Raw genomic sequence first — 52868 nt, 5'->3', positions numbered from 1 at the left:
ATCCCTTACACAGAAAGACAAAATCCATTCTCCTTACCCCTCTTTTCATTTCTCTCTCTCTCTCATCTGACCTTTATGACTCTGCATTTAATAGAACATGTATGAGGCTTGCCATGATTTAAATGGCAACTCACCCTGACTGATTCATATTGAAATATTCAGTAACAATCTGAATAGTCAGATGTAATTAGGAAGATCAAGAGTACCAATAATCCTGAACATATTGATAAGGCGCACACACTGACCCGAAGCATCCTCAGAGGAGTCTGAACACACGCAAATGTTTCATGTCTCTTGGCTCTTAATGAGAGTTTCTATGGCAACAGGTTCCAAAGGGAGAGCTTAATTTACATGTGGCAGTCAGATATCCGGATGGCGTAAAGACATCCATGTGAGGGCCGTGTTGACGCGTGAGTGGGCGAATGGGTGCTCTTGAAAAAGCAGTAGTGTATGCAAGCACATAAAGTTAAAAAACTGTGTATTAAAGAAGCATTGCATTAAATGCTACAATGACGAAGATCAAACTCGCACAGAATACTGAAAGAATTTCCTTCTGGTGTTAAAGACTAAAGCTCACAGTTCCAATTAAAAATACAAAGGGATGTATGCCATTGAAGTTCCATAAAGTACTTTTCATTTTAGTTCTTCAGAAAAAACATTTGTGCCCTGTTACATAAAAACCCCAAAACCGATATGAAGAAGTATTTTTCTTATATTTAAGATGAAAAGAGCAATTCAAGAAACCTAAAAAGCCAAAAACAGTTGTTGATAACAAGTAGTTTCTTTGAACCTACCCAGAGGCTTGTGGATGTTTCATAATTGCAACTGTGCGATATAAATCCACAATTGGGAGTTATAAAGTCAGAATAGCTAAATATAAAGTCAGAATTGCTGGATATAAACTCACAATTCCAAGAAATAAAGTCTGAATTGCAAGATATTAACTTGCAATTCTGACTTACTTTCTCACAATTGTAAGTTTGTATCTCACAATACTGACTTTTCTCAGATTTGTGGGATATTACCTCATAATTACGAGTTATAAAGTCCAGTTCTGAGGGAAAAAAAGACTGATATGTTCACAGAATTGTGAGTTGACTTAACTTGCAATTGTGAGTTGATATCACACAATTCTGACTTCATTTCTCAGAATTCTGACTTTATAACTCGCAATTGTGAGTTTGTATCTCACAATTCTGAGAAAAAAGTCAGAATTGTGAGTTTGTATTATGCAATTCTGAGAAAAAAAGTCAGAACTGTGAGATAAGTTGCAACAGTCGCTTTTTGAAAAAAAAAAAAAATCTGTGGTGGAAATGTACTTCCATGGTTTTGACATTAACTGAAATAAGCAAAAAAGGTATGACTTTTTTTTTTAATTGCGTGAATTTTCTGTGAAAATATAATGTGCTTATCGATGAAATTAAACGCTTATTTCATAGAGACATTCTTTCAATAATTCAAGCACTTTTCAAGTACCTCTTCAGGAATATTACAATTTTCAAGGGTTTTCCAAGCCTTACATTTCAAATTTAAGCCAAATTCACATTTAAGCACCTTGTATGAACCCTGTGTCAAAAAGTTATCCTATGAAAGGCTACTTTCATCTCAAACAGTATCTAACAGCAAATGTCATTGGTTGACTCAGATTGGCTTGCTCAAATAAACAGACCAATGATTTAAATAGGTCAGAATTTTTCACTCTTCGGGACATCAAACTAACAATGACTGGCTTATAGTAAATTTGAACTTAAAAATTGAGATGTAAAGTATTTTAACTTACAAAATTACACATCTGTGGGCACAAAACCACAAAAAACCACTAAAGAACCTATATTTTGATGTTAATTTTGGTATCAGATGTCAGTTTTAGTGTCTGATTCTGGAGATCCATGGCGGACGCTGGTTTGAACTCACTGATTATCTGAACTTGACATAATAAAACAAAACAAGATAAGCTTCATGATATCGGGAGGCTAGTAAGAGACCCCCAGCTGATTTTCCCAAAGCTCTTCATTTCCTGGAGCACGAATACGTGCAGAAACACGATGCATGAGAGTAAACCAGCAAAACATAAAAGATGATGATATTATGTCAAAATAAATAAGTGGCTTTTTAAAAGTCTGAAATCTTGATTTTGTGTGTGCGTGTGTGAATTGTAAATCCTAATATAACAAGCAACACTTTCACTCTCCAACCAAACCTAATGAACCTAATAACAAGATGCTTGTTAGAGCTGCTGTCTCTGTGTACTTTGTGAGTTGTGAACGCGTGTGTGCTGGGGAATCTTTGATCCTGCTTTCAACTTTGCATTGACCTGGTGTCATAAAAAAAAAAAATAAAAAAAAAAAACAGAACTTGCAATAAAATCTTGCAGATGAATAGATCTGCTTTAATCCCAGCAGGGAATCACTGCTAACTACCACATTTTACTAGACATGAAAGAAAAAGAAATGTTCAAACAAATTTAAGGTTAATTGGTAGGCGCTTTCCTAGAAACATGTTTAAGTGCTTCAACATATTGAGTTTTTGATTTTCTACAAATAAATCCAAAGCACAAATGTTTTATGATTTCTTCATGTGTGCGCAAAACTTTGCACAAAGAGTTGGTAACACTTTTTGGTAACTGTTCTGTCGTTGGCTGCACAGAACATTATTCAGAGTCAGATTTACTGATTTATTTACTGTATATTTCACTGCTGCTGAAACGCAGATCTAATATAAACATGCGATTTCTTTCCCAGCTGTTTACCTTCACAGACATAGCGACGTTTTTGTAACTCGTGTGTTTTAACATAAACTTCTGTGTATTTGACCATTTAAGTGCAATAAGACATGAAAGAGAACATAGGCTGTGTTCACACTTGGCATCTCTTTTGACAAGAAAAAGTTGACAGGTGCGCTTTTTTAGTAACAAAAAAATCAGGACGCGTTGCAGCAGAGGGCATCTTTTTGTTGCTATAACAACGGCTGCAACAGTAGCGTATTATGTGTGGAGCAGAATTGTCGATAAAAGAGGAAGCTGGCTCTTTTCTTTTTTTGACATTTTTGCCTTTTATTTGATAGGACAGTATTTAGACAGGAAGCGAAGTGGGAGAGAGAGAAGGGAGATGGGATTAGGAAAGGTCTGCGAGCTGGGACTCGAAAAAGGGACACCCGAAGCGCAACGGCGCTATTGTAACGTTACATGTCGATGTGCGGCTCAAGAAGCTAGCAATGCTGCACGTCGGTTTTTGAAGTTAACGGGGAGGCGAATCCGGTTCACAACAATAAAATAAAAGTCTTATGGAAAGTGTTATGGAAATGACAGGTGTAATGTAGCTACTCACTAGTCATTGTTCAGCTGTCAAAAAAACGCTTGACGTCGGGCGTTTTCTTTAGAAAAGTTAAACTTCTTTCAACTTGAAAAGACGCTCTGAGCTGCAGAAAAAGACGCCGGCAGTGGCGTTTAAAAAAGTGCTCAGGACTTTTTTGAAAACACAGTTTACTCCATAGGATTATAAATGAAAACAGACGCTGGCAGTTTGAAAAAAGATGCTAATTGTGAACACGCCCTTAGTTCTCGTATGTCGTGTGATAGCGGCTTTCTGTGCCTGTGCTTCGGATGTGTGAGAAAAGCATATATCAGAAGATTAAACTAATACAGTTGATGTCAAAAGTTTACATGCCCCTTTCAGAATATACAAAATGTTAGTGGGATCATAAAAATGCATGTTGTTGTGTATTTAGTACTGACTTGAATAAGATGTTTGCATATAGTCCACAAGAGAAAATAATAGTTGAATTTATAAAAATGACCCTGTTTCAAAGTTTACACCCACTTGATTCTTAATACGGTGTTGTTACCTGAATGATCCACAGTTGTTTTTTGTTTAGTGATAGTTGTTCACAAAATTGTCAAAGCATGACAAGACAATTAACTTGTTGGACTAAAACAACACAAATACAAAGTAAACTTGAATGTTGCTTGGCCCTAAATGGAGATTATACAAGAGCTGAATAAGTGAGTACAGTGAAAGACTAAAACTAAGAAAAATAATGACAAGTTACAGACTCCGCAATTAGAATATCCACAGTTGTTTTTTGGTTTATTGATAGTTGTTCATGAGTTCCCTGTTTGTCCTGAACAGTTAAACTGCCTGCTGTTCTTCAGAAAAATCCTTCAGGTCCCACAAATTAGTGAACCCTTTTCAGTATTTGAACCCTTTCCAAAAATGACTGTATGATTTTTAGATCCATCTTTTCACACTGAGGACAACTGAGGGACTCATATGCAACTATTACAACTTTTTGAATTTGAAGATCAGGGTAAATTTTACTTATTTTTCTGGGAAACATGTAACTATCTTTTGTAGCTTCTGAAGGGCAGTACTAAATGAGAAAATATGATATTTAGGCAAAATAAAAATAAAAAATCGTTTTGTTTCAAAAGTGTTCACCCACGGCTCTTAATACAAAATTTTTCATAAGTAAGCGTTTGACCCTTCTATAATAGTTGCATATGAGTCCCATAAGTGTCCTCAGTGTGAAAAGATGGATCTCAAAATCATACAGTCATTTTTGGAAAGGGTTCAAATACACAAAAATGCTGAAAAACAAAAGAATTTGTGGGACCTGAGGGATTTTTCTGAAGAACAGTGAGCAGTTTAACTGTTTAGGACTCATGAACAACTATCACAAAACAAAAAAACACAGCTGTGGATCATTCAGGTAACAACACGGCATTAAGAATCAAGTGTGCTGTATGTAAACTTTTGAACAGGGTCATTTTTATAAATTCAACGATTATTTTCTCTTGTAGACTATATGTAAATGTCTTTTATGTGAAATATCTTATTCAAGTACTAAATAAAAAAACGTCATACATTTTATATGATCCCTCTTATTTTGGTAAAATAATTAACATTCTGCAGATTCTGCAAGGTGTATGTAAACTTTTGATTTCAACTGTATGTTCTTAGGATTTTCAATTTATGCATAGACTACGGTGGCCGAGAAAGGCCAACGCGCTGCAAACAAGAAAACACATGCAAACAGAAAAAAACGACAACAAATTAAGAAAACATCTTCATCAGTTTGACAACACAGGCGCTGCAAATCCTCCCAACGCAAACACAAATACGGAAACGCGCTGCAAATTCTCACAACACAACCAAACTCAGAAACGCGCTGCGAACACACGAGGGCGCTGCAAACTAACAAACGCGCTGCACATAGCACGGTCCACAACGGAAATGTTTCAGGGGGACCTCAAAAAGTGACGAATTCATCTGGGACCTGATTATTTATATCACTATATTACCTGATTATTTATATCACTATCACCTTTAAGTGATACTATACTATCACTAAAAGGTGATAGTTCACCGATAACACCTCTGCTCTGACCAACAGCCACTGAAAAAATAATCAGGTCCCATATGGGTTCGTCACTTTTTGAGGTCCCCCTGAAACATTTCCGTTGTGGACCGTGCTATATGCAGCGCCTTTGTGTGTTCGCAGCGCGTTTCTGAGTTTGGTTGTGTTGTGAGAATTTGCAGCACGTTTCCGTATTTGTGTTTGCGTTGCGAGGATTTGCAGCGCCTGTGTTGTCAAACTGATGAAGATGTTTTCTTAATTTGTTGTCGTTTTTTCTGTTTGCATGTGTTTTCTTGTTTGCAGCGCGTTGGCCTCTCTCGGCCACCGTAATAGACAGACAGAAGTTACCTCTCACTGGAAACTTCTGCGAATGTCACATCGCTGATGAGAACACAGGGTAAAGTGTGTCAAGTTCTGAACATGGGAGGCTGATTTTCAGCTGCACAGATTGTCTTGCAGTGACACACTGCTGTGCGGATCAGACGCTGTGCTGAAATCATCCTGATGGAGCTGGCAGAGAGATGAGAGACACAGTTTAGAGGTCAGAGGCTTGTAAACAACCCCAAACTTTATAGTGTCTACGGTGATTCACGTTAACATCTTCTCTAATTAATTCCATATTTACTTAGTGCCAAAAGCTTTCTAAATATACGAGCAGAATTCTGTTAAGCTGGATTTAAATGACAAAAAGCTTAATTTGTGTGAGTGTCTATGTGGGCATAGATAGTGCCAGAATGGACACGGTTGAAAAGACCGATTGGTGCAATGGTCGATGACTCACCGGTTGGGAGTATTTATAGCATCAACACACAAACACACACACACAAAGAAGAAGAAAGAGCTTTTAACCAGAAAAAAATCAAATCACTTGCTTTCTCTCTCAACATACATCAACAAATGCACTTACACAAAACAATAACAAACACAGATAGACAGACAGACAGACAGACAGACAGACAGACAGATAGATAGACAGATAGATAGACAGATAGATAGACAGATAGATAGATAGATAGATAGATAGATAGATAGATAGATAGATAGATAGATAGATAGATAGATAGATAGATAGATAGATAGATAGATAGATAGATAGATAGATAGATAGATAGATAGTTCTCAGATAACAAGTAATTAGTTGCTCTCATTGTCTGCAATGTGTTGCTGAAATGCTGTTGCTAGGTATAGAACAATCATAGTTGTTTTGGATACAGATGTTGACAGCTGGTGTTGCTAGGGGCTTTGGCTGACTGACACCTGTGACCCATCGCTGATGTTACCGCCCAGAGCCATAGAGAAAGAGAGTTGCGACACGCTTTGATCTCTTGATAATTTCTCTGAATACGCTTTACAATCGCATTTTATTCTGGGCAGTGATATAGAGACATAATTAATAAAATAATTGTAATATATAGTTCAGTTCTATTTAGTTAACATTTTGAGGAGTTTTTTTTTTTGTACTAAATAATATGTGCAATAATGATCCTGACGATTTAAAAGATAACATTTTCTGATATAGTATTTATATTACAGTTAGTGTGATATTTAAGGTAAAATACATTTGAATGTGTATTTGGACATGATCTAACACTCTCTTTTTTTATATGTTTTGATTTAACGATTTAATGTTAAATAAGAAAAAAAGTAATTTATTCATGTTATTTTATGATATTCAAATAAACAACATAACTGAATATTATAAAAGGCAAGCAAAAAAGGCATTTGACATAATAGAAAAGAAGAAAATAGTGTTTAAAAAACACAAGGCAACGAATTGCATTCAGCATACATTTTTTTTACGTATTTCTTGAATGCAGTCTTTACTGAAACTTATTCAATCTCCTACAGTGAGAGAAAGATTGCAGAAAGACTAAAAACGTAAAAATATGACAATTAGTATGTGGTTATGGTCACTATTATGGTGTTTCTCACGTTATGTAACTGCATTTACAGTATAACTGTTTATTTTTTAACGACAAACATTGACTACAACACGCTTTATAAAATACCACTACTGGCCAGTTTTCCGAGAGGTCAACTGATGCGTTAAAATGTAAAAAAAAATGCAGTAATTTCTTCGATTCACCGGCGACAGTGCTTGAGAAACGCTGAAATGAATGGGCTTTTATGGAGAAGCTATTGGTTGTTTGGAACTATTGACCGCTCCATGACACGCTTTACTTTCGCATTCCTCAGTTCCTATGGAAGCCTATGCGAGTGTCGTAACTCTGTTTCTCTATGGCTCTGTTACCGCCCAACTTCGTCACTATGACCACATAAACTCTGCAAACTGTGTTCTAATTGTGAGTTAGTTATTGATTTTGAATCAAAACAAGGAAGCTTCTCTATGATATGTGGTGCGTGTATAATCGATACACACCTACTGAGTTATTAAAGCGGTTTGTCTCTGTATGATAGAGCAGTGTTTCCCAAACTTTTTTTCTGGGGACCCACATTTTAAAGTCGCTAAATCCTTGTGACCCAATAAACATTAGGCCCATATAGTTCATATATCACGAAGAGAATTTATGCATTAACAAAAAATGTATGACCATTTTTAAGGTCATGCTTCCACTTAACTATTTAAAAGAGATACAGATATTTGACAAAGCACTTTTTTTTTTATTTAAGTAAAATGCAGATTTGCAGAAAATGCTGTTTAACACAAACACAATATTTATCCGTTATTTTGATTTCAAATCCAAAAGTGCTTTTTTAGCATTGTGATCCTCTTTTATCACAGTTCACTAATACAATAACAGACATACACGTTTAAACTCAATAAAAAACAACATATTATTCAATGCACTTGACTTCTAGATTTGTATATTAAGTTGCTCAAGCAAGTTGCAACACATTTTAACACAACATAGGGAGGCTATAGCTTCCTTTTCTAGTTGAAATTGGGCTATCAAAAAATATTTTAATTAAAACTTACCACAGACAGAAACAGTCGGCTCTCATGCTTTTCTTTCGCATTAAATCTTTATTAAAAACAATCCTTTAAAGAACTTTTCTACCTGGACAAGTGCACGTATTATGTTCCCTTTTTCTTTAAAACTGCACTTTTCCTTATTTTAAACCTAGCCAAAAAGCCACGTGTTGACTGTGAAACAGTGGACTTCATTTATATGCATTTATGGGACATTTTCGTGTCAATCCATGTTCATTTTTACAGCGAACAATGCGCTGTCACTTTAATTCAGCGCATGCAGCACAGCAAAAAATAGACTCTGCCGAAACGATCACTTCTCTGCTGCAAACGCACTGCTTCTGGGACGCACTGCCGGACAGCAACCGCGTGCAGTGTGAACGCTCCAATCCGTAACATGGGTGCGGAAAAAAATACGCAACGCATACGCACTGCAGACAGGTGATGCAGAGCGCAGCTAAAAAACAACAACAAAAAAGAAAGAAATTTTAATCAAGAGTATATAGCGCACTGAAAAATAGTGCTCGACTTGGCGACCCATACAAAATCTCCCGCGACCCACTTGTGGGTCGGGACCCCGCCTTTGGGAATGACTGTGATAGAGTGTGAGTGTGTGTGTGCTTCCTTAGCTCTTTGTTGTGAATAAAGCCCTTGGGGAAATTATCTCTTCAACACCAACCCATTTCAACCTCAAAGAGAGACAACAATGACAACAGTCAGAATTCGACCTAACAAAATTGTCAAAGCATGACAAGACAATTAACTTGTTGGACTAAAACAACACAAATACAAAGTAAACTTGAATGTTGCTTGGCCCTAAACGGAGATTATACAAGAGCTGAATAAGTGAGTACAGTGAAAGACTAAAACTAAGAATATATAATTAAGAAATAATGACAGACTCCGCTATTAGAATCTGGTTATGGAAACAAGCAGATATTGATCAAACTGGGAGACAGAGAGCAACTTTTCCTCACCATCCACCTAAGTATGAGGAAATTAGGAAAATCTTGGAGAATCGAAGAGAAAATGTCAAATTTGAAAAAATGTTTCCTGATTTTAGAATTTACACAACTGCTGCATCTAAAGACACGTTGTCGCTATGAAATGTGCAGTGCTCATATTTATTCAATGAAATCAGAGTCTTCTGAAGTTTAATCATCACATTCAATGGGGCTGGGAAAATAAAACAATGCATCACAAATTGATAAATGATTCTGCATCAATTCTGCAAGATTTTCTCATTGCATTGCAATTCTCTTTTGAATCGAATGGACTTTTTTACTCAGAATTGCGAGTTTATATTTTCTACCATGCAACTGTGAGTCAAAATTGTGAGATACAAACTCTGAAAAAAGTCGGAACTGCAAGTTTTTCCATCTAGCAATTCTGACTGTATAACTTGCAATTGCAAGTTTATATCACGCAAATCTAGCTTTATAAATCAATTGAGAGTATATCTTACAATTTTGAGAATAAAAAGTCAGAATTGTGGGATAAAGTCGCAATAACTTTTTTATTGTTTATTCATTGGCAGAAACGCGATTATAACACAATTGCGACTTCTATCTGTTAACCGAAATAAACTCACAATTCTGAAAAAATACAGTTAGAATTGTGAGTTTATACTTTATACTCACAATTCTAAGAACATATTAGAATTTTTTTCTCTCAAAATTGGAATATATAACTCACAATTCTGAGTTTATGTCTCACAATTTTGAGAAAAAAAAGAATTGTGAGATACCAACATGCAATTGCAAGAAAAAAAAAATCAGAATTGCAAGTTATTAATCTTTATTTCTAGTAATTGTGTTTATATTACGCAATTCTGTGAAAAAAAGGTACAACTGTGAGTTTATATCTCACAATTCTGACAATATAACTCACAACTGTCAGTATATCTTACAATTTTGAGAAAAAAGTCAGAATTGTTGGAAAAAAGTCGCAATAACTTTACTTTTTAATTCAGTGGCAGAAACCCGATTATAACACAATTTCGAGTTCTAACATCTGTTAATTGAAATAAACTCACAATTTAGAGAAATAAAGTCGCAATTCTGAAAAAATACAGTTAGAATTGCGGGATATAGACGTACAATCGTGACTTTTTTCCAGAATTGCAAGTTTCGTTTTCAAATTCTGACTTTAGAACACGCAATTGAGAGTTATTAAGTCAGAACTGTGAGATAAAAACTCTGATGAAAACACAATTCAGAGAACAGTCTTTTTTTCCCCTCAAAATTGAACTTTATAACTTGCAACTGTGAGTTTATATCATGCAATTCTGGCTTTATATTTCTCAATTGTGAGTTCATATCTCACAATTCTGAGGGGAAAAAAAATACAGAATTGTGACATAAAAAGTCACAATAACCTTTTTTTTGTCAGTGGTGAAAACAGGCTTCCATATCAAATAACTCATAAAGGTAGAAAAGGTTGAAGTGAATGACAAAAGTTTTTACAGTGGGCTGTGTTTACATTAATCTGGCGCCATAAAAGCATTCTGAGCCGACTCAGCCAAACTCACAAGCGTTCTTCTTCGTGAGCATTTGAGTGTACGATTAAAAACTAGATTTGAGTGCAATCTGTTGTTAAAAACTAAGCTCAGAATTGTTTCTAAAAAAAAGAATTGCGATGCATTCGGAAAATCTAAGTACAGATCCACAAATCGTGATGCATCGATTTACCATCTGAACTCTATACATTCAACCATATTGCAAATCTTTCCATCCTCAAATTTAATACCTCTTGAAATCAAAACTCAATCAAAGCTTTATTGTACCATTTAAGACTTTTTATGTACTTAAATTTGATAAAACTACCTAGCAATACTCTGAAAAAAACAAAACATCCTAGCAACAGCACAGCATCACCCTGGTAACAATCTACAACCCTCTAGCAACACCACAGAGAGTTTTGTTCGGTCAAACATAACTCAATAATCCAATTTGGTTCGTCACTGTCCCTTCACACTTGTGTTGCACTCTTCCTCTATTACCCTTTGTCTTTTCATTTTCTCTTTTTTCCTCATTAAAGCTCATTTAGATTCAGCCACACATACACACACACATCTGACCTATGAGTCATTGCTGGCAGCACTGCAAAACACTCTTCTATCCTTCATCCTCTCTTTCTCTCTCTGCCTCCGTCAGACTGACGTTCTCTCGTGTTTATGCTCTCTGTGGGCTCCTTCCAGCGTCCTGAGATTACCTGTCAATCACAGGGCCTTCAGAGGTCAGAAGTGCGTCACCAGTGACCAACATTAAACAGATATTTTAGTCGCAGCTCAGTTTTACGGCTCTTCTGCTCTTTTGCCTTTTGTTGAGTGGTTTCCTTTCCATTTCTGATCCCCAAAGGCTTCCCTGAAGCCACACATGGTCTTCTTACAACTGCTTATCTCTCTCAGAGCCTTGCGTCTTTTCTCTTTTCTTGTCTGCTCAGGTGCGATAAAGAAAAGTGACCTTGTTATGAGAGGCAACAAAGAGAACCTATCTGAAAGATCTCCAACGCATGGTGCCTTAATAATGTTTTCCTCCAGGTTGTACAGTTGATGCCATTAACTTGCAAGTGGCTCAAAGCAAATGTGACTTTCAATTCACCTTTTCCTTTAAATCAAATTGCATAAACAAATAATGGAATTGTTCAGCTACAAATAAAAACTCAAATACTTACTGACCATCATGTCTTTCCAAATTTGTATGAGTTTCTTTCTTCTCTGAAAACCAGAAACAGATATTTTCCAGAAGCGTCCTGGACGCTCTTTTCCATACAACAAAAGGGGACAAAAAAGGCAAGTGGTCTACACAGATATAATGTGCTACATCAAGTCTGCTTTGGTATCAAAACTTAAAATTAAAAAATAATAATTTATATCATTCTTTCATGCCAAAAATCATTAGGATATTAAGTAAAGATCATGTTCCATGAAGATATTTCGTAAATATCTTACCGTAAATATAAAAACTTCATTTTTGATTAATATGCATTGCTAAGAACTTCATTTGGATAACTTTATAGGCGATTTTCTCAGTATTTCGATTTTTTTCCACTCTAGGATTCCAGATTTTCAAATAGTTGTATCTTGGCCAAATATTGTCCTATCCTAACAAACCATACATCAATGGCTTATTTATTCAACAACTAAAATGCAGTAAATGTACCTTGTCTTTTCTGTCGCATTTGAACTGATTAAACCTCCATAATCTCAAACAGGAAACTCTTCTGCTTTTAATGACCGCGTAGGAGGCATCATGGGATATGGAGTCCATTTCAACAATAAAACTGATGGAAATGCTGATCAATAATTGAGAAGAAGAGGAAGGAGAGAGAAAGAGAGACACACAACAGACTCATTGGCTCAGATCAGAGCGATGATCTGCTGTTGTGTGTGCGTTGTGGAGGGGAAGTAATTAAATTGTAAAGCGTGTTGATCTGTTTAGAGTCCCTCTGCAAGCTGCTGGACTTTTCTCAAGATACTGGAACTAACAACCTTAACCCACACACATAGGCCTACTAAAACATAACACGAGACGGCAGAGGATGAGAGGTAGAGAGAAATAGGAAGAAGTAACAAAAACACACATCATTTTATCAGTTGACTGCTGACACACAATTACGTCTATTGACTTATACCTCTGTCTCATATGAACAAATATGTGACTACAAAATAATAAAGGCTGAATAAATCAGCTTTCCATTGATGTATGGTTTGTTAGGAAAGGACAACACTTGGCCGAGATACAACCATTTAAAAATCTGAAATCTGAGGGTGCAAAAAAAATCAATCAATCAAAATATCGAGAATATTGCCTTTAAAGTTGTCCAAATCAAGTTCTTAGCAATGCATATTACTAATCAAAAATTAAGTTTTGATATTTTGTGGTAAGAAATTTACAAAATATCTTTATTGAACATGATCTTTATTTAATATCCTAATGATTTTTGGCATAAAAGATAAAACTATCATTTTGACCCATACAATGTATTTTTGACTATTGCTACAAATATACTTATGCTACTTAAGGTTTTTAGCAGTCAAATAAATAAATAAGAGATACAATCTTATAAATAAACACTAGGCCTATAAATCCCCATAAAATTTCCAAAAGAAGCTGCATAATGCATACAACGACCTCAGCATTATCAGGTTTTTATTTTGCTATGATGGGAGTCTGAAACTATCCAGCTTATTAAATGTTTATTTACTGAATAACATGTGGGTGTAACATTTTGAGGCAAAATTGCTAAGAAAAGTCAATTTCATTGTATGAAATAATTGATGTAGCCCCAAGACAAATATTACAGCAAAATTACTGTAATATACTTACATTCTCTGAGGTAACTCGCTATCTGACAACACAAGATGGCGCCCGTTGCGTTTGTATGAAACGAGAGAGCGATTATGCGGTAAAATACGAGATAAAAATAGCGTCATTATTATTTCAGTACGATATTAAGCGGACTGATACTTGAAAGCTGCTTGAAGTCAAGCAGGGTTCGTAAAAACAGTGCAACAGTGCGTACGAGAAACCAGAGGCATTTTTAATGAAAGTCAATGGAGGAAAGGCGTCACTATGCTGAATCTACCGTATATCAGGTGATCTTCGACATGTGCCATTAAACATTTGTTTCGGATTTATCTATTTCAGAGTTTTCATCGGGGAAAAAAAACTATTATGAGAGAAATCACTGACAATTTTAAGACTTTAAGAGATTATTTTACGCTTCTCGTTCATATCCGTGACTGCGGTGGTATCCGCAAACAGTCAGCAACTCCGACAGAAATTCAAAGATGTCAAGGCTGTAATGTGATTGGTTATCAAGGCACACGTGATCCAATTTGACCGTTACGCTTTCTCCGCGGTTCATAGACATATTTGTGTTATGTTGCATAAGGTTATAAGGGTCAATATTTTGAAATTGAGATTTATATATAGCCTAAATTAATAATTAAGCTTTCCATTGATTTATGTTTGTTAGGACAATATTTGGTCGAGATACAACTATTTGAAAATCTGAGGGTTAAAAAAAATCTAAATATTGAGAAAATCACCTTTAAAGTTGTCCAAATGAAGTTCTAAGCAATTTTTAGGCTTATTAGTAATAAAAAGTTTTGATATATTTGCGGTAGGAAATTTACTAAATATCTTCATAGAACATGATCTTTATCTATTGATTTTTGGCATAAAAGAATAACAATAATTTTGACGATAATTAAGATGTATTTTTGGTTATTGCTACAAATATACCCATAGTAGTTCACTTTCAGAACAAAAATTTACAGATGATGTACTCACTCACCCCCTTGTCATTCAAGATGTTCATGTCTTTCTTTCTTCAGTCGTAAGGAAATTATGTTTTTTGAGTAAAACATTTCAGGATTTCTCTCCATATAATGAACTTCTATGGTGTCCCCGAGTTTGAACTTCCAAAATGCAGCTTCAAAAGGCTCTAAACGATCACAGCCAAAGAAAGAAGGGTCTTATCTAGCAAAACGATAAGTTATTTTCTAAAAAAATAAATAAAAATTATATACTTTTGAACCTCAAATGTCTTGTCTAGCTCGGTGAGGATGAGCGTTTGAGATTAAAAAGTATATACATGTAAGTTTGAATGTGTTTTTAGAAAATAACCGATTGTTTCACTAGATAAGACCCTTCTTCATCAGCTGGGATCATTTAGAGCCCTTTGAAGCTGCATTTAAACTGCATTTTGGAAGTTTAAACTTGGGGGCACCATAGTAGTCCTTTACATGGAGAGAAATCCTAAAATGTTTTTTTTAAAAACACCATTTCTTTATGACTGAAGAAAGAAAGACATGAACATCTTGGATGAAAAGGGGGTAAGTACATTATCTGTACATTTTTGTTCTAAAGTGAACTACTCCTTTAAGACTGGTTTTGTGGTCCAGGGTCACATTTATGACCAAACATAATTCATACAAGGTTAGCAAAAATATTTTTACAGACCTTACCTTAACACAGACTCTATCAAATCTAACACTTGCAGACATTTATTTCACAATCCATCTCCGCTCATAATGGCATATAAGCATGGATCATTATGTGAAAATAAATGATATAAGATGACCACAGGGTTCCCACAAATGACCAATTGGAATTGGGTATTAAATACATGCACAAACGTAATTTACATAAGTTATTTAGTCATTTAGAAATGATTACATATAGTTGGTTTTGAAACAAAAGGCCGCAAAAAGTCATATGTTTTAGGAGGTAAACCACAAAATTAAAAAGCAAGGGTGTGTAAACTTACAGTACAAACAGGATAACTTGTGAAAATGTATAGGTATATTTTGGTAAATGCATAATCAGGGTAATCAGGGCTTGGATAAATAAACTTATGAGCCCCAACTGTGAATACACACAATTTTTCCCAACTGTACTGCTTTGGCATCTCTACTTGCATTCAGAGGCACACAACACTGTTCGCTCTGACAGACCGGAAATGTTTTGCGTGTGTCTCAGTGTGGGAGGCACGGTTTGATGCCCAGATACAACTGAGGATTCAGTAAAAATGAGGAGAACATTGAGTGCTAGGGGCCATGGGAAAACAGACAGCAAGAAAGGAGTGAAGTTTGACAGATAAACAAACCTAATCTCTCTCAAATATACAGAAAAACAAAAAATCCTACCAGTGTATCATGTTCTCGATCTCTCAGTTTGACACTGTACAAACGATATGAATGATGCCTCGTATTCTTTCATGAGAACACAAACCTGACATTAATTGTGGGGTGATCTTTTGTGTTTTTTCTATTTAAATGTGTTTATTTTTTTACACCGCACAGGGAAATAAACACAACAAGACGTGTCACGCTGAGATGCGTCGATGCTGAAAGGTTGCACATGCACAAGAGTGTGATCTCCTGTGAAGAAGCATTCAGAGAAAACAAATGGCAGGATTAAACAACAACAGACAGTGAGTGTGAGCTTGGATCTGTGTGTAGGTGGCTGGGACATGAGGATAAAGCATAAACGTATGGAAACAATATTTGACCCTGGACCACAAAACCAGTCATAAGGGTCACTTTTTTGATGTGTGGTTTGTTGGGATAGGACAATATTTGGCAGAGAAACAACTATTTGAAAATCTGGAATCAAAAGGGTGCCAAAAAATCTAAATATTGAGAAAATGGCCTTTAAAGTTGTCCAAAGTAAGTTCTTAGCAATGCATATTACTAATCAAAAATTAGGTTTTGATATATTTACGGTAGTAAGTTTACAAAATATCTTCATGGAACATGATCTTTACTTAATATCCTAATGATTTTTGTCATAAAAGAAAAATCAATAATTTTGACCCATACTATGTAATGTTAGCTGTTGCTACAAATATACCCATGCTACTTACGACTGGTTTTGTGGTACAGGGTCACACATGGAACAATGCATTGCTTTGACAGTTCTCTTTAAAGAAAGTGAAACACAGATAATAATTTCAACTCATTGACAGTAATGCACTTACAATGACTTGTTATCACACTTATGGCTCTCAAACCAGCGTGTATTCATTTTAGAACGATGCTTTGCTCCATTCATATCCATTAAATGCAATTGTGTTTGTTTGAGTTGACATAGTTTTCTGTGGTAATCAACAGGATGCTTTAATCTTTTAATGTACTTTACGTCTCTGAAAACTAATTTTCATCTTTCTGTGCACCATCAGATTATCTCAGTGGGCAAGTTAACCTGCTTTGCACTTTTTTAATGAAAACATTATTTTAATGCATTATTGCATTATGTATGTTAGCATTTCATACAAACTGATGTAATGCATTCTTCAAACACTTGAAAACATCTTAAGAAAATTGAGGATTTATAAAATTAATCATTGGTCTTGCAAGACTGTAGTAATATGTACATGTACTTTAGCCACTGTGCTGTTCATGTCGTCTGAACTTTTAGCATCCAGGAAGCAGCTGAATATAAAGCAGCACTCCAGCTCGAGGCCGTCTTGTACTGCACGTATGCACGTCACACATGGCTCATCCCCTCTGATCAGTGTGCGTGTGTCTGTGTGTGTGTGTCTTCCATCCTCTGTCAATATGATTTATCCTCTGAAAAATTCAATGCATCCGTCATGCTGCACTCAGAATCAGCCGGAGAACAAGCTGTTTTTATCCCATAAACATACTTATATAACAAAAGAGGTAAATGGAGCACATTGACACACACATGCACACACACAGGATGTCTACATGAATTGTTTACTGAAGCTGTAATGTGCAGGACAGATGAAAATAAAGGTGGAGTAACAATGGTGCACCTGCTCGCACACATACACATGTATTTGAACAGGATAGACCTTTAGGCACGTAAGCTGATGTCAGAGCACTGACGTGAGATAAGAGATGAGAAGAGATTAGATGAGATGAGAAAATACAAAATGAAGGAGAAGAGATGAGGAGATAAGAAGACAGGAAGAGAACAGATGAGATGAGAAAAGAGAAATAAGAGATGAGAAAAAAGAGAAGCTATGAATTGAGATGAAAATGTAAATTCTAAATGATCCAGTTAAAGCTTCCCAAAGGGTAAATTTCAACATTTTTTATAATTATTGGCCTAAAGAGTGCATTACTGAGAGTTGTACTGCAGTGGGGTTTTTTCTAGATTCTATATCACACCTATGTGCGAAAAACCATGCAACAATCGTTTACACCCTTGAAAATGTGATATCACCCCACCAGTGGCCGATTTATTTCCAATTTCTCTCAGAGCTTTGGGGCCATGAGTCAAACAGGCCCACCGAGTTTCGTTTTGATTGGCTTCCGTTAATGTCTAACAGGTGCTCAAATTTCGTTGGTCAATGCTGGCCATGTTTTTTGAGATACGCAAATGTCCTTGTAGACACTTGTGGCACTTTGGACCAAGACCGAACACACCAATCTTCATGTTGTAAGGACAAATGTTTTGACAGTTATAGCCATTTTTATGTTTCTCCCTCTTATAGCACCACCAACTGGCCAAGCTCCAGGATTTTTTTTCCTGTGAGCTTAGATTGAGCTCTTACATAAGCATTTCAAGTTTGGTGGAGATATTTCGGTAACACTTTCTATGAAGCCTGTATTTATAATGCATTATAAGGACATTCTTAATGCATTATAATGCATGCATAATGCCTTATAAACATCATTATAATATGTTATATATTTTTTATAAATAATCATAACAACAGTTACAATGCACTATAATACTTACCTTTTTGTGCTTATAACTTTGATGAGTACAATGCATTATAACACCAGATAAAGTCTCCATTTATAATCCTTCATACGGGTATTATTAATGTACTATAGTGCACACGTAATGCCTTATAAACACAATTATGATTTGCTGTATCATCTAATTAATAATCATAAAAACAGTTACAACACATTATAATACTTACCATTATAACACCAGATGAAGCCTGCATTTACAATGCATTATAAGGGCATTCTTAATGTATTAAAATGCATAATAAGAACATACATATAAGAACGCCCTTATAATGCATTGTAAATGCATACTTCATCTGGTGATATAATGCATTGTACTCATCAAAGTTATAAGCACACAAGGTAAGTATTATAGTGCATCGTAACTGTTGCTATGATTGTTTATAAAATTATATAACATATTATAATGCTGTTTATAAGGCATTATGCATGCATTATAATGCATTAAGAATGTCCTCGTAATGCATTATAAATACAGGCTTCATAGAAAGTGTTACCGATATTTCATTGTGTTTAGGAGTTGTAGGCATTTTACTAAAAGTGGCCCTTCCCCTTTTGAACGTTTTAGTGTCTCTTTCAACTTTTTTTGTTAATTGTGATATTCACTCTCCAGAGAAACTTTCTGCACTGGTTTGGTTGTGATTGGGTGAAAAACCTAGGACTAGTTCACAAATGTAGTTTTTTTTTTTTTACATCTTCTCAATCATTTAACAAATGATTTGATTGACAGCAGTGGTTCTAGACTCAAAGTTGTCCAGAATGAGGAGTTCTATGATACGAATATCGTGCCTATGTGCGAAAAAATGCGCAAATCGTTTACACCCTTGAAAATGTGATATCACTCCCCAGTGGCCGATTTATTTCCAATTTCTCTCTGAGCTTTAGGGCCATGAGTCAAACAGGCCCACCGAGTTTCATTCTGATTGGCTTCCGTTAACCTTGTCTAACAGGTGCTCAAACTTCGTCGGCCAATCACGGCCATGTTTTTTGAGATACGCAAATGTTCTTGTAGACACTTGTGGCACTTTGGACCAAGACCATGCACACTTATTTTCATGTTGTTAGGACAAATGGTTGCACAGTTATAGCCATTTTTATGTTTTCCCCTCTTATAGCACCACTAAGTGGCCAAGCTCCAGGATTTTTTTCCTGTGACCTTAGATTGAGCTCTTACATAAGTGTTCCAAGTTTGGCGGAGATATTTCATTGTGTTTAGGAGTTGTAGGCATTTTACTAAAAGTGACCCTGCCCCTTTCAAACGTTTTAGTGTCTCTTTCAACTTTTTTTTTTTTTTTTTTTTTTTTGATAATTATTGATATTCACTCTCCAGAGAAACTTTCTGCACTGGTTTGGTTGTGATTGGGTGAAAAACCTAGGACTAGTTCGCAAAAGTAGTTTTTTTTACATCTTCTCAATCATTTAACAAATGACTTGATTGACAGCAGTGGTTCTAGATTTAAAGTTGTCCAGAATGAGGAGTTCTATAATACAAATATCACGCCTATGTGCGAAAAAACGCACAACATACAATCGTTTACGCCCTTGAAAATGTGATATGAACCCCCCAGTGGCCGATTTCTTTCAAATTTCACTCAGAGCTTTGGCGTCATGAGTCGAACAGGCTCACTGAGTTTCGTTCTGATTGGCTTCCGTTAACCTTGTCTACCTGTTAACCTAATATTTCTGCACTGGTTTGGTTTTGATCAGGCTAAAAACCTAGGTCTAGTTCGCAAAAGTTTCCAAGGACATAAGACACTTGAGCCTGTGACTGACGGTTTAGGAGTTATGAGCAATTTCGTACTTTTGATCACTGTAATGCCCTCGTCAGGCCGATTGGGGCGAGTCTTGGTCACGTTGTAGGCAGTGTGAGTACTACCATCCCTCCAAGTTTCAAGTCTCTGCGACTTATGGTTTGGTCTGCACGATCAGTTTTACTTGGAGATTGCTGATCTGTGACCATTCTAACAATTACAAGAAGAGAACAGAAGATAGGAGATGAGAAGATAAAAGAGGCAAGAAAAGATGAAATGGAAAAAGAGAACAGAAGAGATGAGAAGATAAAAGAGGCAAGAAGAGATGGGAAAAGAGAACAGAACAGAAAAGATGAGACGAGAAGAGGAGAGAAGACATAACGAAAAAAGAGATGAAATGAGAAGAGAGAAGCGATGAGATGAGAAGATAAACAGGCGATCTGGGATTAGAAATGAGAAAACAACAGGAAAGAGGAGAAGAGATGATAGAAAACAAACTAGGAGAAACGAAGAGAGGAAGTCAGGATAGGAAAGAATTGATGTGATGAAAAAGATGAGATGAGAAGAGAATAAATGCTTGGTTGTAGCTTTGATATAGTGAGCACCATCACGCTGAACTCTCTGTGTGTGTGTTTCGATACTCAGAGAGGTTTTGAATGAGGCTGTGAATGCTAGTCGGCCACCCACAGCAGCAGAGCGCATTTCTGAATGAACGGAGATCTCCCTCCTACTGGCTCCTGACACACTGCCAAACACACGCTCACTTCAGAAAACCAGCCGCCAGCCACCCAGAACCAGAGCCAACGGCGGCCAACCCCGTCCCAGACACACGCCATGTCACTTCCCATCAAAACACCAACTCCACTCCTGTCTCCCTCTCCGTCAGTCCCCGTCTCACACGTCTCTCCCCTCCTCTGCAGCTCTCCGCTGGTGACTCATCGCTCGCCAGACGCTTTACAGATGAAGTCAAATCAACAAGACCAGAAACTCACAGCCATAAGAGACGCATGTGTGCCCATGATGCTTTCAGCTTAGCCTACCTCATTTTCAATATGCTTAAAGGATTATATGATTATATGTTCTTTTGGCACAACGAGCTAACGAGAGCATTCTAGGCGATGTATCAGAACTCATTTTTTATCATAATATCACATTCAAACTCAAGAGCTTCTACTTCGTATGAAGAGAGAAGGTCATAATGAGTGGGTTTTGTCTTCACAAGGGGCCTTTTGGCACCGAAACCTCTAATCAGAGGCTCTCTTGTGCTTCCTTACAAAAAATTGCCATGGTTACCACTAAAAAATGCAAAATTGATGATTTTGAAATAAAATCAAACTTAAGCCATAGTGAAAGTTCATTGCACTTAGCTGCCATGTATAATAATAAGACGAATTCAAGGTTATGCATGCATGAAACCACTCATTTTAAGTTTGCATTCCAAATAAATAACCTTGAATTGTCTGGAGTGCATGTGTATGTGTGTGTGTGCATGTGTGGCCCCTTTTGCGTATGTTGTTTCAGTGACGCACGAATCAGGTGGCGTCTCTTATAACGGGAGGAGCTGTCCGCGGTGCTGACGAGAGAGAGACTCCGCGCTCGGTGCTGCTCAGCCATAAACACACCGAGAGCGATGCGCAACGCACTCACGACTCCCCGTTAAAACAGACCGAAAGCAAAGGTAAGAAGGTTTTTGCTTTGGAACACTCATTTAGAACGGAATACATCACTTACGACAGGTTTATCTCTTTAGAAACGCGTTTGGACTCTTTGTTTTATATATCAGCAACCTGCTGCGCGCAACCGTGAGTTGAAAATAAAAACGGGTTTAATTAGTTTGACCTTCTCTAATATGAAAAAAAAACATTCTCAATTTAAAAATTCTCGTTTAACTGTTATTTTAAAACTCATCTGTGTTAATTTTAAATTGTACAAAATGTAAATTAAAAGCAAACTTGGTAAAAACCTAACGGAAAATGTCCAAGTTGAAGTTCTGCCTACTATTTTCCTATTTAAAAATACGTATAAACATCTAACAGATTGAAGTAAGCAGGATGTCGTGCTCCGGGGCTTTCTCCTCCTCTCCGTTTGACGGCACTTTGCGGTTCGACAGCAGTGCGGATCCTCGCACGGTCTCCCGTAGCAACGGGGTATGACTCATTTAGTCGCGGCAGCAATTTAGAAACTAATGAGATTTTCAGCGCAGGCTCTCAGAGTGCTCCGCAAACACTCATCAACAGGCTTTCAACAGATGTCAGAAAGAGAGAGAGAGATACAAACAGAGCGAGACCTGCGGTGGTCAATTAAGCATTGTAAACAAGACAGCAATAAGTGATCAAGGGTAGGTCTTTGTAGGAAGATAAAGGAGTAGGTAATCTGGAAATAACTATTCTGTCATCATTTAATCATGCTCATGTAATTCCAAACCTGTATGGCTTCTGTGGAATACAGAAGAAGGGATTTTGAACAAAATTTTTGCCTATACATTGGAAGTCAATGGGGTCCAAAACAACACTTCCAGGTTGACTTGACTACAGGTTTGGAATGAGTAACTGATGACAGAACAATCAATATGCATGAAATTGTAAGCGCAAACATATCTATCTGTTGCAAAAAAAAGTACAAAAGCTATCATCTTTTTTTTTTATTATTATTAAAGGTACACCTTTGTACCTCAAAATGGTACCTAAATGTGACCCTGGACAACAAAACCAGTCCTAAGTTGCATCAGTATATTTGTAGCAATAGCCAACAATTCATTGTATGGGTTAAATTTATCAGTTAACAATTTTTATGAAAAAAATCATTAGGATATTAAGTTAAGATCATGTTCCTGTTAAGATATTTTGTAAATTATATATAAACTCAATATCTGATTAGTAATATGCATTGCTAAGAGCTTCATTTGGACAACTTTAAAGGTGATTTTCTCAATATTTAGATTTTTTTTTTTGCACCCTCTGATTGCAGATTTTCAAATAAGTGTATCTCAGCCAAATATTGCCCTATACTAACAAAACCATACACCAATGGAAAGCCTTAAGATGATGTATAAAATTTGTAAAAAAAAAAAACATTTTTTAATTAAAGCTGCAAGCAGCGTTGCACCCGGTGGCCTCAGGAAAACAGTGAACGGTGAACAATTTGCATTCAAAGTGGTAAATATAGGAGGAATATGTCAGTCATTTATATGTTCTTAACTTCCAGCCGGTGGCGCTATGACTATAACTGAATATTTACATGCAAATGTCTTCAATCCAGGACTTTGACCAAACATATGAAGTTTGGTGTAGATTAAACATGTTATGTTTGAATTAGTGTAAAACATGACCTGTTGCCAACATGGCGCTATGGTTATAACTGAATATTTGCCTTTAGATGTGTTCAGGCCAGGACTAACTTCCTATTTCATGGCGAAATTTCGAAGTTTGTCAGACTGCCATGAACACGCTCTTTAACGAAAACTCAAGATCTTCGCAATTTAACACCACAAAGGGCTTTAGATTACATTGACCAAATGTGGTATTGATCTGTTTATATCTCTAGGAGGAGTATGTTAAATACCACGTCAGGAAATGTCAGAAAATTTTAAATAACAGACTTTCTGTTGGGTTTCGGACTTCGTACCTGGTGACTTTTTTGTTGGTATTGATGTGTTACATGTGTCTTCTGAATTTCGTATTGTATGTGAAACATTAAGGGGCACGTCATTTAAATTTTTTTGGTTGCGCTATCAAGCCACTTTGCCACACTCATTTCTGAAACCCATATCAGATGTCAATTTTCTCCATTTCTGGCACGTGTGCAAAGTTTCATGAATTTTCAAGCATGTTTAGGCCCTCAAAGATTCATTTTGAAGAAGAAGAAACTGAGCAATTCCAATTATTGAACCTTATGACTGGTTTTGTAGTCCCAGGGTTACAAATGGTACATTCTGTGCCTGTTTTGAAAGGGTACCACTTCAGTGAAAGCTTTTGTACCTTTGTCATGAAAAACTATCTGACTCACCATCTCTCTTCTTTCCCTTCCTCCCTCTCTCAGGTAAAACATGTCGTCATCATCTCGATGCTACGCAACAGGGGTGTTCGTCCTCCCCTCAATCCTTCTTCTACCCCTATTCCTTTCCCTCATTTGTGGAATTCAAGCAGCCACGCTAAGAGAGCATCGTCTGAGCGGAAGTGAACCCGCCTCTTACGGACCTGCATCCCAGATGCGTCCTTCTCCAAGTGCCGAGATGCTCAGAGCCCTACGCTACATCCAAAGCCTCAGCCAGAGAACCCCACCTGAAGACGAGCGCCAGCAAGACACTTCAGATGATATGGAGAGCGTTCGCTCCATGCTACAACTGGCAGCTCCTGCCCGAATGGATAGAGGCATGGACGAAAGCGAGGAAGAGAAAGATAAAGCTCAAGAGTTGCTGCAAGCGGTGCTTACCACACTACAACAGACCGAGGAACACATGGTGCCTCAGAAAACCTCTCAGAAGGTCTTCACACCATCTCAACCTCGATATACTGTCCACCCCTTCCCAAGAGCAAAGGAACAACTAGAAGTGAAACCTTCGGTTGAGAATTACGGAAGGACCTCGTGGACCAATCCAGATAGCCGGAGGCAACAACGAAAGTTCCCACTTATCTTTGAGGATGAAGAAGATCAGGAGCAGCCTCTCAAACGTACCAACGAGAATGCAGAAGAACAGTACACACCTCAGAAGCTGGCAACGCTTCAGTCTGTGTTTGAGGAACTGAGTGGAATCTCAACAACTAAGGCCAACAGCAAACGTGAGGATGAAGATGATGATAATGACTTGTACAGGCAGAGGAAGATGGTCCTGGAGGACATTATGGGAACTGATGAATGGGCACCTCTGGAGGAACAAACAGAGACAGAAGAAGAAGAAAGAGAGAGGCATGGGTTTAATCGCAACCTTGAGGATGATGAGCAAGAGGAGGATGAGGAAGACGACGAGGTCAAAAGATCTAACCAACCTGATTGGTTCCAGAGAGGAAAAGAGGAAGAGCCTGAGGACATCGCAAAGCTCATGGACTACTATCTTCTGCAGATCCTAGAAAAGCAAGAGCAGGAGCAGCAGAAACGACAAGAGGCTAGTAAGAGCGAGCAAGAAAGTGACCGAGAGGTAGAAAAAAAAGATGTGGATGAAGACGTAGATGAAGATGAAGAAGAGGATGACAAGGAGGAGAGGGAAGTTAAGCCCATGCCCAGTGCATTGTCCAAGATAATCAAAATCTCACAGAAGCTAGGAATCCCACCGGAGGAAGTGCTTGAGCTTCTCCAAAATGAGAAGTCACGTACAAAGCCACGTACTTCGTATGTAAATGCACACAAGACCTTCGCCGCAGCACCTCACCGGCGGCCGCTTGAGACATCAGTCGCCCAGGACATAATGACCATCCTTGAGCTGATAAACGCAGTACAACAAAACCACAGACAAACGCAACCGAAAATGCCAAGATACTACGAGAGGGAAACCAGCAGGGATGATTATGACGACACTGCCGGCGAGGAAGACGAACTTGCTAATTACCTAGCGTCGGAAATGTTTGCACATGGACAGAGACGTGCACGTGAGGAGGATCAGCCCGAGTACTTCGAAAAAAGCGCGGGAGAAAAAAGACCCGCGAATCATGAGAATGTGTCGACAGGATTAGACAACAACACAATGCTGCAAATCCTTCGATATTTGGATCCGGAGAGCGACGACGTTGACGAAACAGACTCTGAGGCGAAAACAGTCCCTGAAATGTAGATGTGTAGATAACGATTATACTCATTGTTTGAAGTTTGTCATATAATAAAGTATTTTGAAACAAATATATCCCCCAATTGCCTTTAGTCAATGTAGTGCTCCGGCTTTTCTCATTTCTTGTTCTGTACAAAGAGTATTTTAGTAAACCGATGAATTTGTTTCTTAGTCAATAGAACAATGTAAATAAGCTAGTTACCTCTTCGACATATGAACACACCCAGGTTTTCTCCCTCTTATCGACGCCAGTAATGTTTTCAGTCAGTCAATAGCCTATCTTGTGCGTGTGATGAGGTCATGTGTGACATGGCAGAGGTAAATAAAGCATTTGTTCACAACATGGTCCTCTGTGTAGTGCTTCTCTCACTGCCGAGTAACCTCTGCAGCCTTTGCATGAGAAAAAAATCTTAATCGGTTTCTGTTTCATGTGCAAGCCAAAATGCATTTGCATTCACAAAAATTTGGTTATGTATTTAAATGCATGTATAGAATAAGCTGTATTGATGCTACAATTCACAATTTTCACAACATTCTCAAACTGTTTTTAAAATGCATTTTATTATTTAATAATATTAATAATGAAAAAAACATTAAAGATTTATGTAGGCAGCTTGGCCAGTCCTTGCAACACTTTTCATATTTTAAATATTTCTTCTGTTAGTTAAGTTAAATCTGATATTTGTCTGAGAGTTACTGAATGAGACAAAGAGACAAAAACCAGAGGGCTAATTTTACAGTTTAGTGAAACACTACTCACCAAGGCTGCATACTGTTCAAAAGATAATGGTTGGGAAGATTTGTTAATGTTTTTGAAAGTCTCATTGGCTCACCAAGGCTGTATTTATTTAATCGAAAATACAGTAAAAACAGCAAAATTGCAAGATAATATTATAATTTAAAATAACTATTTTCTATGTGAATACATTTTAAAAAGTAATTTATTCCTGTGCTGCAAAGCTGAATTTTCAGCATCACTGCTCAAGCCGTCAGTGTCATGTGATCAAAAATGAGTTCAGAAATCAAGAAATGCATTTATTTGAAATATCAAACTTTTTAACATTATAAATGTTTTTACTTTCACTTTTGATCAATTTAATGCATCCTTGATGAATAATAAGTATATATGTGACCCTGGACCACCAAACCAGTCTGAGGGTTAATTTTTCGAAATTGAGATCCATCATCTAAAATCTGATGAATCTTTCCATTGATGTATGGCTTGTTAGGATAGGACAATAATTGGCCGAGATGCAACTATTTGAAAATCCAGAATCTGAGGGTGCAAAAAAAATCTAAATAATGAGAAAATCACCTTTAAAGTGTTCCAAATGAAATTCTTAGCAATGCATATCACTAATCAAAAATTAAGTTTTGATATATTTATGGAAGGAAATTTACAAAATTTCTTCATGGAACATGATATTTACTTAATATCCTAATGATTTGGCACAAAAGAAAAAATATAATTTTGACCCACTCAATGTTTCTTGTTTTTTTTTTTTGTGCTATTGCTACAAATATACCCATGCTACTTAAGACTGGTTTTGTGGTCGACAGCCACATCTATACTGACTGTAACTCTCCCTGATTGTCTAAAACCAAATGTGCTACATTTGATATTAAAATCCTATAATTGAATAATAGTATTCCCACTATCTCAAATATAGTTTGAAATGCTTAATGCACAGTGTTGCCATTTCAGTGTTGTGACTTTGTATGAAAGCTCAATTAAATACATTCAGCATATGACGTTTTTGTTATTGTGTCTTTGAGGACTGAAGTGATGGCTTGAAGATGTTTCTTCAGTATGTGGGTTTGTTTAAATACTCCTCCATTGTCTGTCAAAGGATAAAGACAAAACACAATGTCTCTGGGTTATATTTGACCACTGGAAGTATTACATACATATATTCATGAGGTTATAACATTCAGGTAATAGCTTATTTGAAAAACAAACAGTGGAGCAGACCAGATCAGGCTGTGTACATGTAGTACGAACACATCTGTGAAAACATGATGAATCACCACCTCAACAAGCTTGTGTGTGTGTGTGTGTGTGTGTGTGTGTGTGTGTGTGTGTGTGTGTGTGTGTGTGTGTGTGTGTGTTTCACCTCCTGAAGAGAATCTGCTTCCTCCATTGATTTGGCCACAGACACTTTGGATGTTTCCTGCACTTCTCCACCAATAACAAACTCATCCAGAATAAAGTAAGCCTTCTCAAAGTTAAAAATAATGTCTAATTCGCACACCTGCAACACAGGTATGACAAAAACATAAAAACATGACTCATGAGATTTAGAAAACACCAAGAAGATGACTAATATTACTCTGAACTATATATGCCACACTGTTCAAAAGATCAAGGTCGGGAAGATTTGTTAATTCTTTTTAAGTCTTATCTGCTCACCAAGGCTGCATTTATTTGATCAAAAATACAGTGAGAACAGCAAAATTGCGAGATAATATCATAATTTAAAATAACTGTTTTCTATGTGAATATATTGTCAAATGTAATTTATTTCTGTGATCAAAGCTGAATTTTCAGCATCATTACTTCTTTAGTGTCGCATGATCCTTCAGAAATCATTCTAATATGCTGATTTGCTACTCCAGAAACATTTCTAATTATTATTAATGCTGAAAACGGCTTCATATTTTTTTATGTAAAAATCATGATACACTGCAAGTCAAAAGTTTTGAACAAGTTTTTTTAAAGTCTCTTCTGCTCACCAAGCCTGCATTTATTTGCTCAAAAGTAGAGCAAAAACAGTACAATTTTGAAATATTTTTATTATTTAAAATAACTGCTTTCTATTTGAATATATTTTAAAATGTAATTTATTCCTGTGATTTCAAAACTGATTTTTAGTCATTATTCCAGTCACATGATCCTTCAGAAATCATTCTAATATACTGATTTGCTGCTCAAGAAACATTTCTAATTATTATTAATGCTGAAAACTGCTTCATATTTTTATGGAAACCATGATACACTACAAGTCAAAAGTTTTTGAAAAGTAAAATATTTAATATTTCTTCTGCTCACCAAGCCTGCATTTATTTGATCCAAAATAGACCAAAAACAGTACAATTTTGAAATAATGTTATTATTTAAAATAACTGCTTTCTATTTAAATATATTTTAAAATGTAATTTATTCCTGTGATTTCAATGCTGAATTTTTAGTTCTTATTCCAGTCACATGATCCTTCAGAAATCATTCTAATATGCTGATTTACTGGAAACTATTAAAGTTTGTTTTTCAAAATTCTTTGATGAATAGAGAATTCAAAAGAACAGCATTTATTTGAAATAAAAAACTTTTGTTACATTATAACTGTCACTTTTGATCAATTTAATGCATCCTAGCTGAATAAAAGTATGAATGTCTTTAAAAACTCTAAATAAACTATTGTTTTTTAACCTTACATTGCCAAAGTACTGATCCAGCAGCTCCACGTATCTGTGCAGAAGTTCCAGTGTGAGCAGCTCATTTTCATCTTGTTCCAAACCACAACAGAAATACAGACTCGCATACCTGTAGGACAGAGGTCAGAGGTCAATGTCAATGGGTTTCGAGCTTCCCTGAATGACTAAATGTTTTTACATACAACACACACAATCATAGGCTGATCAGGGATCAGTGCAGTCCTAAAAATACACATTTCTTACTTTTCTTACATTTTCAACTTTTCAGAACAACTTCTAATCAAGAACTGGTTGAATACGGTTTTCTAAGAAAACCTTTCAAGCAAAAGTTCTCCTATGGGATCATAGGTGACCCTGGACCATAAAACCAGTCTTAAGTAGCACAGATATATTTGTAGCAATAGCAAAAAATACAATGCATGAGTCAAAATTATTGATATTTCTTTTATGCCAAAAACCATTAGGATATTAAGTAAAGATCATGTTCCATGAAGATATTTTGTACATTTCCTACCATAAATACATCCAGACTCAATTTTTGATTAATAATATGCATTGCTAGGAACTTCATTTGGACAACTTCTTAATATTTAGATTTTTTTGCACCCTCAGATTTTAGATATTCAAATTGTTGTCCTATCCTAACAAATGTGACCCTGGACCACAAAACCAGTCATAAGGTTAAATTTTACAAAACTGAGATGTATACATCATATGAAAGCTCAATAAATAAGCTTTCTATTGATGTATGGTTTGTTAGGATAGGACAATATTTGGCTGAGATACATCTGGAATCTAGGGGGGCAAAAAAATCTAAATACTGAGAAAATCACCTTTAAAGTTGTCCAAATTAAGTTCTTAACAATGCATATTACTAATCAAAAATTACATTTTGATATGTTTACAGTAGGAATTTTACAAAAAATCTTCATGGAACATGATCTTTACTTAATTTCCTAATGATTTTTGGCATAAAAGAAAAATCAATAATTTTGACCCATACAATGTATTTTTGGCTATTGCTTCAAATATACCCCAGCGACTTAAGACTGGTTTTGTGGTCCAGGGTCACAAATAATACATTAATGGAAAGCTTATGTATTCAGTTTTCAGATTATGTATAAATCTCAATTTCAAATAACTGACCCCTACTGCTATTATGCAAACTGAAATGCAATAACACTAATGCATAATGGGCAAATACAATGTTTGCTCTGATACTTTAATGTGCAAAGATTTAGAAAGACGACTGTAAATGCACCACAATGCTTTAGGGCTGGATGGCTGATCATTAACTTGGGTGTAAAGTCAAGTGAAATTATTCTATGGGAGAGAGCGGCAGCGTCGGAAAGTTACAGAAAGCACATGCGATAAGAAAGTGACCTCTGACCTCCTGTAGACGATTTTCAGATCCCTCCACTGCAGGAAGTTGCAGGCCTTGGGCGGCCGCGCCAGCACCATTTGCGTGACGTCTCTTATGATCTTCTTCTTGTCACGATCGCTGAGAGCCGTGAACCATTTCTGCAGCCGCAGTTTCCCCTGACGACTGAACAGCAGCAGGAAACGCATCTACAGCAGAGACACAAATTCATTTTATTTCCTGAAAGTGTCTGAAAGCTTCATTAAAATACTTTTGGAAAAGTGATAAGTGAATTTTTGACCTTTATACAGCACAAAACACACACAGGTGAAATACTACATGCTTTGTCATGATCAGAATGTCAAACAACGCAGGACTATCGCAGTTAAAGTATAACTAGGAGGAATAATAACGGGAAACTGTGTGCACACACACACACCTTTCCAGTAACACACTGTCAGTATCTTACAGATACACTAAAAACACAGAAAGTCCGTGGTGAATGTAAGACTCCTCACCGAGGCCCCAGTGGGAATCTGTGTTTGACATTTTAGGCCTGTTGCCAAGAGCCTGCAACGCTGTTGCCACCAAACGCATAAACACACACACACACACACACACACACACACACACACACACACACACACACACACACACACACACACACACACACACAACATACCTTAAACCAATATTGCAATTACTTATACTACTTAATAAAGCATATACTGTACAGTTGAGGTCAAAAATTCAGAATCTGCAAAATGTTAATTCTATTACCAAAATAAGAGGGATCATACAAAATGCATGTTATTGTTTATTTAGCACTGTCCTGAATAAGATATTTCACATAGAAGATGTTTACATATAGTCCACAAGAGAAAACAATAGATGAATTTATACAAATTACCCCGTTCAAAACTTTACATACACTTGATTCTCAATACTGTGTTGTTACCTGAATGATCAACAGCTGTGTTTTTTTGTTTAGTGTTAGTTGTTCATGAGTCCCTTGTTTGTCCTGAACAGTTAAACGCCCGCTGTTCTTCAGTAAAAGTCATTTTCTGAAGTCATTTTTTGGTTTTCCAGCATTTTTGTGTATTTGAACCCTTTCCAGGAATGACTGTATGATTTTGAGATCCTTCTTTTCACACTGAGGACAATTGAGGGACTCAAATGCAACTATTACAGAAGGTTCAAATGCTCACTGATGCTTCAGAAGGAAAAACCATGCATTAAGAGCCGGGGGTGAAAACGTTTGGAATTTGAAGATCAGGGTAAATTTAACTGATTTTGTCTTCTGGGAAACATGTACCTATCTTCTGCAGCCTCTGAAGGGCAGTACTAAATGAAAAAAAAAAAAGAAAAATAAGAAAAACGTACACATCTGTACATCTGTTCTAAAGTTTTCACCCCCAGCTCTTAATGCATTGTGTTTCCTTCTGGAGCATCAGTGAGTGTTTGAACCTTCTGTAATAGTTGCATATGAGTCCCTCAGTTGTCCCCAGTTTTAAAAGATGGATTTCAAAATCATATTCATTGTTGGAAAGGGTTCAAATACACAAAAATGCTGAAAAACCAAAGAAACTCAGGAGTAATAAGAACCTTAATAATACTTATATTATATAAAATAATGTAACAATATTTTACAATTATATATAAACTCAAACAGGCCAGTTTTATATTTATAATAACTTATCTTAATATAATAAATACTACTCATATGCATTTTTATAACCAAAAAATATTGATGATAATATATAAAAAGCAGGTTAAAAAACAGTTATGCATTGCAAGGAACTCACATTTTGCAAAAATGTTTACTTGTTTTAATGCATCTACCAAATGCATACAATGACTATAACTCATGACTAAATAAAACCCTATGCTTTTTTGACCAAAAAATACTATATAAATTATTTTACTCTCAATAACCTCTTAAAATTAAACAGTTTACACAGACACATCCATGTGTTTCTCACTTACAGTGTGAACCTGAAACTGCAAACTGATGTTTTTAACCAAGAAAACAGATAAAAGCAACAAATGCACCTTTGTCTTTTTGACACGAGGAAATACAAATGTCCCTCTTATCAGCAATAGAACAGCGTGTGTGTGTGCAGTAAAACACAACAAAGGGTCAAATATAAGGATAGATCCCAGACAGAAGCTCTACAGAAGAGAAAAAACAAAGCTCTATCTGACCTCCGTCTGACACTCGGATTCGTGTCTTAATAGTTTTGACCTCTTTGTGATTTGAACGCAAGAAAACGGTAGCGATATTAACAAGAAAACAATACATGAGGAGCAGCAGGAGCACAGTCGTGACCTCACCATCCTGAGACTCCAGACTCCCACAGATCCTAAACGAGCCTGCGTGAACCGGCGCAAGGGTTCATGTCCAGTTGATAAAGGCGCGTCCCAGCAGCTCAGCCGGGACAGTCTCACCTCTCTCCGGTGTTGTTGTGTTTCTGCTCGCGAACAGGTGTGAACCAATCACAGGCGCGATCGGACGGCGGGGGCGGGGCCGAGATCTGCGCGCGTCTGCATCTGCTTCACACCTTTACCTGGTCAGGTGTAGCGAGGACATACTTTCCACTCCAGTAAATTCTCCTGAGACATTTTAAAATACGTTTTGACAATTATTAATTCGTATGACTAACCCCCTTGTGACCCCAACCAACAAAAACAACAGCACCTATAACAAAACATATAAAGTGTTTTATATGTTTCATCGCCGCCTATGGAAAATCCTGTGATTATTATTCTACCGTATTATTATTAGGCTACCATATACCATCATGCGACGTTTCACACACTGATATCAAATGTTAGATCTCCTCACTTTTATCAACTTTGTTCAAAAACCACTGCTGTCAATAGCAAATCGCAAATATTTTAGATGATTATTCTTAAAAAAAAAAGAAAAAAGAAAATTACAATATGGGTGTAGGCCTAACCAAGTTTATCCAAAAGCGAAAACCTCAGAAATTCACTAAATTATGCCGCGTTCCAGGCAACCCGTTACTCGTGTTTTTCCAACCTTCCACCCGTGAAAGTGCACCTGAACGGCAGTCAAACCCGTGATTTCCCACTCGTGAACTAGTACTAGATCGATGTACTCCCAGTTCCGAGTTCTGACTTGACATAGCCCGCGAAACCACTATGTCAATACCTACAGGTGTGGTGTTTATGCAAGTGGTACACAGTGAAATAATAGACTTTTGGACAATATAACGTTGCAAACAAATTAATAATGTAATAATAATAAATGCGCTTAGGCAGTTTGGCGTAACTTGCCTGGAACGCTACAAAGTCGTGAGTCCTGATTTAAAGTCGCGATTTATGAGCTCAAAAACCTGCCTGGAACGCAGCATTAGCCACAGACAGGGTAGGGTACACGACATGATTCTAAACAAATGCAAATACTTGTTTAATAACATGTACAATGTTTTAAGGCATGCACGAAAGCCTGAAAAAAACGGCATATTGAATTTGATTATTGACTAAACCAAAAGTTAAACAGAAGTTCCGATCTAAATCAAATTCACGATACTCTTTGGTCCCAATCTGAAAGATGATTTGCGAATCATTTCAGATCAGGACTTGGAGCATGTATCATTCAACCATGAAATTATTTGCGAACCCGCTTTGAAGTCCCGAACCAATTAATTCACAATACTTGATTTGAAGTCCTGATCTAAATTAAATAATTCGCCATGCACAAAGTTCCGATCTAAATCAAATGATTCACGAACCTGCTCCGAAGTCCCAAACCAAATGATTCGCCATACACAATTTGAAGTCCCGATCTAAATCAAATGATTTACGTTACTTAAAGTTCAAATCTAAGTCAAATGATTCCTGAACCTGCTCCGAAATCTCGATCTGAATTAAATGGTTTGCGATACGTGAAGTTCGATCTAAATCAAATGATCTGACCTGCTTTCGAAGTCCCGAACCCATTGATTCGCAATACGTGATTTGAAGTCCTGTTCTAAATCAAATTATTCAAGAACCTGCTCCGAAAGTCCCAAACCAAATGATTCGCGATACACAATTTGAAGTCCCGATCTAAATCAAATGATTCACATTACTTGAAGTTCAAATCTAAGTCAAATGATTCCTGAACCTGTTCCGAAATCCCGATCTGAATTAAATGGTTTGCGATACGTGAAGTTCGATCTAAATCAAATGATCTGACCTGCTTTCGAAGTCCCGATCCAATTAATTTGCAATACGTGATTTGAAGTCCTGATCTAAATCAAATGATTCGTGAACCCACTCCAAAATCCCAATCTGTATCAAATGATTTGCAATACGTGAAGTTCGAACTAAATCAAATGATTTGGAAACCCGCTTCGAAGTCCCAAACCAATTGATTCGCAATACACGATTTGATGTCCTGATCTAAATCAATTGATTCGCAATACGTGATTTGAAGTCCTAAGCTAAATCAAATGATTTGTGAACCCACTCCAAAATCCCAATCTTATCAAATGATTTGCAATACGTGAAGTTCGATCTAAATCAAATGATTTGGAAACCCGCTTCGAAGTCCCAAACCAATTGATTCGCAATACGCAATTTGAAGTCCTGATCTAAATCAAATGATTTACGATACTTGAAGTTCCAATCTAAGTCAAATGATTCCCGAACATACTCCGAAATCCCGATCTGAATCAAATGATTTGCGATATTTGAAGTTCGATCTAAATCAAATGATTTGTGAACCCACTCCAAAATCCCAATCTTATCAAATGATTTGCAATACGTGAAGTTTGATCTAAATCAAATGATTTGGAAACCCTCTCCGAAGTCCCAAACCAATTGATTCGCAATACGCAATTTGAAGTCCCGATATAAATCAATTGATTCGCAATACACGATTTGAAGTCCTGATCTAAATCAAATGATTTACGATACTTGAAGTTCCAATCTAAGTCAAATGATTTGCAAACCTGCTTCGAAGTCCCGAACCAATTGATTCGCAATACGGGATTTTAAGTCCTGATCTAAATCAAATTATTCATGATACACAAAGTTCCGATAAGCGTTTTCAAGTCCTGATCTGAATTAAATGTTTTACGAAACAGTTCCGATCTAAAGCAAATGATTCGCAATATGTGAAGTTCGATCTAAATCAAATGATTCACGATACTTGTAGTTCCAATCTAAATCAAATGATTTGTGAACCCACTCCAAAATCCTGATCTGTATCAAATGATTCGCAATACGTGAAGTTCGATCTAAATAAAATGATTTGCAAACCTGCTTTGAAGTCTCAAACCAATTGATTCGCAATACACGATTTGATGTCCGGATCTAAATCAAATGATTCGTGAATCCACTCCAAAATTCTGATCTGATCTGTATCAAATGATGAATACGTAAAGTTTAAAATCATTACAAGCGATTAATACTTTTTAATTTGATCTGGTTTTTGCTAGTGAATCGCTTGAAAGGAATGATCAAAGTCACAAGTTTGAATAATTGGGAGCAGTTCCAGTGTAAATGACTCACTCAATTGATTCGGTTTATCTGTTCCTCTTTTCGCATTTTCAGCCATGTTTACACTACATTTTCAGTACTACTACTGTCTTAGCTTGCTAGTTTTATGACATTAACTGAAATAAGTGAAAAAAGTATGATGTTTTCTGAACTGCGTGAATTTTGCTTTAAAAGATATGTGCTTTTTCATACATTGCCTTTCAATAATTGAAACACTTTTCAAGTACCTCTTCAGGATCATTGCTATTTTCAAGGGTTTTCCATGCCTTAAATGTCAAAGGCAAATTCAAGTATTTTAAGCACCTTGTACGAACCCTGTTAATCTGTTATATTATTTGCTATTCAAATAGTCAATTACAGCAGACAAACTAAGTGCTTTGAAACATCAGAGGTCTGACAGTCTGAGGCGTGTTACGTCGTTGATTACCAGTAGAGGGCAGACAGTGTTGGCCACCGGTGAGTGGCGTGGATCTACGTGCACTCATGTGACCCCGGTGCCGGTTAAAAGCACCGGCGAGCATCCGAGAGCACAGCGGGCGACCTGAGCGACAGCGCGGGTGTGAGAATGTCTCTGTACCGGAACTCAGCATGGTTCCTCAAAGGACTCACCGAATTCACCAAGTAAGAGCTGCACTGCTTCAGAAATATCACAACACCTTATTATAACATGAATAACACACACTGAAATATGTAATATAATATATGTTGCATAAAGGCTCATGCAATACTTAATATTACGTATTATAATATTTAACATCTATAATTGTAATATTAAATATTGCATGAGTCAGATTTCAGCTATTCTACATTTGTTTCTCTTATTTTATTACATTTATTTAATGCATTTTTGTATATTTGATTATTAATGATGTATTTATTAGTTTGTCCTCATTAATAGGAGTTTGATTAATTATTATGTGTAATAGGACTGAAAAGCAAATAACAACCAGTTCTTACATTAAATTTGAATTTAAAATAATATTTGGACATGTCCAACATTTGTCTGCAGGCCTCCTTAGATTTTTACTCCCATGTATAAATATTTAAATGTAGTAACCTATCCTGATTTGATCGAAGAATTATTAAATCATAAAGGGAAAAAATGTTTTTTCTTAAAAACAAAAACATCATTTGTTTTTCCTTAAAAAATATGCATTTCAAAAGTGTTGCACATCATAAACACAGTGACAACATAAATTAAGGTAAGGGCCAAAGGTGATCACTCATGCTTTAAAAAGTCAGTTTCTAACATCTGCAAAACTATATTTTCTAGACTATTTTTTTTTTCCAAGCTCAGGGTCAACACACTAACACTTGTGGCTTTTTGTTTTCCATGGAATCCAGTTTCGTAAAAATGATTATAAATTCTCGGCAGCCAGAAAAACAAACTGTCTCATTTCACCACTGTTGTTTATCTCTGTTTTTTCCTCTTAATACATTACATTGTCACCCGGGTCGACCTCTCACGTCCCATAATAGGACACACATCCCCCTTAACAGTGCACACATTTACCGAGAAAAGCTTGATTCCCCCCGGCACCTCCTCGCTCCTCTTCATCCCTTCGCCTGGCCTGGCACGCGTGGACAAAGCCAGTCTTTGAGATCGGGTCAAGGGCACGAGCGCTGCCGATACCAGGAGCGGTGCTATCAGAGGATGCACTGATAGTTGGCTCTCATTAGCTAAGCGATGACGCAAGGCAGCACATTAGAACAGTGCTTTTCGAGTGGTTTCGCTTCAAGAATACAGAAACTAAATTCTGTGTCAGAAATCAGCAGTGTAAAAAGATGGATCTCAAAATCATACAGTCATTGTTGGTTAAAATGGTTCAAATACACAGAAATGCTGAAAAACCAAAGAGTTTGTGGGACCTGAAGAACAGCAGGTAGTTTAACTGTTACAAACTTTTGAACAGGGCCATTTTTATAAATTCAACTATAAACATCTTTTATGTGAAATATCTTATTCAGGTTAGTACTAAATAAACAATAACATGCATTTTGAATGATCCCTCTTATTTTAATAAAATAATTAATAAAAAAAAATTTCTTCCAGTAACATTAATGGAAGATTTGTTCAAAGCTATCTGGTCTTTATTAATATTCTCAGAATGTTAGCACAAAACATCATCTGTACATTGATCATGCAATGTATTTTTAGAATAGTTTTAGTTGAACATTTGTTTCATTAAATGTTGCTATTTGTTTCAGAATGTTCAGAGATCATTCAAAAGTAACATTTGCGAGATGATAAAATGGAATGTTCCTCTCAATAGAATGTTATCAGAACTTACAAGGTTCTATCCCAGTTGTGAACAAATGTTCTTAGAGTAACATCAATAGAACGTTTTTCTAACACTTTAAATGTTGCTACTTGTTTCAGAATTTTCAGAGAACATTCAAAAGTAACATTCTCATGTTTGCAAAATGATAGAATGTTCCCAAAAAACTAAATATCTTTAAAAACTAGATGTTTTAATCATTCAGAAATTGGAATGTTAACAAAATGTTCTTAGAACATACTTTTGTTAGCTTGGTTCTTGGATTTTCTTGAAAAAGTGTGATGTCAAACAGTTCATAGCATGCAAAAAGTGAACTAATTAGTTAACTGAACTATCTAGCAGTGTTTTGAAAAGTAATTGCAAAGGCAAAGGTAACCCTGTGACATTTCCAGACTAATTAAATGTGTATGTCTCAGGGGGGCATTTCTGTCAGCGTCTAAAAACTTTGTTGAGAAGGACCTGGAGACGTCAATGGCGGGCCGATCCTTCATGATCACTGGAGCGAACAGCGGGATCGGGAAAGCCACCGCCATGGCCATCGCCAAGAAAGGTACGTGCTGAAAACAGTGGTAATTGGTAATTAAAATGAGAAATTAATAGAAACTAACCTTGTATACTTCATCTTCAAATGCTTTCTATATATTTATATAAATACAGTGGCACTAAAAAAGTATTTAGATACTTTGGTTACATTAAAAAATGTTTAAATGTCATTGCATTAGATGACAAAACCCAGAATCTGCAAACAAATTGTGCTAGACCATCACTTTTCTTTATAGTTGCTCTGCATATATCTCAATTTATGTATTTGATCCACTTTTATGTATCTGCATTTATGCATTTAGCTAAAGCAATGACATTCAGACATTTTTAAAGGATTACAGTAGTTCACTTCCGGAACAAAAATGTACAGATAATGTACTCACCCCCTTGTCATCCAAGATGTTTTGAGGAAAACATTTCAGGATTTCTCTCCATATAATGGACTTCTATAGTGCCTCCAAGTTTGAACTTCCAAAATGCAATTTAAATGCAGCTTCAAAGGGCTCTAAATGATCCCAGGCGAGGAAGAAGGGTCTTATCTAGTGAAACGATCGGTTATTTTCTATATAAAAAAAAAAAAAAAAAAAAAAAAGTCTTGCTCTGCCTGAATTCTGTGTATTCCAGTTCCAGTTCATTCCAGTTTTTGGACATACCCTAACTGTCTTGAACTGGAATACACAGACAAGTGTTTGAGGTTAAAAAGGTATAAAAATTGTACATTTTTTAGAAAATAGCCGATCGTTTCATTAGATAAGACCCTTCTTCTTCGACTGGGATCATTTAGAGCGCTTTGAGGCTGCATTTAAAATGCATTTTGGATGCTTAAACTAGGGGCCACCATAGAAGTCCAATATATGGAGAGAAATCCTGAAATGTTTTCCTCAAAATGACTGAAGAAAGAAAGACGTGAACCTCTTGGATGACAAGGGGATGAGTACATTATCTGTACATTTTTGTTCTGGAAGTGAACTGCTGAAACGTTTTCAAATACTTTTTGTAACCTGTTGACCCTCTTCTTCAAGGTGGTACGATCCACATGGTCTGCAGGAACAAGGACAAGGCGGAAGAAGCCAGAGCGGAAATCGTCAAGGAGTCTGGAAACAAAGTATGAGTTTATATTTGAACGACTGAGATTGTTGTAATTAAACACAATCGCAAAAGCTTCCAGCAAGTCTGTTAACCTCAGATCACACCAGCAGAACTCAACCTGCGGTAAAACAGAGAAAGCATCTGCTTAATTATCAATAATGTAGTAGTTTGCAGTTAATTTACCATTTGTGCAAAACTCAATGACCCGTATATATTTATCTACACACTGTCTGAAAACAGATTTACATCTGCATCTGTTTCTAATGCAAGATGTTCTTGTAAAATACGTGACCTTTGGCCTCTGTGTCCGGCTGCAGGAAATCTATGTGCATATTTTGGATCTGTCCGAAACTAAGAAGGTTTGGGAGTTCGTGGAGTCTTTTAAAAAAAAGTACAAAACCCTCAACGTCCTGGTGAGGCTTTAAAATTGCATATACACTGTTGTTGGCAAGTTTGAGGTCAGTAAGATTTTTTTAATTTAGAAATCGATGCCTTTATTCAGAAAGAACAATAAATTAGGCAAAAGTTATGGTAAAGGCATTTATAATGTTACAAAAGGTTTCGATTTCAAATGCTGTTCTTTTGAACTTTCTATTAATCAACAAATCTGGAAAAAATAAAATATGAAGCGGTGCAACTGTTTTCAACATTGATAATGATTTAGAAATGTTTCTTGATCAGCAAATCAGCATATTAGAATGATTTCTGAATGATCATGTGACACTGAAGACTGGAGTAATGATGCTGAAAATTCTGATTTGATCACAGAAAAAAAATACAATTTAACATATTACAATTGCTACTTTTTCAGAATTTTTAAAAAAAATTTCTTAGATTTCTGAGATGTAAAAAGAATTCTGAGGAAAAAAAGTCAGAATTGAGAGATGTAAACTTAGAATTGCAAAAAAAGTGACAGTAAAGACATTGTTGCAAAAGACTTCTGTTTCAAATAAATGCTTTTATTTTGAACTTTCTATTCTTTAACAAATCTGGAAAAATCAAAATGTGAAGCAGTGCAACTGTTTTCAACACTGATCATTTAGAAATGTTTCATGATCAGCAAATCAGCATATTAGAATGATTTCTGAATGATCATGTGACACTGAAGACTGGAGTAATGATGCTGAAAATTCAGCTTTGATCACAGAAAAAAAATACAATTTAACATATATTACAATTGCTACTTTTTCAGAATTTAACATTTTTTCTTAGATTTCTGAGATGTAAAAAGAATTCTGAGGAAAAAAAGTCAGAATTGCAAGATTTAAACAATAGTGAGGAAAGAAGTCAGAATTGAGAGATGTAAACTTGCGATTTTTACTTTTTTTCAGTATTCTAAGTTTACATTTTGCATTTAACATTTTTTTATTAGATTTCTGAGATGTAAAAAGAATTCTGAGGAAAAAAGCCAGAATTGGAAGATATAAACTTAGAATTTTGAGAAGAAAAGTCAAAATTGCAAGATTTAAAAAATAGAGTCAGCATTGAGAGATGTAAACTTGCAATTTTGAGTTTTTTTCAGAATTCTAAGTTTACATTTCGCATTTTAAACTTTTTTTGTCTTAGATTTCTGAGATGTAAAAAGAATTCTGAGGGGGAAAAAAAGTCTGAATTGCATGATGTAAACGTAGAATTTTGAGAAAAAAAGTCAAAATTGCAAGATTTAAACAATGGTGAGGAAAGAAGTCAGAATTGAGAGATGTAAACTTGCAATTTTGGCTTTTTTAGAATTCCAAGTTTACATTTTGCATTTTAATCTTTTTGTCTTAGATTTCTGAGATGTAAAAAGAATTCTGAGGAAAAAAAGTCAAAATTGAGAGATGTAAACTTAGAATTGCAAAAAAGACATTAATAAATACATTAATAATGTTGCAAACGATTTCTGTTTCAAATAAATGCTTTTATTTTGAACTTTCTATTAATCAACAAATCTGGAAAAAATAAAATATGAAGCGGTGCAACTGTTTTCAACATTGATAAGGATTTAGAAATGTTTCTTGATCAGCAAATCAGCATATTAGAATGATTTCTGAAGGATCATGTGACACTGAAGACTAGAGTAATGATGCTGAAAATTCTGATTTGATCACAGAAAAAAAAATCTATTTTAACATATATTACAATTGCTACTTTTTCAGAATTTTGTAACATTTTTTCTTAGATTTCTGAGATGTAAAAAGAATTCTGAGGAAAAAAAGTCAGAATTGCAAGATGTAAACAACAGTGAGGAAAGAAGTCAGAATTGAGAGATGTAAACTTGCGATTTTTACTTTTTTTCAGTATTCTAAGTTTACATTTTGCATTTAACATTTTTTATTAGATTTCTGAGATGTAAAAAGAATTCTGAGGAAAAAAAGCCAGAATTGGAAGATATAAACTTAGAATTTTGAGAAGAAAGGTCAAAATTGCAAGATTTAAACAATGGCGAGGAAAGAAGTCAGCACTGAGAGATGTAAACTTGCAATTTTGACTTTTTTTCAGAATTCTAAGTTTACATTTCGCATTTTAAACTTTTTTTGTCTTAGATTTCTGAGATGTAAAAAGAATTCTGAGGAAAAAAAGTCAGAATTGCATGATGTAAACGTAGAATTTTAAGAAAAAAAGTCAAAATTGCAAGATTTAAACAATGGTGAGGAAAGAAGTCAGAATTGAGAGATGTAAACTTGCAATTTGGACTTTTTTAGAATTCTAAGTTTACATTTCGCATTTTAAACTTTTTGTCTTAGATTTCTGAGATGTAAAAAGAATTCTGAGGAAAAAAAGTCAAAATTGAGAGATGTAAACTTAGAATTGCAAAAAAGACATTAATAATGTTGCAAACAATTTCTGTTTCAAATAAATGCTTTTATTTTGAACTTTCTATTAATCAACAAATCTGGAAAAAATAAAATATGAAGCGGTGCAACTGTTTTCAACATTGATAAGGATTTACAAATGTTTCTTGATCAGCAAATCAGCATATTAGAATGATTTCTGAATGATCATGTGACATTGAAGACTAGAGTAATGATGCTGAAAATTCTGATTTGATCACAGAAAAAAAAACAATTTGACATATTTTACAATTGCTACTTTTTCAGAATTTTTTTAACATTTTGTCTTAGATTTCTGAGATGTAAAAAGGATTCTGAGGTAAAAAAAAAAGTCAGAATTGCAAGATTTAAATAATGGTGAGGAAAGAAGTCAGAATTGAGAGATGTAAACTTGCGATTTTTACTTTTTTTCAGTATTCTAAGTTTACATTTTGCATTTAACATTTTTTATTAGAGTTCTGAGATGTAAAAAGAATTCTGAGGAAAAAAAGCCAGAATTGGAAGATATAAACTTAGAATTTTGAGAAGAAAAGTCAAAATTGCAAGATTTAAACAATAGAGCCAGCATTGAGAGATGTAAACTTGCAATTTTTACTTTTTTTCAGAATTCTAAGTTTACATTTCGCATTTTAAACTTTTTTTGTCTTAGATTTCTGAGATGTAAAAAGAATTTTGAGAAAAAAAGTCAAAATTGCAACATTTAAACAATGGTGAGGAAAGAAGTCAGAATTGAGAGATGTAAACTTAGAATTGCAAAAAAAAGTGACAGTAAAGACATTAATAATGTTGCAGGATTTCTGTTTCAAATAAATGCTTTTACTTTGAACTTTCTATTCTTTAACAAATCTGGAAAAATAAAAATGTGAAGCAGTGCAACTGTTTTCAACAGTGATCATTTAAAAATGTTTCATGATCAGCAAATCAGCATATTAGAATGATTTCTGAAGGATCATGTGACACTGAAGACTGGAGTAATGATGCTGAAAATTCAGCTTTGATCACAGGAATACATTTCATTTGAGCATATATTACAATTAAAAACAGTTGCTTTAAATTGTAATAATATTTCACACTTTTACTATATTTTTGATCAAATAAATGCTTGACTTGATGATTGTAAGCGAATTTTTACAAAAACATGAAAAAGTCCTTACTGACTCCAAACCTGAAAAACAGTGTAACTGTTATAATTTGAAAAGCACTACCAGCAAATAGAAGTAATGATCATTGATTGATTTGACTGTGACAGATCAATAACGCCGGCTGTATGATGACTAAGAGGGAGGTGAATGGAGAGGGTCTGGAGAAAAGCTTCGCAAGTAACTCTCTGGGTAAGTGAGCAAACAAACAAACAAAAGCAGCTCGATATCGCCTCAGGGCTAAAAGTCTTTTCCACTAACTTCATAATAAATAACATCTTTAATACCTTAGCAGACTGTTTTCACCTGATGTGAAAACCTCTGATTGACCTCTGTTGTGTTGTTCAGCCGTGTACATCTTCATCAAGAGCCTCATTCCTCTGCTGGAGAAGAGCACTGACCCCAGAGTGGTGAGTAAAGCAGAGACTGAGAGAGGCAGACAGATAGGTCAGACGGGTCAGCATCTCTCCTGTCTTTCAGATCACAGTATCATCCGGTGGGATGCTGGTGCAGAAACTGCGAACAGGAAACCTGCAGTCTCAGAGGGGCAGATATGACGGCACTATGGTGTACGCACAGAACAAGGTACATTTATAAACATACAGAGTTGAATAGAAAGCTTGTGTACAGAAATAGTATTTATGATGCCATTTGCCATTGTTTGTTTACTTGAAATGCTGCAGTTCAGTCCAGATCTAGTTTAGGGACTGGTAAGAAGTCTCTTCTGCTCACCAAGGCTGCATTTATTTGCTTAAAAAAAACAGTAAAAACTGTAAAAATTGTGAGATATTTTTTAGGATTTAAAATAGCTGTTTTATATGTGAATATATGTTAAAATGTAAATTTATTCCTGTGATCAAAACTGAATTTTAAACATCATTACTACAGTCTTCAGTGTCACATGATCCTTCAGAAATTATTCTAATATGCTGATCTGCGAGATGTGAAAAAAGTCAAAAGTACAAGATTTAATCAGAATTCTAAGGGGAAAAAGTCAGAATTGCGAGATGTAAACTTGTAATTTTGACTAGGATTTTAAGTTTACATTTCACAATTAAAACATTTTTTGAGGAAAAAAGGAAAAATTGCAAGATTTAATCAGAATTCTAAGAAAAAAAGTCAGAATTGTGAGAATTCTAAGTTTGAGGAAAAAAGTAAAAAATTGCAAGATTTAATCAGAATTCTAAGCAAAAAAGGCAGAATTGCGAGAATTCTAAGTTGACATTTCACAACTATAACATTTTTTCTCATGTAAAAAGAGTTCTGAGGAAAAAAGTCAGAATTGCGAGAAATAAACTTAGAACACTGAGGAAAAAAGGCAGAGAATTGCGAAATGTAAAAAAATGTCAGAATTGCAAGATTTAATCAGAATTCTAAAGAAAAAAGTCAGAATTGTGAATTGTAATTTTTGTAACTTTTTTTAGAATTCTAAATTTACATTTCACATTTTTAACATTTTTCTTAGATTTCTGAGATCTGATGTAAACTGTAAATTCTGGGGGGGAAAAAGTCAGAATTGCAAGATGTGAACAGAATTCTGAGAAAAAACATCAGAATTGCAAGATGTAAACTTAGATTTAAACAGAAAAAAGTCATAATTGAGAGATGTAAAATTGCAATTTTTGTAAAAAGATGTAAAAAGAATTCTGAGGAAAAAATAATTATGAGATGTAAACTGAGAATTCGGAAAAAAAAATCTAAATTGAGAGATGTAAACTTGCAATTTTTATATTTTTCAAAATTCTAAGTTTACATTTTGCATTTTTTACATTTTTCTTAGATTTCTGAGATATAAACTTAGAATTTTGAGAAAAAAGACAGAATTGCAAGATGTAACATTTTTTGTAATGTTTGTAAGATTTATTTTAAATAAAAAAAATAACATTATAAATGTTTATACTGCCACTTTTGATTAATTTAATGCATCCTTGGTATTCATTTCCGTCTCAAAAAAATCCTACTGACCCCAAACTTTTGAATGGTAGTGTAAAATTACTGTAAAAAAAAATACAAGACTTTCCTGTTTCACTGACTTCAGTAGTTTTATTACTTACCGTAAGTGATTCTTGTGATATCAGAAATGACTTATAATTGATTAAATAATTGATTATTTAAAAAGATTTACACAGAATTCTGAGGAAAAAGGTCAAAATTGCAAGATTTAATCAGAATTCTACGGAAAAGAGTCAGAATTGCAAGATGTGAACTCAGAAGTCTGAGAAAAAAGGTAGAGAATGGCAAAATGTAAACAGAATTCTGAGAAAAAAACATCAGAATTGAAAAATTTAAACTTGGAATTTTGAGAGAAAAATCTAAATCGCAAGATTTAAACAGAATTCTGAGGAAAAAAAAGTCAAAATTGCAAGATTTAAACAAGGAAAAGGTTTTTTCTAAGGAAATAAAAAGTCAGAATTGCGAGATGTAAACTTGAAACTTTGAATACTAAGTTTACATTTTTAACATTTTTCTAAGGTTTCTGATATGTAAAAATTTCTGGGGGGGAAAAGAGATTCTTGTGATATCAGAAGTGACTTCTATGTACTTCTTTCTTTGTGTTTCAGAGGCAGCAGGTGGTGATGACAGAGCAGTTTGCTAAAGCTCACCCCAGCATCCACTTCTCTGTGATGCACCCCGGATGGGTGGACACGCCAAGTAATTGCACATGCACAATCATCATAAATTTAAACCGTGCATAGATGCATTTTCAAAAATCTACATAGAATATTTTTATTTAAAAAAATTGAGTAAACTGCAAAAATGTGATTAAAATTGGCAAAGAAAAAGTTGCATCACCTAAAACATGTCGTTTCCACTAGACATATACATTTTACTTACATGTCCAGTGTTATATACCTTAAGTGCATCGGATAACAGCATCTGCCAAATGCATAAATACAAATATTTATTTATGATTTATTCAGACTGATTTTAAGATGTCTAATTCTGTTCTACTGTTGGATTCTTGTTCTTTAGCCATTGCGAATGCGATGCCTGATTTCCACAGCTCTATGAAGGAGCGTTTGCGGACACCGGAGCAAGGGGCCGATACGGTCGTGTGGCTCGCTGTGTCCGAGGCGGCTGTCAAGAGTCCCAGTGGGCGTTTTTTTCAGGGTGAGCAAACACACACCCACACAAGAACACACACACTGGCTATGCTCCAAGACTTAGTGAGCCGCCTTGCTGTCCACAGAGGCAGCAAATTAAATCCCGTAAGTGACAAAAAGCACTACTCATGTTGAAGCACACGTGAGTTCATTTTAACGGAGCTGCATTAACATGTCACTAAAGTAAGGCTCTAATAAATTTGTTATTTTTAAAATTAGATTAAGCAACTTTTGAATAGATATATTTAGGTATCAAATTGGTAATTTTCTAGTTAAATACTGAGACAGCATTGCATCTTCCATGAAGACAGAATGCAATAAATTTGGTTAACAAATTAATACAAGATCACTTGGCAATAGTTTGATATAAAAATACTGCTATTCCTCAAAGTTCTGACATTTTTCTCAGAATTTCCAGTTTACATCTTTCAATTTTAACTTTTTTTTCATTAGATGGAGTTTACATCTCATAATTGTTTTTTTTTTGTTCTTTTTTCAAAATTTTAGACATCTGATCCAACAACCTGAATTGCAAGATGTAAACAGAATTCAGAGGAAAAGAGTCAAAATTGCAACATTTAGTCAGAATTCTCAGGGAAAAAGTCAGAATTCCAATATGTGAACTTGCAATTTTCACTTTTTTCTCAAAATCCTAGCATGTATTGACATCTCAAATGTAAAAAAAAAGTAAAAAAAAAAAAAAAAAAATCAAGTCAGAATTGCGATATGTAAACTTCTGAGGAAAAAATTGAGATGTGAACTCAGAAATCTGAGGAAAAAAGTGAGAATTAAAAAAAAAAATCTAAATTGCAAGATTTAAAGAGAACTTTGAGAAAAAAAGGCAAAATTGTAACATTTAATCAGAATTCTAAAGAAAAAAGTCTGAATTGTGAGATGTAAACAGAATTCTGAGGGAAAAAAAATTCCAAATTGCAAGATTTAAAGAGAACTTTGAGAAAAAAAGGCAAAATTGTAACATTTAATCAGAATTCTAAGGGAAAAACTTGCAATTTTGACTATTTTTCTCAGAATTTTAGCATGTATTGACATCTGAATTAGAGAAAAAAAAAGTCTGAATTGGAAGATGTAAACTTGCGATTTTGACTTTTTTCTCAGAATTCAAAGTTTACATTTCAAAATGTAATTTTTTTTCTCAGAATTCTGAAATGTAAAAAGAATTCTGAGGGAAAAAGTGAGAATTGTGAAATGTAAAAAGAATCCTGAGAAAAAGTCATAATTGCAAGATTTAAACAATTCTGAAGAAGAAAAAAATCCAAATTGCAAGAGAATTCTTAAGAAAAAGTCAGAATCGCGACATGTAAACTTGCAATTTTGACTTTTTTCTCAGAATTCTAAGTTTACATTTCACAATTTTAACATTTTTCTCAGAATTCTAAAATGTAAAAAGAATTCTGAGGAAAAAAGTGAGGACTGTGAAATGTAACCAGAATCCTGAAGAAAAAAAAAGGTCAAAATTGCAAGATTTAATAAGAATTCTAAATAAAAAAGTCTGAATTGTGAGATGTAAACAGAATTCTGAGGGAAAAAATTCCAAATTGCAAGATTTAAAGAGAACTTTGAGAAAAAAAGGCAAAATTGCAACATTTAATCAGAATTCTAAGGGAAAAACTTGCAATTTGGACTATTTTTCTCAGAATTTTAGCATGTATTGACATCTGAATTAGAGAACAAAAAAAGTCTGAATTGGAAGATGTAAACTTGCGATTTTGACTTTTTTCTCAGAATTCCAAGTTTACATTTCAAAATGTAATTTTTTTCTCAGAATTCTGAAATGTAAAAAGAATTCTGAGGGAAAAAGTGAGAATTGTGAAATGTAAAAAGAATCCTGAGAAAAAGTCATAATTGCAAGATTTAAACAATTTTGAAGAAGAAAAAAATCAAAATTGCAAGAGAATTCTAAGGAAAAAGTCAGAATCGCGACATGTAAACTTGCAATTTTGACTTTTTTTTCAGAATTCTAAGTTTACATTTCACAATTTTAACACTTCTCAGAATTTTGAAATGTAAAAGTGTGAATTGCACGATGTAAACAAAATTCTTGAGAAAAAAACAATTCTGAGTAAAAAAAAAAGTAAAAATTGCAAGATTTAATACCAATTCTAAGGAAAAAGTCAGAATTGTGACATGCAATTTTGACTTGTTTCTCAGAATTCTAAGTTTACATTTCAAAATTGTTACATTTTTCTCAGAATTCTAAAATGTAAAAAGAATTCTGAGGAAAAAAGTGAGAATTGCAAAATGTAAATATAATCCTAAAAAGGAAAAAAGTCATAATTGCAAGATTTAAACAATTCTGAGGGAAAAAAAAGTCAAAATCGCCAGATTTAATCAGATTTCTAAGGAAAAAGTCAGAATTGCGACATGTAAACTTGCAATTTTGACTTTTTTCTCAGAATTCTAAGTTTACATTTCACAATTTTACATTTGTCTCAGAATTCTAAAATGTAAAAAGAATTCTGAGGGAAAAAGTGAGAATTGTGAAATGTAAACTCAGAATTAGTATATAACTTGCAAATGCAAAAAAACAACAACTCGCAAGTCTGAATTGTGAGATATAAATAAATTGTGAGATTTTTATACATTTTTATTCATGACAGCAATTAGCTTCCATAATTTCTGCATGAGCATAGCAACATGCAAAAGTCAAAGTGGAAATCAGTTATGAGTCAATTTTTCTGTGCTATTTGTATGGCACACAAATTGTTGCCTCTGTAGAGCAACCCAAATCAGTCGCATATGAGGCTCCATGACATGTTACGATGCTCCCTTAGAAGTCAGCTGCCTATATAGGCAGTGAGCAATGAGTTAATGCACTAGGTTTTGGACCCAAGCTGCTCTCTTTCTCTCCATCTCCTCCAATAAGGCATCCATCTGTTTCCATATAAAACAAGTGAGCCTTTCAGGAGACTGAAGAATGGATGAAAGATGCTGATGAAAGCAAGAAAAGCATGAGCAGTAGAGAGAAGATGAGGAGAATACAATGAGTGTACAAAGAAAGACTGAACAATGAAAGCGAATGAGAGAAACGGAGCATAGCAAAAGGACGATGAAAGGAGAAGGAAAGAGCGAGAAAGATCAAGAAAGGGAAAAGAGAGCTGGCGGAGCTCCAGCGCAGCTGTAGTGGGTTGGGCTTCTGTACCAGACACGGCCGGACCGAACTCACAGTGACCTTATGACCTTTCAGGACTGGGAAAACTAGACAGACCAAATAGTCACTGCTAAATGGTGAAACAGATATCACCATATTTCAGAAATTGATTAATCATAGTACATTAAAGGTTTTTTTTTTTTTTTTTTGCATTACAAGTTTTCTGAAATGTAAATATGCTAATGAGGCATTGGCTAATTAAATATTCACTCATTTCCAGAGGAGAAATCTATACATTGGATTAAACCAGGTTCATAATTCTTGTTTCTTGTTTTTTCCTCCTTCATATTAAGAGGTTTCTACTATGAAAGCCCATTTTTGCCACTGAATAAAAAATTCTCAGAACTGTGAGTTATAAAGTCAGAATTGTGAGACAAACTTGCAATTCTGAAAAAAAGTCGCAATTCTGAGGAAACAAGAAAAAGTAAATTCTGAAGTTTATATCTCACAATTGTGACTTTTTTTTCTCAGAATTGCAAATTTATATCGCAATTCTGACTTTATAACACGCAATTGTCAGTTTATAGTCAGAATGTGAGAAAAAAGTCAGAATTGCGAGATATAAACTCGTATTTGCTAGAAAAAAAGTCAGAATTGTGAGAGAAGTCGTAATAATCTTTTAAAATGTTTTTTTATTCAGTGACTGAAACAAAATACTAAATACAGTGGCTAATTTAAACAAAATACATATATATATATATAAAAATTTTATTAATTTATACTGCTTCCATATTCTACTGATAGGATTTTTTTTAATCTATTTTTAATCTCCATAAATGTAAAAATATTGATAGAAATACAGCCAAAAGATGTACATTTTTAGGGCTAAAATCATATATAAACCAATGAGATTTATATATGAACAAATCCCTCTTTATATATCTTCATAAAATATAGAAAAAAAGGTATATTTTGGCATAAATAATACAAATTTTGCTGTATATTTGATTGATATACATAATTATATATATATATATATATATATATATAAATATAAACAAAATTTATATATAAACGAAATACGTATCTGTATATATATATAAAATTATTTATACTGTATGTATGTATGTATATATATGTATATATATATATATATATATATAGACATATACACACAGTATAAATTATTTTATATATGTTTTTTTCCTTACGTTCTGACTATAAACTGGCAATTGGGTGTTATAAAAATTTATATATTTTTTCTTTTTTTCTTTTTAGATACAAATTTAAGAATGAACAACTTTAAAAACCTCTATTTTTGCACCAGTTCCTTTCTTATATCTTGCACGTTATTTTTATACAGTATGTAACCATGAAAAGTTACTTAGCGACTGGAAGCACTCACTTGTGGCCTTGATTCTTGTTTCCATGGTAACGCCGACTTCTCTGATTGGTTCATCTTGCTTGGGGATTATGGGTAGTGCAGTTCTTCAACTGGAATTTGGAGGAAACCAGACATATGGCTTCTAAGGAGGCATATTTAATCAGTTACCAACCTGCCCTCTGTATATACATGTTTATTGATTCTTCAAACAATAGGAATCATTTAATCATTTTTCCAGATGAAGTTGGACAGATAGCATTTGTTAAACATCCTTTGGTGTTTGTGTGTTACATGCATTAGATCGGCAGATGGTGTCGGCTCATCTTCCCTTGGCCTGGACGCACAGTTCACAGCTGGAAGATCAGAAATTCATGAGCGTCATGGAGGATCTGGCCAAAAGCTTCCAGCCTCACTAAAGAAACACAGTTGCATTGGAAATAGATGTCGAACACTAACTAATACACAATGTATTTTAACAGTTTAGACACATTAGTAAAAACCTGACCCGTAAAAACGTGTGAATGTACTCACAGTATCTCACAACAGACTTTTAGCTGTAGATTAAATGTCCTCCAGATCTCTGAAAGTTTGAAGGTGTGAACGACTCTTTTGCTCAATAAATGCTTAAATATGTTTAAGTCTTTTACCTCAGTGACTACTTCCTGTTTCGGCCTGTTCTCATTCCTTGTACATTTCAGTTCTCTCCTGTCATTGGTCGCAGCAAAGGCAGGAATCGTTCTTTTCCGACACCATGTGATCAATCTCGGCCAATCACAGTGCGTCCTCACTCTCACTGTGTCGGGGACTCCAACGAATCAGGTCAAACAGGTGGGAACCGTTCTGACCGGAGTCACCCCAGCTGTCAATCACTCACTCACAGCCAATCACCTGGTGCGGCACAGGAAACTGACCCGGAAAGGAGATTTCCTGCTTTTGGAGGCCTGTGATTGGACGCTTCTTTGGTTCGATAGTGGCACCTGATGTTTCAGAGAATGAGGAATTGATGTGTAGTGCTTTTTTTATTTTAATATTTGATTTCATTTAACATTTTAATAACATTTGATTA

General features: G+C 35.2%; 3 protein-coding genes across 3 annotated transcripts; 2 read left to right on the top strand and 1 right to left on the bottom strand.

The window, feature by feature from the left end:
- The first annotated feature begins 21840 nt into the window (after positions 1-21840).
- scg2a (secretogranin II a) lies at positions 21841-26131 on the top strand. Its single transcript, XM_073818225.1, has 2 exons — positions 21841-21959; positions 24320-26131. The coding sequence occupies exon 2, from the start codon at positions 24327-24329 to the stop codon at positions 26043-26045; it is 1719 nt and encodes a 572-aa protein (XP_073674326.1). The 5' UTR covers positions 21841-21959; positions 24320-24326; the 3' UTR covers positions 26046-26131.
- Positions 26132-26581: 450 nt separating this feature from the next.
- ap1s3a (adaptor related protein complex 1 subunit sigma 3a) lies at positions 26582-33296 on the bottom strand. Its single transcript, XM_073818226.1, has 5 exons — positions 33166-33296; positions 30862-31040; positions 29472-29580; positions 28154-28291; positions 26582-27880 (listed from the first exon to the last, which is right to left on the bottom strand). Exons 1-5 carry the CDS (start codon positions 33166-33168, stop codon positions 27845-27847), a joined length of 465 nt encoding a protein of 154 aa, XP_073674327.1. The 5' UTR covers positions 33169-33296; the 3' UTR covers positions 26582-27844.
- A 3573-nt stretch (positions 33297-36869) lies between these two features.
- Positions 36870-52440, top strand: dhrs12la (dehydrogenase/reductase 12-like a). The gene is made up of 10 exons (XM_073817898.1): positions 36870-36963; positions 39038-39171; positions 40187-40269; positions 40571-40666; positions 44316-44397; positions 44554-44615; positions 44686-44790; positions 46767-46857; positions 47179-47316; positions 52103-52440. The coding sequence occupies exons 1-10, from the start codon at positions 36908-36910 to the stop codon at positions 52216-52218; spliced, it is 963 nt and encodes a 320-aa protein (XP_073673999.1). The 5' UTR covers positions 36870-36907; the 3' UTR covers positions 52219-52440.
- Positions 52441-52868: the final 428 nt, after the last annotated feature.

This window comes from Garra rufa, chromosome 14 (assembly GCF_049309525.1).
Source record: "Garra rufa chromosome 14, GarRuf1.0, whole genome shotgun sequence".
NCBI lineage: Eukaryota > Metazoa > Chordata > Actinopteri > Cypriniformes > Cyprinidae > Garra > Garra rufa.
Note: the sequence above shows the minus strand (reverse complement) of the source record. Positions and strands in the feature narration are given on the sequence as shown.

Coding starts and splice junctions, on each gene's coding strand:
- scg2a (XM_073818225.1), top strand. CDS start 24,327: ATGTCGTCATCATCTCGATGCTACGCAACAGGGGTGTTCGTCCTCCCC.
- ap1s3a (XM_073818226.1), bottom strand. Junction 29,581..30,861: donor CTGAAAATCGTCTACAGGAG/GTCAGAGGTCAC, acceptor TCTGTCCTACAG/GTATGCGAGTCTGTATTTCT. Junction 28,292..29,471: donor TGGATCAGTACTTTGGCAAT/GTAAGGTTAAAA, acceptor CCTGTGTTGCAG/GTGTGCGAATTAGACATTAT.
- dhrs12la (XM_073817898.1), top strand. CDS start 36,908: ATGTCTCTGTACCGGAACTCAGCATGGTTCCTCAAAGGACTCACCGAA. Junction 36,964..39,037: donor GGACTCACCGAATTCACCAA/GTAAGAGCTGCA, acceptor TGTATGTCTCAG/GGGGGCATTTCTGTCAGCGT. Junction 40,667..44,315: donor ACAAAACCCTCAACGTCCTG/GTGAGGCTTTAA, acceptor TGACTGTGACAG/ATCAATAACGCCGGCTGTAT.